This window comes from Schistocerca americana, chromosome 6 (assembly GCF_021461395.2).
Source record: "Schistocerca americana isolate TAMUIC-IGC-003095 chromosome 6, iqSchAmer2.1, whole genome shotgun sequence".
Lineage (NCBI taxonomy): Eukaryota > Metazoa > Arthropoda > Insecta > Orthoptera > Acrididae > Schistocerca > Schistocerca americana.
The window spans coordinates 349421381-349493469 of NC_060124.1; the positions used below are offsets into that span (position 1 = coordinate 349421381).

The 72089-nt window shown below is 40.7% G+C and overlaps 1 protein-coding gene across 1 annotated transcript; it reads right to left on the reverse strand.

The window, feature by feature from the left end:
* Positions 1–5156: 5156 nt before the first annotated feature.
* Positions 5157–39350, reverse strand: LOC124620143 (coiled-coil domain-containing protein 103-like). The gene is made up of 4 exons (XM_047146813.1): positions 39179–39350; positions 26047–26206; positions 25664–25902; positions 5157–5310 (listed from the first exon to the last, which is right to left on the reverse strand). Exons 1-4 carry the CDS (start codon positions 39325–39327, stop codon positions 5157–5159), a joined length of 702 nt encoding a protein of 233 aa, XP_047002769.1. The 5' UTR covers positions 39328–39350.
* Between the last annotated feature and the right edge of the window lie 32739 nt (positions 39351–72089).

Here is a 72089-nt window from a genome sequence, read left to right on the forward strand (position 1 = left end):
AGGTATGACCCAGAAAAAAAAGAAAGTTGTCACAATGGAAGCATCCCAAGTCTCCAAGGCTGAAGAAAGTCGGCAGGTGCGAAGCAAAATCAAGATGATGCTGACTGTCTTCTTTGATGTACGTGGAATTGTGCATCATGAATACACACCAGAAGGACAAACAGTGACAAAGGAGTGCTATTAAGATGTTCTCCAGTGACTCCGTGATGCAGTTCAGTGCAAAAGACCAGACAAAAAACTGGCAACTTCATCACGACAACGTCCCCGCTCATTCATCCCACTTGATCCAAAATTTCTTGGAGAAATGTGGAATTACAGCCATTCGCCAACCTCCCTACTCTCTAAACATGGCTCCTTGCGACTTCGGGTTGTTTCCAAAATTGAAGACGCCACTGAAGGATCCCGTTTTGAGAGTAGAGAAGAGATAATGCTGAACACAAGCACAAGGGGCCTCTTTTGAAGGGAATTAGGGTCCCAACCCTGTCAGGTATTCGAAATATTTTTTCTGGTCAAAGGTCGGGAACTTTTTAGACAGGCCTCATATTCTCAAATTTATGATCTTATCTTTTTTTCAACTGTATTTGAAAGGTTGTAAACTCCGACTGTATAATATGTCGTGCTAACACAATTAACCCCTGTAATCAAAAAACAAATTTCATAAAATTACTGGACTACAAAATGATAAATTTTTGTTTATGTGAATATTTATTGTTGTAATTGTTCTATTGTGCTGTTGAGTGAATTTCGTTTTCTGAAAATTACTTTTGACTTAATGTTCTATGTTTTGATCTTTGTATGACTACATCTTCACTGATATACTTTGGAACGATGTTGACTGGGTGCGAATTGGTTGTATGTTGTCTGGTAGGAAGGAAGGAAGGAAGGAGAGATGTAAAGTTTTTCTGAAGTTCGTACAAATGGAATGTATTTTGCTGAGTGAACATTGTAATTGATTGCAGCAAGACATCTAGGACAATCAAAAATGAAAATTACATACAAATCAGTTTGTCCTCTATGTTATTTCAAGAAACACATCAACCTATAGGGTTTCCAGATCTACAAGAGAATCTGGGTTCTAGACAGAAGAACTTCAAGCAATGGATTGAAGGAGACTTTAAAAAAAAAGATGAGTATGTTTTCTTTAAAACTACCACTAGACTCAGCCAAAATTTTTACTCCATGAACATTTATAGTTAACGGGCATCAAATTGTGCGTAACAAAGGAGGTCATTAAACTTTCCATAACTCTAATTTCCTTATGAATATCTTCACCCTGTAATTCCACAAAAGCTAATTTACATCATTGCCTTGCATAAAATTTTTGAAGACACATAGTGTTTCTAATATTTCTGACATAAAGGCCACTTAACAATAAAAGGTCAGAAAAATTGACTTTTTCTTCTAATAGGTGGTCTTGCCCATTTTGAACATACTACGTTTATTTATACGATTGTGGATAAGGTCATGGTGCAAAATAACAATCTGAGTTGAGAGAGAAAGATGTGTGGGTGGAGAATAGCCTACATAGCGATTTTGTGTAATAAGACTGCTATACTGGAGAGACTTGGAATAAAATTGTGATTATCTTCATAAATATTTATTTTTGGTGAAGTTTTTCGTTCCCAGTGCACAAAATATGTCAAGAGTTTGAAGTATTGCAAGTTATTACAGATAGATTGAGTTTGTTAAATTTAATTAAAACTTCCACCAAGGTGTGTGCCCACAGTGGGAATAAAGTGATTGTTGAGCAAGCTTGGGATATTTTCTAAAAATTTTGCATTCTCAAGTGATTTATTCAAAATACTGAACCACACCAATCAATTTGAGAGAAATAATAATCTCATGTCTCTGCTAATGTACTTCTCACTTTATAAGGCAGGACTGTGATTTCTAAAGTGCATATGCGACTTTAACTCGATATTTTCAAAATATACTGAAGAATAGTGAAACTAAATTCTGGGGCAATTCTTATTTGAAGTTTTCATCTTACTAACAGTATCTTGATCTACACTGATGACCTACATCATTATGACAACTGCCGACAGTGAGGTTGAATGCATCCTGGTGGTGTTGTGGGCATGTGACACAGTAAGGAGAAAATGTAAGCAGAAGAGAGACAAATGGGCAATTTATGACTGCAGTGGGTACAGCATGAGTTTTCACTGCTGATCAATAGAAATGTGTCACCTGTCAAATGAATGGCATTTCTTGTCTCACCAGGTTGATGATTGGGTCCTTACATGCCATCATCCAGATGAATGGCTGCATGAAACGTGCACCATGCCACAGGTGCAGGTCAATGAGGAAGGAATTACATTGTGGGGTACAGTGAGTTGGGTTTCCATGGGATCTGTGGTGGTAATCGAAGACATCATGACAGCAGTGAACTATGTGAACATTATTGTGGACCACCTGCATCACTTTACGTTTGAAGTCTCCCCCTAGGGTGATGACATCTTCCAGCAGGATAACTGTCCATGGTGCTAGAGTGGTTTGAGGAGCATTAAATGATCTGTATCCATTGGAACACATATCCGGCACCAGCTGCTTGTCCATAAACCACCGTCCCTTAATTTGTGGGAATTGGCCTGTGCATTGACATCTGGTGCCACATACTTCTGGAATCCTGTCAAGGACTCGTAGCATCCATGCCAAGCAGAATCTCTGTTGTACTTTGAAACGTGGGACAACACGCTATTAAACACATGGTCATAATGTTTTGGCTCATCAGTGTATACTCCTCAAGCCATTTTGCAGTATGCGGCAGAGGGTACTTTGTGTACCACTGTAACACACCCCCCCCCCCCCCCCTGCAATCCCCCTAGCCTCTGTCTGGACTTGAATCACTGTTGTTTTATCTTCCTGGTCTTTCCACAAGATACATGCAGGAGGAAGCAACATATTTGTTGACTTTTCTACGAATGTACATTCTCGGAACTTTAACAGAATGTAAAGTTGAATAAATATTTAATCTTGACCATATTTGTTAGTGCATATGGTCACAGTTAGAAACAAATGAAATATCAGATACTGTTAGGGAGCTCATACCATCTAGGAAAGAGAACACATATTGCTATAAGTCAAACATTCCTTAATACATTGGTCCTTGAAAACCATCATGTATCAGAATCGAATAACAAAGCTGTATTAATCACCCATTCTTCCACCATGATGTGTTGTGGTGCAGTGATTAAAACACTGGACATGCTTTTGGGAGGAGCACAGCTCAAATCAGGTTAAGGTTTTCTGTAGAATCTCTAAATCTCTCAAAGATGATGTTGGAGATGAAAAGGACATTTTAAGCCTGTTCTCTGTCTCTAATGATCACATTCTAAATATTATGGTAAAACCTATCTTCCTTCCTTTCTGTCCCTAATCTTTGTTCCTCTGATGAAAAAACAGAAGCAAGTTTTTCATTTACTCTAGATATTCAATGCAAGAATTTCGCCCAACAGCAATTTGTGCCACAGGAGTAAAATTTTATTTTTAAGGAGGTGGAAGGAAACAAATATTGCCCAGTATTTCCTGCATCTTAAAAGTAAGCAGAAATCTTGCTTGTGTTATGTGGATATTCATATGGAAGCAGACAGATGTGATTCCAGAAGAATTCATGTTCAATTACTTGTCATCAGTGGGAGGTTATCCTTTTCTTCCTTTTATGTACCAAGTTCTCTTTGAGTCAGTAAAGTTTTGTGCATCTGGTATTGAAGTAGCATATCAGAATTGTTCTGATTCAGTGTCAAATGACCACACACAGTGATCCATAAAGACTTATATCCTGATGTGCATCTTATGTCAAGAGTAGTAATATTGTTATGAATAACCATGATGTGATTTGCAAATACAGAAATGAGTTTTTAAAATGTTGCCAGGACTTAATTTACCAGCTGACCATGTTTCATTAAGATATTATCATCTATTTTCACACACACACACACACACATGAAGCCCTACAATATCAATATTACCATCATTAGACACACACTATGCCAGAAAGGAACTTTCCACAAGAGAATTAAGCTGTTTAGTAAATTACTTGTACATATTAAGAGCACTGACTGATGTCAGTTAGGGCATATTCTATTAAAGACTATATGAATTATATATTATAGCTTATACACAGTCCAGTTCCATTAATCTGACCATTGCCTATTTTTTATGTCGATGTACAATAATCACTAACAGATGGCAGTACTAGCAGTGGAGGGTACATAAAGTGTGTCAGTGGGACGCAGAAAACAGTGCAGTTCTTGTTTTAAGCAGAAGCATAGTGATTTTTCTAATGTCCAAAAAGGCATATCACTGGTTTTTCAACCAAGGGTGGAAGGCATAATGGATCAACACAAGTACACCTCTATCCTTGGGGACCGTGTCCATCCATACATGCAACCTGTTTTTGCCTCAACCTGATGTCATTTGCCAGCTAGGCAATACACAAGTCACACAATTCACGGTGTACATGCGTGGTTTGAAGAGCATCAGGATGACTTTACTGTAGTCCCCTGGCCACCTTACTCCCTGAACTTAAACCCAGTCCAAAATTATGGTACACCTCAGCTGGGCTGTTCGGACCATGGATCCTCTATTGAGAAATCTAGCACATCTGGCCACAATACCAGAGTCAGCATGGTTTTGTATACTACTGATAGCTTTCAGAACATTGTTTACACTCTTCCTGCATATCCACACTACAAAAATGGGTTATTCAGGCTTGTGACAGGTGGTCACATTAATGTGACTGGACTGTGTAGATATTCTTGTTTATTAAGAGGTAAACAATCTTAAAGTTATATTGTAATCAAGTTTCAGTCAAAATTGTACATCACTGAAAACTTTTTTAATATTTAAAATGAATTATTCTTTCATTGCAGTGTACTACTTCCAAGGACTTTAAAACACAGATGTATACTGTTGAGTATGTAAATGTATTTTTACTTAGTGTACTGTATTCTCTAATAGCACATTGTAATTTGTTCTGCTGATGTAATCAAGTAGATGAAATAAACAAATAAAATAAAAATGTATACTACAGCAAAGTATTAATTTAGTACTTGTGCTCCAATAAAATTTATTTTCAGTGTTTCCACTGTTTAGTTAGCAAAGGACACAAATCTCTTACTAGTACAAAAGCAGTATAACACTAATATTCTTGTGAGCTATACACCTTCCATAACATAAAGTTTTCTTAAATCTTCAAGTGTTTGCATATTAATTCCAAGATGTGAAGCTGATTCGGATAACAGTTTGTGGAACAGTGCCTCACATGACTTTTGTTGCTCATCACTCAGGAACTGAACGGCCAATCTGAAACTGAGGTATTTTCTTTTGAATAAAGCACCTGTACTTCTCTGAATGTGTTGAAACTAGGAAAAAAAAAAAAACAATAATTATACTAAAAGAACTCAAGCTTACAGAGCAATTCTCGGAAAAAAATCTTTATTATATGAGAAGAATTCTCCCAATGAAATTTGCTGATTTGGAGGACAATTGAAAGTAGAATCTGTGAGGATGCAAGATTTTCTGGATATTTTGTAGCCAAAGTTTGGAAATATATAATTTTGTTGAGTGGAAGTGAAATCTCATACTAGTTTTGAATATAAATGAACACTCGTTCAGAATGTAAAGTTTTAATTTGTATGTAAGAAGATTTAGTAGGGGACAAGTTCTGTTTTGTATATTTTATTATTTGAATGAGGTATTCTGCCGGGGCTATGTGCCATTACAAGAGGGTTAGAGACATATTTGGAGTCTTGATGGGTAAAGTAGTAAAAGATGGAATGAGTCTTCTGCGACAGCCAAGCTGTCAAAGAATACCAGTGACCAGAAGTTTATATGAATAATGTATATATGTATGTATTGGGGGAAAAAGAAATATAAGACTTGTTATTCGTTACACAGATGTTCTCCTTTAACAAGGTACTTATTGTCTAATATGTATTGTATTTAAAGGCACAATAAAAGCCTTAAAAGGTCAGAATTGCCAAGTCCTGGTTTTTAGTAAAAATTAAGCTATGCTACAGATAAGAGGAATATTTAACAAGTTGGGAGTTTGCAGACTGATCTGAGCCGAAGATCACAGTGAAGTAATGTAAAATATAAATGAACCCTCACAAATTCTTAAATTGGTAAAATATGAAACATTTGTTTTGGATCACAAATATGAAAGTATGTTGACATATATTCTACAAACTTATTTATTACACCTACACAATTCTTAATAAGCATGTAAAACTGAACATGTAGAATCTATGGAAATAAACATCTGATCTTAGAGTTCATGAGCTCTTTGTAGAACACAGTGAACAGTTGTATATACTAGTTTACTGTTATAGTCCATAACTTATTGTTAACACAAATTTCGAAATATGAAACATTTGGATTAAAACTGTGTGGGTTATAAACATGCAGTGGCAGAAACTGTATAAAAAACAGTATTAAGTGAGTAATCTAGGAATATACTACAGCCCACCACATAAAGGAAGTGATGAGAGGGAGACAGGCACGTTGAAGACTGATAGATATTATTTACCTATCAGATTTAGTCTTTCATCAGACATAGACAACACAAAATCGCATGCAAATTCACAACTCACACATACATGGCCACTTTCATCTCATGGCCAGGGAGATTATGGGAAAGAAGAGTACATTGCAGAGGAAGTTCTCACCTGAACAACACACAAAAGTTGATGTTGGTGGGAAGAATCCAGATGACACAGGCTGTGAAGCAGTTGTTGAAGTCAGGCAGATTGTATTGGGCAGCATGCTCAGCAACTGTGTGGTCCAACTGTCTCTTGGTCAAAGTTTGGCAGTGCCCATTCATGTAGACAGTCAGCTTGTTAGTTGCTGTACCCACACAGAATGCACACAGTAGTTGCAGCTAAATTGGTAGATCACATGACTGCTTTTACAGGTGGCCCAGCTTTACATGGGGTAGGAGATGCCTGTGGCAGGATTGGAATATGTGGTAGCAGGAGGATGGATGGGACAGGTCTTGCACATAGGTCTATATCAGACATACAAGCCACAGGACAAGGAGTTGGGAGCAGGGGTGGAATAGGAAGAGACACGGATATTCCATATGTTGGATGGATGGTGGAAAACTATTGTTGGAGGGGTGAGGACAGTGGTGAAGATATTTCTGGTTTCAAGGCATCACAAGAGGTAGTAAAAAATCTGGCAGAGAATGGGATTCAGCTGCTACTGTCCTGGGTAGTACTGAGTCATGAGAGGGGTTCTCCAAGGTGGGCAGAGAGTGGAGTTGTAGGGGATGGTAGGTGAGTAGGGAGACAAGGCATAAGAGAGCTGTTTTTGGACAAGGTCTGGAGGGTAATTTCGGTTAGTGAAGGGCTCAGTGAGACTCTTGGCATATTTGAAGAGGACTCCTCATCACTAAAGATGTGATTATCATGTGTGGCTAAGCTGTATGGAAGGACATCTTGGTGTGAAATGAGTGGCAGCTGTTAAGGTGGAGGTATTGTTGCTGGTTGATAGTTGTGATGTGGATGGAGTTACTATCGTAGCCATCTGTTAAGATGGAGGTCGACATTGACGAAGGTAGGTTGGAATGTGGAGCATCAGGTGAAGCAAATGGAGGAGAATGTGTTGAGGTTCTGTAGAAGGTGTTGAGGTTCTGTAGAAGTTGTTGATGTTTTGGAGGAATGTGGACAGCATATTCTCACACTCAGTCCAGATTATGAAGATGTCATCAATGAATCTGAACAAAGTGAAGAGTGAGTGAGTCTGACAGGTTAGGGAGAATTCCTCTATAAGGCCCATGAATAGGTCAACATAGGATGGTGCCATATGCATGTGCACTGCAGTATCATGGATGTGTTTGTAGGTGATGTCTTCAAAAGAAAGGTAATGGGTGAGGATGTAATTTGTTATGTGACCAGGAAAGAGGTTGTAAGTTTGGAGCCATTTGGGCTCTGAGATAGATAGTGGGTATTGGGGATGTTGGTATAGAGGGAGGTGGCATTGACAGTGAGGAGCAGGGCACCTGATTGTAAAGAAACAGGAACTGCGGGGGTCAGAAGAGAAAATAGTTGGTGTCTTGTATATAGGAGGGCAGGTTACAGGTAATAGGCCGAAGGTGTTGGTTCACAAGGGCAGAGATCTGTGGAGGCACAGTACCAACCCCAATGGAGCATCCTGGGTAATTGGGATTATGTACTTTAGAAAGCATGTAGAAGGTAAGAATGCGGGGATGAGGAGGGAGATTGACTTGGGTAAGGGGATGGGGGGAGGTTAAGGTATGGACCTATGGATTTGAGGAGTGACTGGAGATCCCACTGGATTCCTGGAATGGGTTCACTGTACCAGAGCTTTTTGGTGGATATATCCAAAAGCTGCTGGTAGTTCTCCATACACCAGAAATTGGCAAAAGTGAAATTATCTGACATTGCCAGAATAGGAGAAAGTGATTGTAAGCAGATAATCAATTGTAAAATTATAAAAACTTTAAGAACTTTCTATAAAACTTTTTAAAACTTTCAAAATTTTCCATATATTATCTCAATATTTTTGTGGTAACCAAGTAATATGCAAAATTGATCCAAGTTGCACAATTATGGCTTTATTCATGACTCTGGACTATATAGGAACTAGCCTCTCAGAACTCCACAAGATACAGCACATTGATGTGATCGATACAAACTAAAATGATGTAGAGGGAGACATCCAATGCTGCACAGCGCATGACCAGGAGATGGTGCGACAGAGAGTGCGTTGTACACACGCCTCCAACAAGTGCCCTCCAGTGACTGGCTTGTGCTGATACAGGTGGCAGCTGATTGAAACACATGCATTCGGCAACATCTCTCTTGGTGTACTCTCACTGACATGCACTAGTAGCAGAATACAACATACTTCTCCCTCATGCGAATTGGGCACCCAGGTGATGGTGGAGACATCGGCGGCCTGACAAGAGACACATCCATCAGATCCGGAGTGGCAGCAGCTGCTTCCAATGGAGGGAGCAGGACAATGTGCTGGGCAAGCACTGGAGCATGGGGCTGTAGTGCATGGGGATGCCAGCACGTCCAAGGGCGGTAGGAGTGCATGGCTCCCGACAACAGCACCAGAGAGGAGGGTCCCATCACTTGTCATCAGGAAGAACATCCCAGCATGGAGGAGACAGGACTGGACACACCAGCAAAGATGGCTGAGGGGCTGGTGGCAAGGGGGCCAGTAGAGGCGGCCTGACCAGAACAGCAGGCTGAAGCCAGAGATAGACTGGCATCCAGTGCCTGGAAGCTGGAACCCCAGGGCACTGCATGTGGAAGAGGCAGTCAATGGAACGGAGGTGTCCCCACAGTGGGCAATGACGGGCTCAATGCGGAGGGTCACTGGGCAGGCTGCAGTGACAGAAGCCACACCCTTGAACTGTCAGCTTCCAGTGGTGAGTAGGGGGGGGAGGGGGCAACTGATCAAAATGCTGTGCCACCAGCTTATAGGCCATAAGGTCATCACAAAGATGGCATCCCTGGTGGTGGACAACAGTAGCTGGTATCCACTGGGGAAGGTAACCAAGACCTAGTGGCCACACCGGCGATACCAGCATGAAGTGACTGGACGAACCCGAGCAAGGCAGGTGCAGCACAGGTACAGAAGGTGGAGGAACATGCACGGCTGCCAGCTGTAAAGTGACTCAGCGAGGCATGAAGTAATAGGTGCTCAGAAAATGGAGAAGGGCGTCATCTGGTGAAGATTCCACAACAAACTTTTTCATGTGGGACTTGAACTTATGTACCATTTGATTGAGGGTGGAATGGTGGAGCCATAATATGATGAATGCTGTGAAGGGAACAAAGCGACTGAAAGGTCAGAGAAATGAGCTGTGGCCCTTTATCAGAAAGTAAGGAACAAGGCAACCCCTCAATAGGAAAAATCATCAAAAGCATACAAACTGTGACCTCAGCCAATGCCAATGCACATCAGAGAATGTTAGGAACTGGGAAAATGCATCCACAACCAAGAGCCAATAGGAATTTAAGAAGGGACCTGTGAAGTCTACATGAAAGTATTCCCATGGCTGGGGATGAGTGGGCCAAGGAGACAGGGATGCCCTGGGAGCTGCCTGTTGTCGGCACATTGCTCACAAGCCACGGCAAAATGGACGATTTTGACATTTGCCATCAATGTCTGGCCAAAAAACATGTCTCCTAGCTAACACGAAACTAACAATGGCCCTGGTGGAGAAGGTGTAGAACCTCGTGCTGTTCTGCAGCAGGAATGGCTACTTTGGCAGAGAGGTATTCTGCGGATAACAGCAAAACACCATCAGAAACAGAGAGGCGACACTGTAAGGAAAAATAGTTGTGCAGGGAGTCAGAAGGCTGACCCAGCAGTTTATCTGGCCAACTCTGCTGAATAAGCCAAACCACCTGGCGGAGAACCAGGTTGGTCGCAATGGCAGCTGCTAGGCATGACATTGTAATTGGGAAACCTTAAACTGTGGCCTGCATTTCACTATCAAGATGGAAGCAATGCAATTCTTCATGATCAAAGTTCGGATCAGGAATCAGGACCTAGAGGGAAGTGGGACGAGATGTCCACAATGGTACATTTAGATGTAGGTTGAAAATGGATTTCATAATTGTAGCGAGACAAGAACAGTGCCCAGCATTCCTTGTCATGCAAGGAAATGTGAGGATGAAACAAGGAAACTAGTGGTTTATGATCAGTAATAAGGTGAAACTTGGAACCATACAAAAAAAAAAGACATGAAATTTCCAGAGAACACAGATGATGGCAAGAGCCTCTTTTTCTGCCTGAGAGTAACACTGCTGGGCAGGAGTGAGAGATTTAGAGGTGAAAACAACAGATTGTTCAGAGCTGTCAGCACATCGGTGCACTAGGACCATGCTGAGACCATACTGTGAGGCATCAGTCACTAAAACTGAGTGCTGGTCTGGAGCGAACGTAGTTAAACAAGGATCGGAGAGGAGTTTTAATGACAACATTTGAAACCAGGCCCACAATCCTGGCTCCAGCAAAAAGGTACATTCTTGTAACAAGGTATGCAACAGGTGAACTAATGTGACCAACCCCGTCACAAATTTATGGTAGTGGGCTAGCTTTCCTTGGAAGGCCTGAAGGTCCTTCATGGAGGAGGGGCGAGGCATGGAAGTAACAGCAGAGATGTGGTCTGGCAGAGGGCGAACCACATCCTGTGAGACCTCAAACCCCAAAAAACAATAGAAAGTTGAAAAACTGAGATTTTGTGAGGTTATGCCATAAGCCAACAGACTGTAAGACAGAAAACAAGGTGTGCAAATTTTTCAGGTGAACAACCGTGGAGGTGCCCATGACAACAATATCATCCAGATAATTAATGGAACCTGGGACAAGTATAGTCAACTGCTCTAAAAATCATTAGAAGATAGCAGGGGCACTAGTCACACCAAAAGAAAGGCACAAATATTGACAGAGACCAAAAGGAGTATTCAAAACTAGAACTCTCCGAGACACACAGGAACCATTAGATACACTTTAGACAAATAAATTTTAGAAAAGTACTGGCCACCTGATATTTTTGCCAACAATTCCTCCTGGCATGGGAAAGGATATATATCAACAATCGACTGTAGATTGACTACAGTACTGAAGTCGCCACAGAGGTGAATTTTCTCCGACGGCTTCCAAACTACAACCAGCAGAGACAACCATTCACTGGCTATGCAAGATGCCCCACCCCTAGAGATTGAAGTCTGTCAATTTCTGCTTCCACTTTCAGGATGACAGGAATAGAATGTGCACAATAAAAATGAGGCGGGGCCTTGGATTTCAAAGAAATATGAGCAGAAAAATTCGTAGCACACCTTAAACCTTCCAAAAACTCTTCACACAGTCTTTCAAATTGAAAAAAAACATTACCTGATTGGACACATGGAGAACTGTGTTGGTGTTGCAAAATCCAAATGCCTGAAATGTATCCATCCCAAACAAGTTCTCAACATCAGCATCAGCAACCACCAAAAATGTAATGGAAGAAACCACTGACTTGTAAGAGGCAGATGCCATAAATTGTACCAACAGCGCAATGTTCTGTTTGCTATAACTGACCAGCCTCCACACTAACATTGTCAATAGCGGCAAGCCTAAACTCACATAGGTTTGAGAATTCAATACCATCACTGCAGCATCTTTGTAGACCTGTAGCTGGAGCACTTGGCAGAAATACTTACCTCAATAAACAATATTGGATAACACAGTTTATGTCCATTTTGATATGCTGAGTAACCTTTGGCGAACAACAAATGGAGGTGATGTGGCCTTTCTTCTGGCAATCATTAAAAGTAGCCCAGCTCTTAAGGCATGCCGAATGTTCATGCTGGACAAAACACAAAGGGCAGGATGGCAAAAAGGGAACACTAACACTGTCGCTGTGGTGGTTGTGGGCTGCATGGGTCAGCATTTGTCAGGCCGGCGATGGGCCTGCATGTTTACCGCCACCACTGCTGCTTCCTTGAGCAAGCTGTTAATCATCCTGGTGGGCACATCTCGTGACACTACTGCCACATCACCCACACTTCAATTTGGTCACCTGCTGCCCGAGAAACTTCAAAAGAGCGTGCTACTTGCAAAACGCCTGCCAATAGGGGGTTTTCACAGAGTAAAGCCTCCAGGTGCTCTTCTTTGTCCAGAGCTAAACAGATAATTGCGCTGTGCACTGTAGAGTCTGCATAAGAGTCATCATGGGCATCAATAATGAATTGACACTTATGGCTAAGACCATGAAGTTCAGCTGCCCAGGTCCTGTACAACTGGTTTGGTTTCTTGTGGCATCTGCAGAATCCAACTCACACTGCATTTGTTTGCGATAGTAGATAGGCAATAAACTGCACATGTGATAAAAGTAAGAGCTGCTGGTTCTTGTAAAGAGGCAAGCTGACACAGTAATTGACGAACCTCAGGTGGAATCCATGAGAGGAAAAAGGCTTTCCACAAATTCCGGACTGTTGCACTGTGCTGTCTTGAGTTTTTTTTCGTAAACTTCCCAATTCTCGGCTGAATCCTCATACAGAGGAAAAGTGGGTGGCTGAACCAGTGGTATGGTGCCCTGTGTGTTAACGGAAGCTGACAAGTGGTCACAGCTGAAGAAAGCTGTTCAATTAGGGCCAGTAGCACAGCATCCATAATGAATAAACCTGACGAAACCGGACATAAAGATTGCACACACAGAAACCAAACTCATCATCAACTGAGTAGTAACCAAGTGATACTCAAAACCAATCCCAGTTGTACAAATATGGCTTTATTCATAACCTCTGAAATATAATGAAAATAGCCTCTCGGCACTCCACAAGACATAGCACATTGATGTGAGCAATACAAACTAGAATAACATACAGGGAGAGAGTCAGTGCTGCTCTGTGCATATATATATACATGAGTCACCGGTAGACGGCATGGCAGAGATCATGCATGTGCACATCTCCCACAGGCGGCCTCCAGCAGCCGACCCACGCTGATACAGTTGGCAGCCATTTCAAATACTCATATGCAGAGACACCACACTCATTGCACTAATAATAAATAACAGGATGCAGCACATTTAACATTAAAAATTTTCTGTGAAGTGATGGCTAGTTTTGGTAGCTCAACTACCACCTCCAGATCATGTGTAGTATTATAAATGCAGTCACAGTTCACAATATCAATGCATCATCCATAGCATTGTTATTTTAAATTTCCGGGTAAAATGTGGTATGCACAGCCACATTATCTATGACAGCAATTGAAGCAAAAAGCCTGTACAGCATACTACAAAATTTTTGTACATTGATGTATCCATGTAATTATTTTCATTATAGCCAGTAACTGCAAGCAGACTCATAGTTACAGCAATACTCATGTATAAACCCATTTGCATATATCTTTACTGTTTGGACAAGTTACCCAGTGTGACAATGTATATAAATTTCATGTTTTATTATTGACTTCAAATACAGCTTACATGGCAAATCTCTGACTGTAACAGAAAAATTACGTGGATACTTCAATGTATAAAATTTTTTTTGCAGTGCTATACAGGCTTTTTGTTTCAATTGCTGTCACAGATAATGTGGCTGAACATAGCACATTTTTCCTGGGGATTTAAAATAAGAATATTGTGGAAGAAGCAAAGGTCTTGTACAAGGCAAGCAAATGTGATTTGAAGATGATTGTTAAGCTAACAAAACTGGAAAAAAAAGGGTCAAATGTGGTTGAGGCATACAGAAAAATTTGAAAGTTTTAAGAAGTTATACAAAATGTTTTTAAAATACTTATAATTTTACATTCGAATGACAAAAGTCGAGGCAACACACTGCCCAAACATCACAATAAAAAACTATGAATTTTTATCATTGCTAAAATGCAACCAATAGCTGTGACACATAAATGGTTACACTTCTTTGTCATTTATTTACATAAAAGTTAAGTGTTGTCAAAATTGAAATGTAAGATCAAAGATCACAGAAAACAATTTTTCTACACATCACTGTGCAAATTGCAGAAAAATTCATGGGGCTCACGTTTGAGGAGCCCGGCTCTGGACCAACGGTTGCAACAAGTCCAGTGTAACCAAAGAATCAAGCGATTATTTTCTTGGGAGTGCTTAATGAACAAACCATTTTTGTTGTTTTCAGTTCATATTGGAACTGCCAGACAGTTGATTACTGCTTAGCTTCTGGTTGGTATGAAAATATTCCAAATTTAGTCTCCTGTTAAGAAGCTGTACACAGATTTTTCATCCCCTTGGCCACATTTTTTGAACATTTCATTACATCAGTTAACACAAGCCTCATTTTGAACTTAAATCAAATTTCATGGAATTAATTGGGGACAAATCTTTTTTACAGATAAATGTTCATTCACACTCCAATTTACTGCAGTCTTAAATACACCTAAGGATGCCTCTGTCTAACAGTAAGCCATATACCACTCCTCTTCAATAATGTTGTGCATAGTACAAATTTTGGTCAGCCTTCATGGAATTCATCACTGACAAAGAATGGCCATGATGAATTTCTGGAAACCAACTTTAAATAGTCTTTTCTGCAAGTGACTGATTGGGAAAAATTGAACAAAGTGCGCTGACCCACTGTTGCTGAATTAATGTATTATGGAAATCATAAAACACATCATAACAAAATTTTTGACATAAAATTTTAATTTTTTTACAATGGTTTTTCTTTAAACACTCACTAGAAACAAACTGTTTGGCCAATATTTTAGCTGCCAAATGCCATTAACGATAACTTTGTTCTTAAATATTATTGTGACAACAAATGGGGAATCAATCAGTTCCTGCAAAGCCAGGAATGCCTCTGGATATACTAGTTTTCTTTTAGTGTTTTGATTATTGGCTTGTGTTCAGAACTAAAAGTGAAAGAATAATTGATATTTCACAAAGAAAGCCAATAATGGCTGTAAATCTGATTATTCATAACTGTAAATGTGTCTGAACTAATGGTCTGTTTGTCAGCTCGTAGACCATAACGAAGTAACAATAGCAGGGTTGTGCTCTGGGTATCACAATGCAGTTAAAAAAGAAGAAGAAGAAGAAACACTGGAAGGGCAATGTGCACAGATGAGATACAATGGTGTTGAATACCATAACAAATAACTTTCATCACATAATTACTGTATTACTAATCACATCCTTACTGTCCACCCACACCCCAGCATACTGCCTTTCACAAGAAAAATTTGAGAAAATTGTGCCAGAAGAAAGCCTGCATGGCTAGGTTAACTTTAAGCTCGGTTGGTGATTCTTGTTATGTAAAGTAGGTTTTCCTGCAATGAGACCCAAGTGATACATTTTTTGTACAAATGACTAGGACAAGGTATAAGCACAGCTCCTTCAAACAACTGCCCATGTGTGACTAGCTTAAATGTCACATACTCATTGCCTGTCATATAGTATTTTTATCTGAAATGTTCGGCAACACTGAAAATGAATGCACGATGCATCATCTTGTGATCCAGCCCCAAATTTTAAGATTTGTACTGTTTCTGTATATTTAAATTATGAATTGTTGCCTTAGAGCATAAGATGCCAGTTCACCACTGTGAATTGCAGTAATACTTGAATTTTTTGGAACTGTGGGCATTTTAAGTTGTATAAGTTTCATTTTCACATAAAACTGGATGTTTCCTTTCCCTGGCCATAATGTGCAACACACCATGATCAGTAATACAAAATGAAAACTCTTCATCTTATTCAGCAATGTTTGACACAGTAGTCTTCACTGACTCTTGGAGTGATGTGATGTTAATACCTCTCCCAAAGCCAATGGAGGACCATATGTGTGTAAGTGGTTATCCTAGGGTTGTCCTCACTAACTGTACAGTTATGTCCTGGAACACTGCAGAAATATCACTCTTCATGTTATACAAATGTATAACATTTTTGTGCAAGTAACCTTCATGCAAATAAATGTAATAATAAATGTTACAAGCAGAATGTTAAAACTACTTTTTTGTCTAGGTTCTTGAATCCAAGTAGCTTCTTATTTACTTTTAGTATTAGTTCAGGAAATGTCATCTTATCATCAGTAATCTGACGTTGATGGAGATATCTGTAGGACAGGCTTTCCTATGCGGGCATCATCTAGTGCAAAACTTTTTTAAATTTGAGAATACCTACCACACAATCTGCAGGTATAATATTGTCAATAATGTCAATGTAGCTTTCAGTGACATCCCATTTTTCACAAACCTTCCAATAGCATAACTACTTCTTAAACCGAGTCTGAATAGACTTGTCAGATTGGTTTGAGCAAGAGAACGGCTTTCCTCACGATCACTCTAAGTATTGCCACATTTGCTGTTGCCATGTCCACAATGAGGAGTACAGATCAGGCTTTCTGATTTGTAGATTTTGTAATGTCTTGCTTCTCCTCCAACTAGAATAGCAACACAGAAGTCGTAGTTCACCACCAGCTGGCTGGAGAAGTGGTTGGTGAGTGCAATAACTTTCACTATAAAAAACTATATGTATCTATCTCTGTTGTTCAGTATGCATTTAGTTCCATGAAGAATAGTCATAAGCAACACTTTTATGAAGGTACATGACTCAGTGAGGGTTATGGGTGTTCTATTTGGCAAGTAGTTCTGTTGTTTACATCATGTGAGGAATCTCAAGCAAGTTCCCATGAGACACTTAATATTTTTAAGCACCACAGTGACAAATCTTGGAGAGCAGACACAGTAAACTACATTGAGCAGTCATGGAAGGATTATGGATGCCAAGTGTACAAATCAGTGAGAGTTTTACATCTGAAAATCACTGACAGTCTTCCGACTGGTTTCATGCAGCCCACCATGGATTCCTCTCCTGTGCTAACCTCTTCATCTTAGAGAAGCGCTTGCAACCTATATCCTTAATTATTTGTTGGATGCATTCCAGTCTCTGTCTTCCTCTACAGCTCCCTCTAAACCCATGGAAGTTACTCCATACTGTCTTAACAAATGTCCTACTATCCTCTCCCTTCTTCTTGTTAGGGTTTTGCATATATTCTTTTCCTTGTCAATACTCCAGAGAACCTCCTCATTCCTCATCTAATCAGCCCACATAATTTTCAACATTCTTCTGTAGCACCACATCTCAAATGCTTTGACTCTCTTCTTTGCCAGTTTTCTCACAGTCTTTGTTTCACTACCATACAATACTGTGCTCCAAACGTACATTCTCAGAACATTCTTCCTCAAAGTGATGTCTGTATTTGATACTGGCAGACTTGTCTTGGCCAGGAATGCCCTTTTTGCCAGTGCTAGTCTGCTTTTTATGTCCTCCTTGCTCTGTACGTCATGGGTTTTTTTGCTGACTAGGTAGCAGAATTCCTTAACTTCATCTACTTCGTGATCCCCAATCCTGATGTTAAGTTTCTCACTGTTCTCATTTCTGCTACTTCTCATTACTTTTGTCTTTCTTTGTTGTACTCTCAATCCATATTCTGTACTTGTTAGACTGTTCATTCCATTTGGCAGATCCTGTAATTCTTCTTCACTTTCACTGAGGATAGAAATGTCATCAGAGAATCTTATCATTGATATCCTTTCACCTTGAATTTTAATTCCACTCCTGAACCTTTCTTTTATTTCCACGATTGCTTCTTCGATGTACAGACTGAACAGTAGGTGCGAAAGACTACATCCCTGTCTTACACCCTTTTTAATCCGAGCACTTTGTTCTTGGTCGTCCACTCTTATATTGTCTCTTGTGCATATTGTATGTTACCCATCTCTCCCTATAGCTTACCGCTATTTTTCTCATAATTTCAAACATCTTGCACCTCATAATTTCAAACATCTTGCACCTCATAATTTCAAACATCTTGCACCATTTTACATTGTCGAATGCTTTTTCTAGTTCAAAAAATCTTATGGATGTGTCTTGATTTTTCTTTAATCATGCTTCAGTTATTGACCACAATGTCAGAATTGCCTCTCTGGTGCCTTTATCTTTCCTAAAGCCAAACTGATTGTCATGTAATAGATCCTCAATTTTCTTTGCCATTCTTCTGTATATTATTCTTGCCAGTAACTTGGATGCATGAGGTGTTAAGCTAATTGTGGAACAATTCTCACACTTGTCAGCTCTTGCAGTCTTCAGGATTGTGTGGATAATGTTTTTCGAAGTGTCAGATGGTGTAGCACTAGGCTCATACACTCTACAAACAAATGTGAATAGTCATTTTGTTGCTACTTACCCCAATGATTTTAGAAATTCTGATGGGATGTTATCTACCCCTTCTGCCTTATTCAGTCTTAAGTCTTACAAAGCTCTCTTCTGTACTGGCTCCGGTTTCTTCTTCTATCAATGTCATCAGACAAGTCTTCCCCTCATAGAGGCCCTCAGTGTACTCTTTCCACCTATCCACTCTCACCTCTGCATTTAACACTGGAAATCCCATTGCGCTCTTAATGTTACCACCCTTGCGTTTAATTTCACTTAAGATTGTTTTGACTTTTCTATATGCTGAGTCAATCCTTCTGACAATAATTTCCGTTTTGATTTCTTCAAATTTTTCATGCAGTTGTTTTGCCTTAGCTTCCCCGCACTTCCTACTTATTTCATTTGTAAGTGACATGTATTTCTGTATTCCTAAACTTTCCTGAATATTATTGTGTGCGTAACAACCAACCCTGTGGTCAGCCAATAACAATTAGATGGCAGTACCTCATGGTGTGACAGGCATACAAGTTTCCACCTAATTCAGATTCACTAGCATTCCATCTGACTGATCACACCAATGTGGACAGTGTTTTTTAAATTATGCATATGCTACAATGCAATTCAAGATTTGTACAAATCAAGATCTTGTGGAGGAGCAGCTAAAAATATATCTATACTCTGCAAATGACTGAATTACATGACAGAGGGTACTTCTTACTCTACCTATCATTACAGCTGCTTCATGTTCCATTCAGTTATGGAGCATGGGAAGAATGATTGCACAAATGCCACAGTGTGTAATTAGTCTAATCTTGTCTTCATGGTCTCTACAAAAGCAATACATAGGGAGTTGAAGTTATTCTGAGATCCTTCACTTAATGCTGGTTCTTGAAACTTTTGTTATAGGCTTTCACAAGATAGTTGGAACATATCTTAAAGAGTCTGCCAGCTCAAGGTTTACAGTGTCACCTCTGTTGAGGCGTTTTTCTTGTTGTGGGCTGATTTTAAGTGATCCAAATACACTCCTGGAAATTGAAATAAGAACACCGTGAATTCATTGTCCCAGGAAGGGGAAACTTTATTGTCACATTCCTGGGGTCAGATACATCACATGATCACACTGACAGAACCACAGGCACATAGACACAGGCAACAGAGCATGCACAATGTCGGCACTAGTACAGTGTATATCCACCTTTTGCAGCAATGCAGACTGCTATTCTTCCATGGAGACGATCGTAGAGATGCCGGATGTAGTCCTGTGGAACGTTTTGCCATGCCATTTCCACCTGGCGCCTCAGTTGGACCAGCGTTCGTGCTGGACGTGCAGACCGCGTGAGACGACGCTTCATCCAGTCCCAAACATGCTCAATGTAGGACAGATCCGGAGATCTTGCTGGCCAGGGTAGTTGACTTACACCTTCTAGAGCACGTTGGGTGGCACGGGATACATGCGGACGTGCATTGTCCTGTTGGAACAGCAAGTTCCCTTGCCGGTCTAGGAATGGTAGAACGATGGGTTCGATGACGGTTTGGATGTACCGTGCACTATTCAGTGTCCCCTCGACAATCACCAGTCGTGTACGGCCAGTGTAGGAGATCGCTCCCCACACCATGATGCCGGGTGTTGGCCATGTGTGCCTCGGTCGTATGCAGTCCTGATTGTGGCGCTCACCTGCACGGCGGCAAACACGCATACGACCATCATTGGCACCAAGGCAGAAGCGACTCTCATCGCTGAAGACGACACGTCTCCATTCGTCTCTCCATTCACGCCTGTCGCGACACCACAGGAGGCGGGCTGCACGATGTTGGGGCGTGAGCGGAAGACGGCCTAACGGTGTGCGGGACCGTAGCCCAGCTTCATGGAGACGGTTGCGAATGGCCCTCGCCGATACCCCAGGAGCAACAGTGTCCCTAATTTGCTGGGAAGTGGCGGTGCGGTCCCCTACGGCACTGCGTAGGATCCTACGGTCTTGGCGTGCATCCGTGCGTCGCTGCTGTCCGGTCCCAGGTCGACGGGCAAGTGCACCTTCCGCCGACCACTGGCGACAACATCGATGTACTGTGGAGACCTCACGCCCCACGTGTTGAGCAATTCGGCCGTACGTCCACCCGGCCTCCCGCATGCCCACTATATGCCCTCGCTCAAAGTCCGTCAACTGCACATACGGTTCACGTCCACGCTGTCGCGGCATGCTACCAGTGTTAAAGACTGCGATGGAGCTCCGTATGCCACGGCAAACTGGCTGACACTGACGGCGGCAGTGCACAAATGCTGCGCAGCTAGCGCCATTCGACGGCCAACACCGCGGTTCCTGGTGTGTCCGCTGTGCCGTGCGTGTGATCATTGCTTGTACAGCCCTCTCGCAGTGTCCGGAGCAAGTATGGTGGGTCTGACACACCGGTGTCAATGTGTTCTTTTTTCCATTTCCAGGAGTGTATTTGAGCCGTGTCATGGCTCAGCTCATTTGATTTACCCGCGAGATTATTTCACTTGTTTTTGCCGCAGTGATAGGGGGCGTGATTGCTGAGCACTGTTGTGCGTAGCAACAGGTTTTGGGAGCATGGCTCGGTTGGGATGTGGCGACAGGACGGAAGCAGTGGGGAGTCAACTGGTGCCTGCCGATTAAGGACTGCGATGAGTATGGCTGTTTGCGGGCATGTGGGGAGGATGAAATGCTCGCTTGCTTAGTGTGGTTCTCCAGGACCAGCTGTTGTTTGTTGGGCCTAGCACTCGAGTGTAACAGGAAACTGCATTGGTGTGGTTCTCGTCACCTGACTAAGGCCAAAATTTTCATTTACTTTTATTATATTTAATGATCATTAGCTTATTATGTGGTTGGTACTTGTAGTCAACATTTTGTTATTTGAAATACTTCAGAGAATATCATCATGGTGTCTACTGTGAATAATTCTTAATTTGTTTCGTGGTGTATGGCACGATATCCACTATCATTGATCATTTTATGAAAGTTCTGTCCAAATTATTATTACATGAGACTTTGTTAAAATTGGTGTGTTTAAATTGCAAATTTCTTAATTCCACTAATATTGCTTGGGATAAACCCTCTATTTCTTGATATTTCCATATCTGTGTATTAAGTTGTGTTTCTTCTCGAGACTGACTGAACTGATTTTGGAACACGTGGGGCGAGTATTTAAATGAAAATTTGCTAGATAACACAACCGTCATGAAATTGAGAACTTGACAGTGTTTACTCATGTCACTAGTCATTAATCGTATTTCTGTATTGTAGCTTACTTAACTGATATAAAATAATTTAGAAATTTTGTGTATTTGTCACGAAAGTCACATGAGGAAGTCACATGAGAGAAAAATAAGTGACATTTGTGTAGGGTTTACGTAAGCTTAAGTGAAATCAGGAGGTTTTTTTTAAATTAAAAAAAAAAAAAAAAAAAAAAAAAACCTGATTACAATTGCCACCTTTTTTTTTTACCTCCAATTTTGCAAGAGTGCAACAAATTCCCTACTGCCGGCAAAAAAAACTGATTACAATTGCCAATTTTTTTTTTTTTTTTTTTTTTTTTGCCGGCAGCAGGGAATTTATTGGATTTTTTAAAGGTTTGATTTACATGTAGTACAAATCACAAGTTCAATATTTTCTGGTGTAATTGTTGATATTTGTACATTTGCACTATTGTATGATATAATATACCCTTTACTAACAGTACCTTTATGTAATGTTTCAGAGTGGGGCTGCACGTGCTTCTAGAGAATGTTTTTTTAAAAAAATTTTATTGCTAAAATTTCCTTTTAAACTGTTAACTGTATTAGCTTGGATATGTAACCAATTATTGTTAAATAATAAATTTGTGTCAACAAGGCTTGGACCAAATAAATGTGCCTACACCTTCCCCATCCTGGCTCTATTACCGTCTGTACACCACAATATTGTGAAATGCCAAGTCTTTATTCATTCCCTGTAATAACAGTTACCTTCCTTTCCAAATTTCCCCATCACCATCTTATTCTCTCTTGATCTTGTGGTCCTGCTGTGTAGTGTCACATATTTGACCAGTGATTTCTTTTCCAATTGCAGAAGGATGAGGGTTATGAGAGAGCTTCTACATATAAATAACTCACTATAACAAAACATGGTTTCCATAATTTTTCTATATTCACATACATTCTCAACTCACAACTGAAAATTAACAAAGCTTTACAAACATGTTCAGTGCTTGACCAAAACCATTAGTTCATACTTAATTCAAGATAGCATGGCACAGAGTCTATATAACAACATTCATTCTTCTTTAGTGCTCAACCATTTGGAGTCCACTGCACCCGAAAAGGTACAGCTGCAAAGTGCAAGTGACCCCTCACTGGCGAATCCAAATTACACATTTGCTGTCGCTTACTGCACCAGCCCCCGTATTTCTCTCTCACATCTGCTCATAAATTGCAACAAACCCAGGTACAGTTGGTGTTCTTTATGCTATTACTAATTAAAGTCAAGGTTTTTACACACACTTCTTTCATTGGTCTAATAAACAAAACGTGCTTTATAGCAACACATACCATTACATCGTGATGCTCTCCTATGGGTCAAAGAAGCCTGTAACCATACACACTGGCCTACTTTGTATATATTCAATATCCCCTGACAGCTCTATTTGGTATGTGTATCTCCCACTTGAGCAGTATTTTAGGATAGGTAGCTGTTTTGTAAGCAATGACTAAGCATATTTAATCATTCCATTTTATGTTTCTACATGCTGTTCATAAAATGGAATGATTAAATATGCTTAGTCATTGCTTACAAAACAGCTACCTATCCTACCTACGTTCCTACATGGTATTTACTGCTGCACCGTTTTGTTAAAACCTTCAACAACAGCAGGCTAATGTTTATTTTTATCATGTATAACTACAAATATAAATCTGCTTGTTGGTTGGTTCCAGTTCTTCCTGTGACTTTTGAATGAGGCTTTTCATTCTCTGAAGATGCTACTAACACTTCCATTCGATTTCTCTTGTACAATTACCAATCTTTGTCTGAACTTTCACAAGAAATTTTTTTTCTAATAACCCTTCATCACTAGAATAATCAACCACTGTCTGGATTTTTCTCTTGTTATGTTGTTTACTACTACCTGGCACTGATTTAGAGGCATTTTGTGACATTTCAAGCAAATGTTACATTTATTATGGACTCCAGGCATTCTTACAAATCTTCGGTGCTATAATTTGCATATTGGCAAGGTCATATAACTTTCATTTACCCTTGCACCATACTATAACATCTCTTAGTAGAATTCATGGGCAAGATAATAGAGCCCCTAGAACTACCACTGAAATGCAACTCATATGGATGACCAGTGATTGATCCTGTACTTGCTATAGAGGAGACAGTATCTGCAGGACAGGATAGTACTCGAGATATCTTTGGTATATCTGTTACGTGTCTCTTGGCATCTCTCCTGATAAATCTATTTGCAGCAACTTTTACTCACATTAACAGTAGTCAGGTTGAGTAGCAGCTGCAATTGATCAGCAACCAACTCAAGCCATACCCGGGAATAGCATTCAGCTGGAGCAATGTTTTACAGAACAGTGACCAGATAACTTTAAATTAAGTTTGCTGATTTTCTTTTAATTTCCAGATCTGTTATGCAGCAAGGATAAGATATTTCTGTTAAGAACTGTAGCAATTAACAGCAAGTAGATATCTGTTAAAAAAATGGTGGTATGTAATTCACTGAAGCTACTTGGAACTTATTTTTTCAATTGTGTTTTTGTTGTTGTGATTTTTCAGTCCAAAAACTGGTTTGATGTAGCTCTCATACTAGTCTCTCCTGTGTAAGATTCTTTATCTCAAATTTTATTTGTCGATGTACCATATAACACTCCAACCAAAATTGTTTATAAAGAATCTGTGAAATAATGATAGTTACCTATTTTTGCAATGCTCTTCAAAAAACATGTATAGATGATGTTTAAGTAAAGAAGTCAGGTATTGTTCACTAATTTATAAATTCTTTGAGCAGACATGCTTTCTGTTCAATAAAATTTTGAAAATCAGCGTTCTGGTAAGTAAGTTAAATTCTTATATTTGAATGTAAATGGTAACACAAAAGAATGAAACTGTAGACTAGAGAGATCAAATGAAGTACAGCTGTTGGTTGAAATCAGGCCTCATATTGGACCAACAAGGAGAAAAATCTTGTGTGGCCAGTCTAATTTAGGTTTTTGTGTGCTCTATTGACAAATGCAGCTAAAATCCATGAAGATTCTTTTATCAAGCCTCTAGTTGTTTTTATCAAGTCAGTTAAGCCAAGTTAGTGTCCCTCAGTCTATGAGATCAGAAACCTGAAACAACATTTAATTAGCTTTTACTAAATGGGACACTTTGAGTCAATAGCTAAACAATGGGCTTATATTGCTATATATCTTTACACTGAAATTGCAGGACCATACACATTACTGAATGCAAACATCTTCCATGGCTGTGATTCTACCTATTGTTGACTAACTGAAAAGATAATGGAAATTAATGGGAAATTTTTGTATACTAAAGCAGTGTTTTCAAGCTCTTTATCAACAGCAGTGGCTTACCATCAGGTTCACTAATTTATAAATTCTTTGAACAGACATGCTTTCTGTTCAATAGCACTTTGCCAATCAGCATTCTGGTAAGTAAGTTAAATTCTTATATTTGAATGTAAATGGTAATACAACAGAATGAAACTATAGACTAGAGAGATCAAGTTTTTTGACTTGATGGATGTGCCTTGCATATTTCTCTTGGTGTAATCTTTGGTGCAAGAGACATTACCAAGCTGTCACCACTGACCAAATATATGGATGGATAATTATAATTTATGTAACAAGAACATGACACCATACTGTTTAGCTGATGCAAATATTTCAGCAGACTAACAACATATTGGGCATCTTCAATACAGACTAAATATGTTGATCAATGATCATAAGGTACGTAACAGAAAATGCAGAACATGACACCATACCGTTTAGCAGATGCAAATACTTTCAGCAGACTGACAACAAATGGGGCATCTTCAGTACTGTACTCTGAAAGGGCCATAATAATTTCTCCAAATTCAACAGCTGGCAGCTCTGACTGTAACACCTTGGCCAATGATAATGATCCTACTGTTTTAAGAAAGCTGAGGTGTTCTATCTTGGGAAGTCTTCTCCATTCCTGGCAAAACTGTGGAAGTGTTGTGGGAACGATTGTGCCAGATGACTGTGAGAAGAAAAGTAGAAGTAGATAAATATTTGTTCTTATTTATGAGTCAAGGTATTCAAATGGTACCCAAGCAATTGTTTAATTTTTATCTGCCTCGCACACTAGCATGAATAAATGTAGTGAGTATAGTACAATACATACTTTGCCCAATCTATACAGTTCATGCTGACAGTAATTTTCCTGGGAAATTTCCTTTTGTTTTGGAGCAACAGTATTCCAGACTCTTTTCCTAGCTTTGTCAGGATTGTATTGGACCTCACGCTTCTTCACAGGCTGCAGATGAGCTGCTTTTACCATGTCCCTGTATTCACAAATAAATAAAATACTGAAGCGAGAAAAGCTCATCATTTTCTGAAGCAAAGAAAGATGTTCAGAGGGAATGAAATTATTGTACAGAGATATAATATGGAAATAACCAACACCTAGGAACACATAGAAATTTATCTCAAAAAGAAAGATTTTGTAACAGCACAAGAGTGAGATACACTATTCCAATGCACATGGAAACATAAATTTAAACAAATAAACTAGCCTAATAGGTGGATGTAAAATAATTCTATTCACTCTTTTACCTTCATATTGGGTTGTTGCATAAGTTTGTAGCATTTTCACTGATATTCCGGTTGCTATGGGTTTATTTACCGATTGTCATTTTTTATTTTTAGTTCACCGCTGCTATTTGAGTTCACATTTTGTCATTCGGAGATAGTGAGTAGAGGTGTGGACACTAGAAAATGGTGTGCCAAGTGGAGAAATTGGAACATTTCTGACATATTCTTCTGTTCAACTTCAACAGAGTAGGGACAGCAGTAAAGGCAGCCAGAAACATTTGCGCCGTGTATTGGGATAATGCCACTGGACAGGCATGTTTTAAGGAGAATTATTTTGACATTAATGACTCTCACGTTCAGGAAGACCTTTGAGCTTTGATGAAGATCATTTAAATGCATTAATCCACATCATTGTACTCGTTAAGTGGCAAATGTAATGAACTGCATGCCATGAGGATGGTTCAAACATCGGGTGTATGGGGTACCGTATATGCTAAGCCAAAATCACAATAATCAGCAGGTGGCCATGTGTGCATCTCCACTTACTTATCAATTGGCACACAAACAACACTGACCATTCTTACCCTGTATCATTACTGGTGAAAAGAAGTGGTGTCTTGATGCTAAGACAAGAAAAAGAAAGGGATGGTTGAGCCCAAACAAAGCAGCAACTCCCCATACAAAGCCCTGTGCACATCCATGAAGATAATGTTTGTTATGCGTCCAGGGAAACAGTGATAATGGGTGTACTATGAACTGCTTCCCTGATATGTAACCATCAGTGCTGACATTTATTGTCAACAACTAAGATGTATTGTGGATGCAACCCAAGAACAATATCCAGGATGACTGTGTGAAGTGATGCTGCTCCATGATGACACCCACCCACTTTCTACTAGACTGACAAGAAACACTATAAGAAGTTGAGCTGGGAAGTCATTCTGCGTCCACTTTATTCAACAAATCTTGTGCCCTCAGATTTTCACATTTTCTGCTCTCTGTCAAACAACATTTGAGGAACTTCCTTTCTTGATGAAAATGTGTTCTGAACATGGCTCGATGAGTTCTTCGCCTCACAGCTATGTGATTTCTACAGGCACAGAATTAAGAAGGTACCCCAGTGTCGGCAGAATGTTGTAAATGGTGAAGGAGAATATGTTACTGATGACTTTTGTTATGTGTTGTGAGTATCTTTTGTGTTTACTGAACTACAAATACGCTACAAACTTATGCACCAAACCAATATATACATTATCCTTGTCGTAGACAAGATTTTGGTCTAAGATATGATTTGTAGTTATTTTGACAAAGCTCTTCATTTTAAAACAGCAAAAATGATGATAATGATATAAGTTTTATTCATTTCCACTACATCCTCTACATTTCACTATAAAAATAAATTTTAATTCATTTCACCAGACAAGTCTTTATGGCATTTACAAATTTGGCAAATGAAGTATTTCTGTAATATATACGTCTTTTTCTTTTTTCAGGTCTGATTGTTTCTGTTTATGTATAAAATTTGATGCTTGTACTACACAAAAGAAAGTCATGTCAGCTTCTTTAGCACCAGATCAAAGCAACAGGCTTTGGTAAACTGATTTTTCTGTTAATCACTCAGGCTGCCCCATCCTTTTCTCAGTATTTTTATCACTTGCGTGGTTTTATTTTATTTTTTTTTTTTTTTACATAGTTCTTTCTTGCAACATTGATCCTCACATTTCCTAAACAAAGAAAATCCTTGTTTTTGGAAAGTAGAACTCATCTGGATATCAACACACAACACTAAATGCAGTTCCCTCATATTACAGTAACAATATCATAAATGCCTGTCACACAGGTACAGTGCAATGAATGATGTGTTAAAGCTACATGAAAATGATGCTGGTCAGTGATTATCACTGTGACTATACAATACTGGAAAAAAGGCAGTTAATTTGGAAACTACTTATTGATTTGACAGTTTGTGGTGATACATAACACTCCAGAAGTGTGATGTATATTCCTAAGTCTTTTCACCAATTAATGATACTCACAACCCAAAGTTATTAATACAGTGAAAGGGGGAGGGGAGAGCAAAAAAAGTGTAGGGGGAGACGTTCATCTTCAGCAGGGTAAGGTGATCACTGTCAATTTGTGAGAGGAAATACCTGCTCGGACACAACAATTATTATTTTGTGGATTGCCATCCTGCCTGGAGATGTTCCAACTTTCAAGGACTGGTTATTGTAACAACAGGCACATGTTGTGAAAGATGGAAAATGAACTTTTGAAACATTACTATTCTCCTATATATTGAACCATCAATAGCCATGTCAAGATAGATACACTAGTTTAATCAGATCACCGAAATTAAGCACTGTTGGGGATGACCCAGTACTTGAATGGGTGATTGTAAACTGCTTGCTGTTGACAATTTTCCCTTTGCCCTTATGGCAGAGGGGACAGGAGAGGTTGTGGAGTAAAGTCCCTGATTACCAGTCTTTGTACCAATGTCCTGGATTCAGTTCAGGTTCTCTCCAGTGTCTCATGAAGTGAGAGCATGCGCAACTGATGATGGTGATCCATTTGTCGGATGGGAATGTTAAGCTCTGTGGCCTCCTTGGTGCACTTCAAAAGAAGTAAGCTGTGTGCCCACACCAGATTCTACCTTCTCCCTTCTCTCATAATTTGAACATGGACACAACACAACACTACACACATGCCATTACAGCCACCTACAGTTAACACATGCAACTCTCATCCTTTGTGACACAAAGGTGCCTGTGGGTGTGGAGGATGGGGGAAAAGCCTATGTACTTAGGCAGCTGAACCTGGCCTTCGGGGTCTTGTAGACATTCATGCTATAGAAACTTACTTTGTTTTTTATGTACTGAACCAAAAAAAAGGCTCATGTAATGTGGTTAATTTGCCTATTCATGAGGAGAGCACACAATTTGTTAACTAAACAGCAGTTTCACAAGTCATTCTTAGGAATATGGTGTAGCAGTTCTGGATTTTAAAAGAGTTGTAACAGAGCCAGAGAAAAAGTCAAAGAGAAGTCCAAGACAACAGTGACCACATGACAGTAGAGAAGACATTAAACATCGAAGACATAGTTGAAAGTTGCACGAGAAGAATTAAGACAGTTGTAAGTTGCAGTTATAATAGAGCTAGAGCAAAGGACTAGTTGTGACAGTCCTGTCAAATCAATGAAGAAATATCAGGTATGATGCAAATCACATGGCTTCAGTCTAGGCAAAAGGCCTTGGATGACTGCTCACGAGGCAGGAGCACGCACACATGGGTGTGACTGATGCATCACCCCTCACTTGAGGGCATGACAATCAGCATAGTCTGCATCTGAATGCCTCCTATAAGAGGCTACTTGTATTGTTAATAAGCAGCAGTGTCGAGTATGATCAAACCAATATCCATCTTATCCCAAGGATCTCCATTGCTTTCATTAAGTCATTTTAAGGATAATTACTTCCAAACGAGAGAGCCACAGAGTTAATATAGTTAAATCTGAAACAACTATGCTGTTGGCCATTAGAATTGCAAAATCTGGAAGGATAGCACATATTGAAATTTTACTTATTGTGGGTATACTCGATGCAAAATTTAGCGCATAAAATGGGCCCCTCTGGCAGCAACATGACTCTTAACAAAATCAGCTACTGAGTTTAACTAACAAATAGATACAGGTCTATCATTCCATGCTGCTTCAACTCTGTCACAGAGTACCTCAATTGTAGTGGATATCAGTCTCCCAGCAACCCATAACCAGATTTTTCTTCAGTAAGTGAGAAATCTGGAGAAAGTGCTGGCTGGGACAACAATCAGACATCTTTGTATAAAGGTAGATCAGGACAGTGCGGCCAACATATGATCCTGTGTTATCTTGTTGAAGGACAATGTCACAGAGACATTAATGATGGGTAGAGCCACCAGACATAACATGTCAGCAATGTAATGGTTGATGTCCAAATTACTGGCTATGAGAAACAGAGGTGATCGAATCAGGTGCTGGGCTTGGAAGCATATCTGGTTCCCTCAGAGCATCCACAAATCACTACATCCATTGTCTACTGAATGCAGAATCATGATTCATCGAAAAAGATGACAGGGTGCTACTCCTGTGCTCATTGTTGTCATTGCAGGCGCCACTGTCGACATGCCTCTCTGTGCTGCTTCATCAAGGGAAGACAGAACAATGGTCACCATGCTGACAGTTTGTAGTGCTCCAGACACTGTTGCACAGTCTGTGTGGATACTTGTATTACTGTGGACAAGCCCATTACCAGCTTCAAGGTAAGCAATGTGACTGTAAGAGCCTGAGTGGCTGTGCCAACAATATGTTTGCCCTCTCCATCACTAGTTGTGTGGACTCGTTGAGATCATGCATGGTGTTGAGTATGGCCTTTCTGAAGCCATTGATCCCACATTCGCATGACAATCTTGGGATCTTGACCAATGCAAGCAACAATATTGTGGAAAAAATAATTTGCAGTGTCAATAGGCCGTGATCCTGCTGCTATTGAATTCCAAAACGTGTTAGTAGCTGTTGCTCGTTCCTACACATGGAATAACACATATTTCACATAACTGAACAATATTTAAATGTAACTTCTGAATGAGAAATCCACTGTGTAATACTTCCTGTTATACAGAATGTAGACAGCATTATTCATACCTATTCTGTTGATCATTTGCATATCCACGCATCTACTGCACTTCATGTCAGAATGCATTTTTTGCATGGCACTTTAATGGTGTTGCAGATTTGATGACCAGCAGTATACTAACAAAGCAACACACAGCAAACTGAACAATTCCATGGATTAACAGAACTCTTGTTAGTATCTCTGATCAAAACACATGAAATCTTATTTAAAAAGTCATGGACTTATACATCTACATTCTATGAATCATCAGCAGTTCTGCAATGTGGCAAATAATGGTACCCCTTAGGGGAAAGGAAAATACCTGGGGAACTCATTCAGCATCTTGAACAACCTACTCTGGCATCCACTGATAGAACAGGGCGTAAACAATTGCAGATTGTGGCACAGGTTGGAATGGACAATGCCTGTCAACTGGGCTCTGAGGATATACTTGGATCATTCTAATGACTGGCAGAAAAGGTTAAGAATACCAGTCTTGCTCACATAGTTTCAAAGGTGCAAATATGTCCCCAGAACTGTTAATCATCCCCTAGTTCTGATGGATGGATGGATATGGTGTTATGGGCACTCAAGCTAGTTCTGAGTTGAGTGGAAGCCTTGAACCAGAGACAGTGAAGGTTCTGTGACAAGCTGGCTGCAACTTCCCAGACTTGTGCCACAGGGTTGAGAACTGTAGGGTCCTGTTAAATGGGTCAGGTGTGCACTACACATTGGAGACTGCTGCTGAAATAGCTGACTGTGTGTTCACTGCATACTGATAGTGATAGCTGTAAGAGCTCTAGATGTAAGATCCAAACAAATATCCCACACAGGAGCATGTCTTAAAATCCTTGTGGTCAACTGCTGAAGCATTTGCAACAAAGTCACAGAGTTCGAGTTACTCCTAAAATGCAGTGAAGCTTACATAATACTAGCTTCAAGAAGCTGGTTAAGACCCAAAATTGTCAGCAGTTATTTTTGGTGAAAATTTAAGTATATATTGAAAGGATAGACTACTGAGAAACAGATGTGATATATTTGTCATGTAAGACCAGAAACTCAAATCTAATGAGACAGAAATTGAGGCTGCATGTGAAATCTTTTGGGCAAGACTCAGTATCATTGAATCCTTCTATCGACCACAAGATTCACCTCCTAAGTGTAACTAAAAACTTTAGAGAAAACCTCAATTTGAATGTATATAAGTTGCCCAATTACAATTAATCAGGTCTTGTCCTCACTTGTCCTTGTGATCCTTGGGGGGAGTGATACAAAGGTGGTTGTAATATATTCCTCATTTAAAGTTGGCTGTTGAACTTTGTAAGTAGCCATAAGGGTACATCTATCTTCAAGTGTCTGCCATTTCAGTGTTTCTGCATCTCTGTGACACTCTCCCATGGCCCAAACAAAATTGTGACGACTTGTGCCACTCTTCTCTGTATGCATTCAGTATCCCCTCTTAGTTCTATTTGGTACGTGTCCCACACACTTCAGCAAATCTTATGGTGGGTCGAACGAGTGAGCTATCACCTTTGCAGTCAGATTGCATTTCTCTTGTATTCTACCAATGAACCAAAGTCTGCCACTCCCTCTACCTGAGCCTATCTGATCATTCCATTTCATATCCCTACAAACTATTACACCCAGGTATATCATTGATACTATGTATTTTTGGTTTGTGAAGTGCACAATTTTACATTTATGAACATCTAAAGCAAGTCACCAGTCTTTGCACTGCTTTGAAATCTTATCAAGACCCAACTGAATACTTGAGCTTTTTTAAGACAATAACTCATTATTAGCAGGTGCATCATCTGTAAAATGGGTGAGGTTGCTATTAATATTGTGTGGCCTTCGTCAATGACCCTCCATCCAAGATAACACACTGTGTCCTCTCTACCATGAAATCCTCAATCCAGCCATATACAGGGTGAGGCAGTGAAACGGCACGATTTTGTAAAACCACCAAAGATTTATTTACAAGTAAAATCATAATAGTTGAACATGGATCTCAAGTACAAAAGTGGAAATTAAAGATTTAACTTAAAAACAATCATTTTTTAAATATGGTGTCAGTGAGGTGTCGTCCTTGGTTTTGCACACATTGTCTAAGCCTGAGATGAAATTGTCCCATGACGTTTCGTAGCATCTGTACTGGAATGTTGTTAATTTCCTGTCGAATTCGCTCCTTCAGGTCTTCTTTTGTTCTTGGTGGATTTTCCTGGAAGACTTTGCACTTGAGGTAGCCCCAAAGAAAAAAGTCTGGTGCCGTCAGATCTGGTGAACGGGCAGGCCAGGGGAAATCGCCATTCCTGCTGATTAGACGTCGTGGAAATGCAAGTCTGAGCAATTCCATTGAGACATTAGCAGTATGGCTTGTTGCACCATCTTGCTGGAAGAGTGTTTCAGCATCTGGATCATGTCGATCAATTCCAGGCAGACCAAAAATGGTCAACATGTCAGCATAACGTCCAGAGTTTACCGTCACTGTGTTGCCATCTTCATCTTCAAAAAAGTAGGGCCCCACGATTCCACGAGATGACATTGCGCACCAGACTGTTACTTTTTCAGAATGGAGAGGTTTTTCATGAAGTTCGTGCGGGTTATCTGAGGACCAATATCTGAAGTTTTGCTTATTTACGTACCCACTAAGATGAAAGTGGGCTTCATCACTCATCCATAAGTTATGCACTCTTTCTTCATTTCGTTCAATAACGTTAAGCATTGACTGGCAAAAGCGTATACGGTTATTGTAGTCATTAGGTTTAAGGGCTTGCACTACCTGAATTTTGTATGGATGAAAGTGAAGGTCACTCTTCAAAATCCGTCTTACTGATCGATTGCTGAGACCAAGTTCTGCGCTGTGCCGTCTCGCGGATTTTCGCGGACTTCGTCCCAACGCTTCGGGCACACGATTAATGTTCTCGGGTGTCCGGATTGTTTTTGTGCTGCCGCCTCTTTTCTTTGTTGTGCTAGCAGTAGCTTCAAAGGTTTTAACCCAAAGGAGAATGGCTTTCCTTGATGGCACGGGAGCCCGTGGCGGCAGGTTGAATTCACGACGAAAGGCGCGTTGAGCACCAACCACACTATCCGCGTTTTTGTAATATGCCTTTACGGCATATGCACGTTGCGCACTCGACCAACGCTCCATGGCTACTGAAACTTCCACCACTCTAGATGCCCAAGGTCACTTTCCCCACTCTCGCAACCCCCCTCCGCGCCCGACAACCACTATCGAAATCGTGCCGTTTCACTGCCTCACCCTGTATTTTGCTTGATACCCTACATGATCGTACTTTTGATAATAAGCATAAGTTTGGTACCAAGTCAAATTCTTTTTTACATTATAGAACTAGAGAGTTGTTGTTTCAATATTTGGATGATCTTTTCAAAAGAGCCATCATTTTCTGTTTTCTCAGCAACATTTAGAAAGTGCTTATAAAAAATTTTTGCCACAATCTCTTGGCTTAACCTTCGATGTTCAGAAAAATGTCTTGGGTCCTACTGGAACAGTCTGCACCAATCTCACTCTTTATTACCTCGCATATTGTTTTGATTTTATTATTTTATTCATTAATTTTAAAGGTTAAATACAAGCTTTTAGACTTTTGAGTAAGTTCTTAGCATTTTAAAGTACATTTTATAGTGATTTTACATCTACATCTACACTCTGCAAACCACTGTGAAGTACATGGCAGAGGGTATGTCCCACTGTATCTTCCGATTCCATTCACATTTGGAGCACAGGAAGAATGATTGTTTAAATGCCTTTGTGCATGCAGTAATTAATCTAATCTTTTCTTCATGTTCCCTTTGTGACATTAATATTTGTAGAGTCATCATTTAAAGCCAGTTCTTTGTGAGTAGTCTTTCTCGGGATAGTTTTCGTCTGTCTTCAAGAGTCTGTCTGCCAGTTTGGTTTCTTCAGTGTCTCTGTGAGACTCTCCCTTGGGGAAAAGAAAGAAGGGGAAAAACTGTGCTGCCCTTCTCTGTATATGTTAAATATTCCATGTTTGTCCTATTTGGAACTAGACCCACACATTTGAGCAATATTCTTGAATGGGTAACATGAGTCGTTTGAAAGCAATCTCCTTTGTAGACTGATTGCCTTTCTCCACTATCCCACCAATAAATCGAAGTCTACCCCTTGCTTTACCCATGACTGAGCATTTGTTCATATTACAACAGCTATACCCATGTGTTTGTATGAGATGGACAATTGCCACTGTGACTCACTGATATTATAGTCATAGGATGCTTTTTTTTTTTTTTTAAAAAGTGCATAATTTTACATTTCGGAACATTTAAATCAAGTTGTTATTCTTTGCACCACTTTGAAATCTTATCAAGATCTTACAATATTTATAGAGTTTCTTTCAGATAGTATTTCATTACTTGTAACTGAGTCACCTGCAAAGAGTGTGGGGTTACTATTAACATTGACCACAAAGTCTTAACATACAACATGAACAGCAAGTGTCACAACACACTTTCCTGGGGCACACCAAAAGTTACTTCTACAACTGATAATGACTTTCCATCCCAGCATGCTGCAGCCTCCCAACCAAAAAATCCTCAGACCAGTCACAAATTTCACTTGATACCCCAGATGATCGTACTTTTGACAATAAGAGTAGATGTGGTACTGATTAAAATGCTTTTCAGAAATCAAGGAATACTGCATCTATCTGAGTGCCTTGATCCAAAGCCTTCAGTATGTCACTTGAGAAAAGTGTAAATCGGATTCCACATTATCAACATTTTCAGAATCCATGCTGGCTGTCATGGACGAGGTCATTCCGTTTGAGATACCTCTATGTTTGAGCTCAGAATATGTTCTAGGATTCTGCAACAAATCAATGTCAAGGATATTAGATGATAATTTTGTGGATCACTACTATTACTTTTCTTGAAGACAGCTGTGATGTTTTCTTTATTTCAACTACTGGTACAGTTTTTTGTTACGGGATCTGTGATAGATTATATTTAGAAGAAAGGTCAACTCTGCCACAAAATCAACATAGAATCTGATAGGGATTACATCAGGCCCTGGAGCTTTGTTCAATTTTAATGATTTCAGCTGTTTCTCAACACCATTGACGCTAAATGAAATTTTTACTCTGCAGCGGAATGTGCTCTGATATGAAACTTCCTGCCAGATTAAAACTGTGTGCCGGACTGAGACTCCAACTCGTGACATTGGCCTTTTGCGGGCAAGTGCTCTGCCATCTGAGCTCCCCAAGTACGACTCAAGATCCGTCCTGAAAGCTTCAATTCTATCAGTACCTTGTCTCCTACCTTCCAAACTTCATAGAAGCTCTCCTGCCAAACTTCTGTGAAGTTTGGAAAGTAGGAGACAAGGTATTGGTAGAATTGAAGCTGTGACGATGAGTCACGAGTCATGCTTGGGTAGCTCAGGTGGCAGAGTACTTGCCCGCGGAAGGCAAAGGTCCCGAGTTTGAGTCTTGGTGCGGCACACAGTCTTAATCCGCCAGGAAGTACCATTGACACTAACATTTATTTAACTCATATCAATTCCTCTATCGTTCATAAGAGCCTGGACACTAACTTTGGTGCTGTTAATAGCTCTACATATGACCAGAATTTTTTTCGGTTTTGTGAAAGATCATTTGATAACATTCTGCTACGGTAGTCATTGAATGCTTCATGCATTGCTTTCTTGGTATCCAAACACGTTTCATTCAGTGTCACTATCTGCAGCTCTATGTTTTGTTTTATACCTACCATGCAGTAGTCTTTTTCTTTCTTTTTTTAGAAGTTTCTTTACAGTGACAGTATACGATGGAGGATCCCTCCAATTATGAACTGTTCTACTGGGTACATACCTAATTAGTGCATGACCCTTTACACAGGGGCCATAGGTCCTCCACAGGTGCCTGCCCTGTGCTGAAAGTTTCATGTTCCTCTTTGAAATATGACACTACTGTCTTTTTATCTAGTTTGCTGTACAAATATATCTTCCTGCTTGTTTTACCTGTCCTTTGTACTTTGGTAATCGTTGTTCCACAGCTGTGTCATGGTCACTGATACCAGTTTTGATGTGGAAATCCTTAAAGAGGTCAGATCTATCTGTTGCCATTAGATCCCATATATTTCCACCATGAGTGGGTTTCCATACAATCTGTTCTAGGTAGTATTCAGAGAAGGCATTCAGTAATGTTTCACAAGATGCCCTTACATGCTCACCAAAAACCAAACTAATTTTTCCAATTGATTGTTAAATGGTTAAAGTCTCCAGCAATGATTACAATATGTTTTCTCTAGTTTTCAGTTACATTAGGAAATGAGTCTGTAGACAGAGTTGTCTGAATTTTTTGATGCAGTACACAGCTCTCACTTTCTTTTGCATAAAAAATTTATACCACTGGTGCTCTATGGATTGCTGGTGGATCCTTTACTGTGGGCCTTATATATCTACTTTGAGAAGATACTTGGAAATGCTGTTGCCACTTTGTTTCTGAACAAACTGTACTTGGAACTGGAAGTGTCTACATTACACACAAACCTGCAGTTTGTGTGTCGGAGACATGATTTAAAAGTCTGAATAGTTTCATCATTTACTCTTCCATCCACTGTCCAATGGGGGCCATTTTCAGAAATATTACACTTGTAACATCACTAGGAGATCTCTTAATTTGAACAGATAGACAAACCTGCAGTTTGTGTGTCGGAGACATGATTTAAAAGTCTGAATAGTTTCATCATTTACTGTTCCAGCCACTGTCCAATGGGGGCCACTTTCAGAAATATTACACTTGTAACATCACTAGGAGATCTCTTAATTTGAACAGATAGGATGTAAATGGATACAACATGCTACTGTAAACTAAAGGGGAAGTGATCAGATACAAAAACTGGTATTAAGTTCCAGGCCCTAAAAGTTAGCTGAATACTGTGTTGAACAACTCGCTGAATGGTGTGCTCCCATGGTGGATCTAGAAATACATTAATTAGTCCCCTGAGAGATCACAGCCTGTTACCAGTAAGCCTTCAAACTAAATTATAAATTAACTAAGGATAAGAAGAAGAAATTATTAATACCTCTTATCCCTTTACCACAGATCTAAACAGAGCAATGACAAGGAGCAAATTAAGGAAGGCCACATGCTTTGTCAATATCCTTATAGAACAAATTGAACATACTGGAACTAATACAAAATAACACCTACTAGAGCTCTTAAAATGTTGGCTAGTAACAGGAAAAGCTGTCTAATGATCATGGGAGCACCGGCCTTATTTCTCTCCTCTCCAACATTTAGGACAGTGACTGGCTGAAATGTAGAGAAATTCTTGAACTATTGGCTACATATTTCAGTAATAATGTTTGACAGAATGTCATTATCATATAGGCCAACTATTTAACTATATTAATTATGCTGCTTACAGTAAGAAACACTATCTCTGGCATTTTCGACGATGTTTTATTTTCTCTGTATATGAAGAGTTTTGACTTATGTTTTCTGTTTGGACTGTGCTGTGTTTGCACTTGTTGCAGCAGCATGCCTAATTCAACCTCTCTCTCTCACAGCAATAGTTTTTTGTGCTTTCATATATTTGAACTGCAGCGCAATATACTTAAGCTATCACATTTTTTAAGAACATTGACAGCCTTTAGTGATTCATTAACGTAAATGATTATAAAGTGAATGGAATGGAGTGTATTACTGTCGCAGAATCACAAGGTAACAGTGGCAGAACTTAATTTGGTCCTTTTTAATACCTGTATGATTCTTTGGCTAATTAAGCTCTTCGTTCAGTTCTTAGCGTCGAAGCATTTGCCTGATTATTTTGTAACAAAATATCTAAGCGTCACGATGTTGAACGACTAAAACCAATACAATGCGCTTCACAACTGGAATTTCATTTGAAAGGTTTTTCCGAGTAAACCGTGACTTCTGTGTGCGAAGCAGTAAAAGAGAAAGAGAAATAAATACCACTAGCAAGTTACGACAGTGAAGTGTCATTTCCCACGACATTGTAATACCATGAACAACGGTCATTATAAAAACCGCTGGAAAATTACCTAATAAAGCTATTACTTTGATCAACACCAACCTAAATTCATCGTATGTAGCCACTTTCTGATCAATAGCTCGGAACTTCGCATCATTTTCCCTCCAGTATCGGGCATCGTCGTCGATTTTTTTCTGTAACTCAGCTTCTAGTTCTTTGACATTAATTTCCTTCTTGCATATGTCGGCCATTAAACACAAAACTAGTATATAATTATCTGGTGAACGCAAGCTGCACGAGGTAGTTGTTTACTCAGTTCGTTTCCACGGTTACACGCATTTAAGGGTAGCGCATGAGAAACCCGTGCAATTACTGTCATGTACCGTGGATGGCCGTTGTAGAAATTTCTAATGCATATACAACTAAATAAACTCTTTTTCCTGATATATATATCTAATGTTAAAGTAAATAAACTGTTCTTATCATGCTTCAAAAGTGACCATGTGTTGCAGTAACATTTTGCAATGACAAATATTGCGTACAGTGTTCTTAATTTATTTGTATAGGCTGCATCATCCATTCAGACCTACGGACAAAAGTCACAATGGATACATTTGACGAAAGCGACGGACACTGTCTTTTTAATACCGAAAAATTTTCGTGAATTCGGTACTTTCGATTGGTAAGTCGAGTCCTTTCTTCCGCAAAATTGTCTTGAATTTGGTCTGGTGGTGAGCTGAGAGTGATGGGTCACTCCAGATCCAGTGTCACCAACTCAGTGATACTCAAAGTTCCCAACAGCCATTTAAAAATTCGCCGTTTTTGATCAAAATACCCTAAATTTAAAACATGTATTGTGAGAAATAAAATATAAAAAATACCCATCACATTGCGTGCATTACAATCGAGAACACTCTGCATGCTATAAGATACGGTTTTAGTTGGTGGTCACGCTATTTCATTAACACAATAATTATTAATGTTAATAATTATTGAACATTAGCAACAATAATTATTCGATGCAGGCCGCATTAAGAAAAGAATGGTATGCAAACTACCCTCTTGCAGATAGATCTGTACAGTGGCAATATTTCAAAATTCTAACATCTGTGAACGGGGAGCACTGCAGCGACGTTTAAAATAGATGAATACTGAATAAAGAATACAGCTTCTTGAATCTGTATAGCCTTCCCTCCTGTCAACAATATTCCTTAACAAAGAGTTTGCCAACTCGAACGATGGGATTTTAGTCATAGACGAGAGCATTGCCACAGCTAGAATTACACTTGCTTGTATTTTTCTTAATTCAGTTGTATATGTGCTTCTAAATCAATAAATTTTGCCCTGCAGCTCAGATATTGTCAAATCATCTATGTTATGGTCGCACATGACAGTCTCAGCGGCAGCAATATGTTTCTTATTTTTGTAATCAGCATCACTGAAATCCCACAAACACCTATGCAAAGCATAGATATCCAAAAAGCGAAAATCATTCTCCGTTCCCCACTTCATATTTCAGTTTGTCTGTACTCTAAAAACACACATAACCTCAAAACTGTTGCAACTAGTGTCGCCAAAAGTTGGAACACGCCGAAAGTGTTTAGTTTCACCAACTAGTTGCGTAAATGCGCTGCGCGCATGCGCAGTGGCCGCTAGCAGAATTGCCTGCGATCTAGTGTCGTCGTGTAAACTTAATGTGAGAATCGAGTTCAGAGTATTGATATTCATCCTATTACTAGTGTTGCGCCATATTATGAAACTGATATTCTGGCACTGACTAATGATGAATTCAATTACTTCGGGTTTAGTATAACCAAATATTTCAGTTAATTCAGTAATCGGTTCTTTAAGGGATTCGAGAACCTTATTCACAGAGTATACGTTAATTCTTTTTCAGATGAATGTTATTAGGAAGCGTATTTCTTAGTTCTTTAGTGAGTTTTATTGTGAACTCTATGCTCCGCCTACGTAGTAGATTTCCGGTTTCACGACTGACAAGAAGAGGACGCAGGACGCCTACTCGTCTGCGACGAATTCGTCCAAATTTATGGTACATGTAGGGCGTGGTGGGACAAGAAAGTGCCCCAAGTGGAAACTCATGATGGCCAAGCGTTTAGGAAATAAAAGGAATTTTGATACGGATCTATCACAATGTGCATCTTATCTATTGTCCCTCTGACAATGTATTTAGGAAGCGGTGTTTGGCATTTTTGTTACTGTTTTTGTGGAATTTAAAAAAAAAGCGGTAAGAGATCGGATTCGAATTGAAAGGGTCACAGGTTCAACTCCATCCGGAGGTAAATATTTTTGTGCTCCTTGGCAATGCGTACACTACTGACATCAGAATTAACCGCGACATCATATGGGTTATTTTATTAATTTATATAAGCGCAAAAGGTATGTGTATAGGATGAAATGCGGGACTGCAAATATTTAAAAAGGGATTGTAATTAACGTGTACATGGGAACCCCGTGTATGTAAATCGATGCTTCCATTTTTTTGCAATTTATCAGTTACATGTGCCAGGGTGATATTCATCAAAGAAACAGGGGAAGCAATAATCTTGACCGTATGTCGTGCACGTTATAAACGCCGCCTTTTTGCAGTGACGTGGTTTTTGTAATGTCCAGAAGCAAACCATGCGTAACGCAGCATGTCGCTGAATGCGTGCGAGGTTAGCTGGTGATGTACGAGGGCTGTTCAATAAAGAATAATCATAATTTTTTTTGACAACATACCTTACTCATCCTCATAATTTTGATGGTCCTTCTACTTTGTCTCCCATGAATGCGATGCACTGGTCTCAGCGTTTCTATCAGTCGTCAAATACATGCTGGAAACCATTTTTTGAGAGGCCCTTCAAAATCTCTTCCGCAGCCTTCACCACTGCTTCTGATGATTGATAATGCCTCCCTCGAAGGCGTTTATTCATGTTAGGGTGTAGGAAAAAAGTTACATGGAGCTAAATCCGGACTATAGCGTGGGTGAGGGATGCACTTCACGTTGATTTTTGCAAGATATTCAGCAACAACATTGGCAATATGCGGCCGCGCATTATCGTGGTGCAGCATCTAGCCTGCTTCAGGGAAATGTCGTCTTTTGCGCCTGATAGGGACTTACATTGTTTTCAGGACATCCCCGTAGTATTGTCCAGTTACGATGTGTGTGCAGGTACAACATGCTGATAAACCATTCCATGAATATCAAAGAATGAGATGACCATAATTTTCTCAGCAGAAGCAACCAATTTTGCTTTTTTGGGGGTTGGTGATGAAGGAATTTCCACATTGAACTTTGCTGTTTGCTCTCAGGGTCAAAATGATGTAGCCAAGTTTCATCGGCAGCGATTAAATTTGAAAGAAACTCCGGATCTTCCTCTAACATCAACTTTAACTGCATGCAGACCTGCACGCGAATGTTGTTTTGTTTGGGAATCAACAGTCTTGGAACCCATCCCGCACAAACACGTGTCGTGTGTAATTTTTCTGTGACCAGCGTGTGGGAGCCACACACTTAAATGTTCAGTATTTCAGAAAGTGATCTTAAAGTAATTCCTCGAACCTCTCTGACAATGACAGCAACAGTGTTGATGTTTTCTTCCGTAAGAGCAGTAACTGGAGCACCGGGTCCACCTTCCTTTGAAACTGATTGTCTCTCCTGTTTACACATTTTAAACCACCTTCGAGCTGTACTGTAGGGAAGAACAGACTCTCGATAGGCCTCCTGTAACATTTTATAGGCCTCAACTGAAGATTTGTTAAGACGAAAGCAGAATTTCAAAGCCGTATATTGTTCCTCGCATGTTACCTCCATTGCAGCGGTAGGCGATACTGAACACTTCTGACCTTGCCTTGCCTGCCTCTCACAGGCGGGAACCAAGAGTCCCAACAACGAAACTACTAAGGAGTGTTATTAAGCTAATAGAATATCATAATATTAATTTTCGCGCGAAAAATAATGACCATAAAAATTATAGTAATTCTTTTTGAACAGCCCTCGTATAATGGAATGTAGTTTGATGCAAGCTTCTCGGGAAGTCATTTCTTCTTCTTTCTCGATCAGGTAAGTGCATTTTGACCTTTTCTTATTAGGTTTTTTACCTGACGATAAAAATATACATCGCAAGGTTGCACTAATAGCATACATTTGGGGGGAATTAATCTGATACTGCGTGTTGATAATCCGTCTTCATCTTGGAACAGTTCGTCGTCTATTTGCCGAGGAGCACAAAAATACTTGCCACTGGGTGGAGTCGAATCCGCGACCCATTACGAATCTGTTCTCTTACCGCTGAGCCAAACACCACTTCCGAAACATATTGTCACAGGAATAATTGATAAGGTGCACATGGTGATAAGATCCGTATAAAAATTCCTTTTATTTCCTACACGCTTGGTCATCTGAAGTTCCCACTTGGAGCACTTACATGTCTCACCACACCCTACATGTACCATGAATTTGGACGAATTCGGCGAAGACGAATAGGCGTTCTCTCCTTGTGAGAATTTCTGAAACAGTTTTCTCAAATTCATGCTCCATATACGGTTTAGGATCTACATACGAAGCAATATCACTTGTCAGGATATCTACTTTCACTGTAGGCATTATAATTCTCCTACTCACTGATTGGATGAGATTTGTCAAATCCTGAAGTAACTTCGCATGGATAACGTTCTCGCTTTCAAAAGCTTTGGTTGTCTTTTGGACTTCCTGTACTATTGGCTTTAAATAACACAAATACAACTTATTCACAGGATCCCAATACTTGTACAGTATTTCTGCTCTGTGGCAGTTTTCTTTAGATCTGACAGTCTGAAAGTGAAGTTTCATTTCTTTCCATTGTGTGATAATATTCTTCTAACAACCAGCCCAGTAAAAAGCAATTGCGTCTTATACACAGCTGGAATTTTCAACGGTTCCTCCCCTTCAGTTAAAGTTTTATAAATGTTTCTGTACAATGCTTGGCGCCAACCAGCCAATTGTAGGTTTCTCGAACCGAAAAGTCGATATTTCTTGGCAATGTTTCTTCTGTTGCTTGCACATTTGGGCAAACATGTGAAATTATATAGCTTCCATGGTGGCACAGTAAGTTTCTCTAGGGAAATAAACCAACCAATTTATTACAGTGTGCCTGACAGTGGATGACTGAACTCCCGTCCCCAAATATTGATAATTGTGATGAAACTTTTGAATTGATTTCTAACTCTATGGCTCACTACACATTGTCGCAGTGCTATCCTAGCAAACATAAATCTTAAAGTTATCAAGAATTTGAGGGATTGCTAACTGCAGTGAATGATAAACACAACGCATCATAATGAGGTGTGGTAAGTTTAAATACTTAAATCTCGTTTCAGCTTCTCATATACATCATTTTTTATTCCTGTGTTCACGGAAGCATTGCCAACCCCAATCCCAATCATGTTTTCTGTGTTAGATTTAAGACACCCCAACAAAGCTTTTATTGAATTAACAATGGCTTCAGGTGTGCCAGACTAATTCCACCAAATACAGGAACGTGCACACTACCTTTGCATTGAGGCGCTGAAGTAGCGTATACAAACGCCGAAAAATTTTGTTATGGATATATCTGTTGAATCATCTAAAATTATGCTGAATCCATTTTCATCAATATCTTGACGCAACGTTTCCGAAAAGTGTGGAGCTAGCAAGTTTACGACAAACGTCTCTGCATTTAGTTCTGTGTAACTGGAATTCTCTCGCACATTTGCTGTTTGAAAATTATTTTTTACATAATTTTGACAAGTGACCACACGAAAGAAACGAACCCGTTTTCAGCAATGAACGTGCAGATTCCTGCTTCCGATAATTTATTTAATTTGTTTTAGTCTCACTTTTAAATGAAAGCTTCCGTGGTCGAGAACTTTCGAAAGGATCCGAAAATTTGCTGTGTTTTAACATGCTTTTTAACGTCTATTAATTTTACATTTTGCATAAATTTCACACATGCAGTAAATACAATAAGCTATTGTAGTGTCATTCCTTTAAATAGAGGACAGGACTCCTAAACCTGCCCGTAATGTTTTTCGCATTTAGAATTAGATCCCATCGTGAAAAAAACAGCGAAATTCACAGTTTTGCACACAGACACACATGGAATCAAACACTGAAGTGAACGTGACTCAACACTGCAAGCGAACTGTGTAGCAGTACACTACATTATGCGAGATTCGTTGTTGTAACTTGTTTTGTTCTTTAGATTATAACGAAGGAGTTCACAGCGCAAGCTGCTCTTGCTTCGTGAGTGGTGCAGTATAGGAAGCAATCATGTTCACTTGCTCAACAAAGCTCTTACTAATTATTATTGGTATGTAAGATGAGTGCTAGTGTCAGGCATACTCTGAAATGAGGCTTACTCACGCCTTATAATGGAAAACAAGTTCTTTCTGTCCTCTCACGCACTAAAGAACCTACAATCGCAAGAGAGGTATTTGGTATACATATTTTCTCCCATGCCTTCCTAGATTATTGCAAAAGTATTACAAAAGTACCGTATATAGAGTATAATTTGGGAATTACTGTAGTGAAGAGTTTTCAAATTTTCCATAAATTATCCAAGCGGACCCAAAAAAGTTGCCAGTCCCAAACAAGAGTTTTAGTCGCTGTTGTGCTTGTCAAATACCCCATATTTTTAGCACACTAGATTCGCATTCGGGACGACGACGGTTCAAATCCACGTCCGGCCATCTTGATTTAGGTTTTCCGTGATTTCCCTAAATCGCTTCAGGCAAATGCCGGGATGGTTCCTTTGAAGGGCACTGTCGGCTTCCTTCCCCATCCGTCCCTAATCCGATGGGACCGATGACTTCGCTGTTTCGTCCCCTCCCCCCAGATCAACTAACCAACCGTCTACATTTCTGAATAAACGATTGTTAATTTTTCTCATTTGCTACTCATACCACCCGGGGACCCCGAGAATCACCCTGAAGACAACGACTGCCACAATGACATAAAATGTCTGACAGATATAGTTCAAATAATCTACGGAACATGTAACTAACTATAGGGTCCTACGCCGCCACATGTTGCGCTGGAACATCCACTGCACTCATCTTCTGTGACTGTGAGACGTGATTTCACAACCGCCGCGCTGGCTATCAAGGCGGTCTAAGGCGCCTTGACACGGTTCGCGCGGCTCACCCCGTCGGAGGTTCGAGTCCTCCTTCGGGCATGGGTGCATGTGTGTGTGTTGTTCTTAGCGTAATTTAGTTTAAGTTAGATTAAGTGGTGTGTGAGCCTAGGGGCCGATGACCTCAGCAGTTTGGTCCCATAGCAACTTACCACCACCAGTCATTTCACAACCTTCTTCATCCTCGCTCCGTTTTTCTTCAAGGAGATGACACCTCACGGGCATGTTAGATTACAATGACATCTGTACGTATAATAACCTCTTTCTGCAACACACGATTCCAGCTTTACAAAAACGCAACTGAGTCCACAGCAAGATTTTCATCCTGCAAGATGGAATGACAGCACATGTCGTTTGCCACGTGACAGTTTTGCTTCGAGAAACCTTCGGTAATGACCACGTCATTGTAGGCAATTTCAAGATGTGTGGCCTTCCAGATTCCCCAGCCTGAATCCATGTGACTTCCAGCTGTCGCGATATCTGAAAGATCGTGTCTATCTGGGATATATATGGGTTCTTTCTCACATGAAGGATAGCATACAACAGCATATCGCTCCGATTACACCGGATAAGCTCGAGCAACTGTTGACCGTGCCGTGTTACGGAGCAGCATGTTGCTTAGTCGGGAGACCATGTTAAATGCGTGACTATATCCCAACTAAAGTGTGACATTCGTTTGTTATCGTGTGTTTGATAGTTCCGCCCTTTTTCCTGCACCCACACCGCATCCTGACTGCTTAAAAATGGTTCAAATGGCTCTGAGCACTATGGGACTTAACATCTGAGGTCATCAGTCCCCTAGAACTTAGAACTACTTAAACCTAACTAACCTAAGGACATCACACACATCCATGCCCGAGGCAGGATTCGAACCTGCGACAGTAACGGTCGCGCGGTTCCAGACTGTAGCGCCTAGAACCGCGGCCACAACGTTCGGCCCTGACTGTTTATAGCGCCATATTTTCACCTAGTTGCACAAAGTAGAACTATTATTCTTTCAATGTAGCCCGTGAGCGCACCGATGAATGAACACACCTACGATGTTTCAGCGTCCTGCGATGTATAAAGCTCGCGCTACAGCACTTGTTTAATTATAACCACTCGGTATTTCCGCAGGACATTCTATGGATTATTGTGCTACGAGACCCTTCTGGGATTCAGTTATTTAGGAATTGGTGGATACGCGTTTGACTGAAGATCTTATTAATCGTGATGGCAGCTTTCATCTGGATTAGGTGTGGGACCTGGTGATTTCTGTAATATCTACGGGACGGAAACATTTTACGACTAGTGGCATGTCCAGCGACAATAAAAAAAAAAATAAAAAATGGCATGTGACGAGGGCCTCCCGTCGGGTAGACCGCTCGCCTGGTGCAAGTCTGTCGATTTGACGCCACTTCGGCGACTTGCGCGTCGATGGGGATGAAATGATGATGGTTAGGACAACACAACACCCAGTCCCTGAGCGGAGAAAAGCTCCCACCCAATCGGGAATTGAACCCGGGCCCTTAGGATTGACAGTCCGTCGCGCTGACCACTCAGCTACCGGGGGCGGACTCCAGCGACAATTAATTGTATTAATTTGGCATTTGAATTTTAACTCCGCAAGCCCACATTCAGACAGAGAGCGCGCGTGTAGTATCACCATTAACGCAAGCGCCTGCGCCCCATAGTAGGAGCAATATTCGAAGAGAGCGCGAAACTCTACGGTCACTCATGTAGCGGCTGCCTTTGGGCATGCGTCCCCGCGCCACTTTTTTGTATAAAGTCAGTGTTATGAACTAGCACTCCCCAGCGCAAAACACTCATCCGAAATGTCGTGGCAAAAAGTCGACGTAGTCCTGCTGCAATTCCTAAACTTCGTGGAATTGCATCGTTAATACTTTTACATATATTAATTTAAGAGTTTCACAGCTAATTTTGGAGTATCGAAAATGGCAAGGAATTACAAGCTGTGTTGAACAAAGAATAATGATCAGAGGTTGCCTGAGTATTAGACCACGCCGATGGGCTTGTGAGTGACCGGCTGCAGATAAACATCCCAGCCAGGTGAAGGCAGCCATTCACAGGCTAATCGCAAGGTCCGTAGAAAAAAGATCTGACCATATCTTTTTGTCACCACTAAATCCGACACCTTACGCGGCTTCACTGCTAGGACCGCCAGATCGGAGGAAGTTCAGTAAGACAAAGAATTTCCGGTAAGAAGCGTAGTGGAACGCAAACGGAACCCAATGAAACAAACAGCATTCTCAGCACTTAAACATTCGCGTATGTGTAGTCGGCAGACCTGTGTTTACAACCGTGGTACTAAGTGCAATACTGATATTGGTGAGTTGAGTGCACACTCCGATTTTATATCATGTAAACTATGTAATTGACGAATAACCGTTCCAGCTGCTTAAAAGATTTTTACTTTAGTTCACATCCGGTTTCGGCTTTTATATTCAAGTCATTTTCTAGTGGAATCTGAAACCAAGGGCGCCGACTTATAAAAAATATTGGGGATGGGGGGCCATATTCAGGATCTTGCCCCGGGAAATTTTCTAAATTTTAGGTGAAAAATAGTGATTTTTAAAGTTTTTTAAGCATTTTAGAGTCATATGATCAACATTGGAACCCCGAAAACTGGACTCTCGATAACTCGACACTCCGGGAAACTCGACAAGCCTGACATATTTTTTTTCTTTGAAAAAAGAAACAAAACATAAACACGCACGGTACTTTCATATAAAGCTAATTTAATTTACAGTATTAATCATGCTTGTAGACTATTACAGAGCAGTGAATATATAGCTCTGAAAAGTCTGAAATAATCTTTAAATAAATCCTGAGCTATCATTAAAAGAATAAAACATTAAATAGTGCTGTCGCATAACAATAGCACTTTGATTAATAAGTGAAATAGCTAATTTAAGCTTACTTTGAATAAGGCTCTGGGTTCATTAAGTAAAAATAACATCTCAAAGTTAATGCTTTAATACAGTTAATAAAGTTAATTCAGTATGCCTAATACTTTCAGTCAAAAAGTATGTAAACAGCGAGTTTTAATTGGGTCTTACACCCTAAAAATATTTAAGTATTTGAAAATAACTAATACAGTACTATAGTAATATAGTACTAAACTGGTACTAATATTTCGAAACTGAAAATTTAACATTGTGTATGTATTTAATTCTCTATTTTATAAAGATTTTTAATATTTGCTCTAAATGCCATTGGTGCTAGAGTGTCTTTAGAAAGGTGCAAGTGTCGATCATCTGACAGGATTACTGAATATTAAGTCGTTGGTGACTGGTCGGATATCCAATTCATCCAAAACATCTCGGTGGGCACGAAGAACAGCCAAGTTGTTCTATCGCTTCTGTCTCATTGTTGATCGGAGATATGACTTCGGACGTCTAAGGGCGCTAAATGCCCGTTCTGCTGTTGCTGTCGTGATTCGAACTACATGGAGAAGCTTAATGCACTTCACTACTTCACATTTCTCCAACTGAAGGCTCTTGTGTAATGTACTTTCTTACATCACGCATGTTTTTTAAGACCAGTTGTTTTTTATTAGCGATATCGGCTAACGTATGCAAGTGTAAGCTCAGTCTCTCCGTGTCTAGGTCATTTTTGAAAAACTAAGTTGATTTTTCCAATTTTGTTTCACCTCTGTTTACTAAAAGCGAGCACTCTTGTTCGACCTGTGGAGTCCAGTTGAAGCAAACTGCTCAGTAATGCAAGACTGCACCGTTTCGCAAACTTCAATGTAAATGGCTTTGTAGTTTTCCTTTGGGGTTTTGAAAGTGTGCCGTGAGCCGGCTTCGTTGTTTTCATACTTCTTTGGTATACTTCGATTCCGAGGAGGCGAAGGATCATCAACTTGTGAAGGTTTTTCTTTTAAACACAGTTCCCAAAAGTGTTCAAATCTATCACGCCTTCCAAGCCCTCATATATGTTTTCCAGATCAGCAACATTTAGATGAGGGGTTGAATTTTTTCATTGACATCCTCTACTGGGTTCATTGCATGGCAATACAGGCGTAAAAAGAAATAATTCCTCAATTGTAACATTGACTCAAGGTAGCCAGCACATTTGTAATCTGCCTCTGTTTTGTCCTCTGCAGAAAATGTTTCAAAAAACTCTAGAAGTTCTTCAAAGTTTTTCAATATTCTCAAGATACTAGAAGCTCGCGTAGTCCATCGAGTCAGGCAAAGGGGTCGTAGACCAGCTTGGTCGTTGGAGCTCTCACAGTGTATGCTTCTGAAAAGTCCCATCCTTTTGTGTTTATTAAGTCGTTGGCTAAAGCCATAATATCCCTCACAGACGTAAGATGGCGGAGACTGTCTACAGCTGCCAAGTCTAAATTGTGAGCAGTGCAGTGCACATAACGTGCTTTTGGTTGTATATCCAAAAATAACTTTTTTTAGTCCTTTGAATTTACCTCTCATATTCGAGGGACGATCATAGCACTGTCCTCTTAAGTTATCCATTGACAAATCAAGACGAGCAAAAACACCTTTTAAAATATTAAACAGAGTTTGTGATTCAGTGCTGGGGGTCTCGTATAAGCCAATAAAGTCTTCGTTGATGATTAAGGAATCATCGACAGTGCGAATACAAAATGACACGTGTTTGTGAATCGAAGAATCACTTGTTTCGTATACCATAATAGAAAAATGTTCAGCCTTCTTGATTGAAGCCAAAATCTTTATCAACACAGAATTTCCTAGTAGATCAACTGATCTCGTTTTGAATATTGCGGGACATCCACTTATACCCCGAATACCCTAAACAATCTTTAAACTCAGGTATGTCATTCTTTTGGAGTTCCAAGAATTGAAAAAAAAAATTGAGTTTACATCTTCATGCCCTCTAATTGCTATTCCTTCTCGGCATAGAAATTGCACGGTACTAAAAATTGTCTCAAGAGCTAAACGCGCTTTCTTCATATCAATATCTAACTGTTCATTCAATTGCGAGGCTGCACTTCGGTTCGCGATAGAATTTAGTTTCAGAACGCCTTCTTTATGCGTAAACGTATTTTCATGAAGACAGAAATTTTCCAAAGCCTTTTTCCAGTTAGAAAATCCTACAGAAGTAAATGCATCTTCCTTTTTTGAAGATAACTGTAATAGATTTTTGGCATCTGCCTCTTTGCAGGTTTTGCAAAAAACTTTTTCGGTAGATGCTTCATATTCTAGCCATCTGTATTTGATCAACCAAGACTTCTGAAATGATCTTCCCTTACCAGATTGTCCAGGTTTCGGCTGTGAACGGTTCTCGCTTGAAGACGATGAAGTAATTGACATCAAAATAATTGTTGGAGGTTGACTTGCAATCATCAACTTCCAAGCGCACCTTTTTGGTACAAATTTATCCATTGCAAACTTAATTCACAATACACTAAGAGATTAAAGTAAAAAAATAAAATTTAGTCATATAAAATAGTCCACTAGACGCTAAAGTCGGAGCACTAAAGACGTCTGCAGCATGCACTGAACGAAACTATCCACACTGAATGACTGCGACAGTAGGGTGGGCTTTATACAGCCGCTACGTCGTAATGTCTCGAAGCGTCAAGGCGAAGCGAGGCAGAGGGTTTTAGGCGCTTCTGCTCCAGTCCTTTTGATGTCGTCGCAGCCGCAGCGCTGGCCCGCCGGCGCCAGACTTTTTACCCGAAGGTTCGCGCACCAGGACAAATTCTAAGTGTGCCCACAGCACCGTAACATTATTATGATTCACACCACTCGTTTTCAGTTAACCTACTTTCTACCATAATAATTATTTGTTTTAACTCATTACTGAATGTATTTTAAAAGCTAACTATCGTCAAACAAGGAAAATAAAAAATTCCAACATAATATTGTGATTTTACAAAGCATAATATAACTACTAATTTCCTTTAATTATTGGGGGGGGGGGCTCTGCCACTCCAAACGAATTTTTGAGGGGGCTCGGACCCGCTCGGGCCCCATGGGGTCGGCGCCTGTGTCTGAAACTGACATTGTAAATGCTACCAAAAGTTGTACGTAGTGACACAACGAATATTTAAATTATTTACTTGAGAGGAATGTAGGAGCTTCGTTGCGTACAATTTTTGGTTGCATTTACAACATGAGTTTCAGTTTCCACTAGAAAAATGCTTTAATATTAAAGTCTAAACCGGTCGTGGTGCTCTCAAAACAAAGTATGAAGTTCTCAAAATTGTTCGAGTTTGTTGTTATTTCAGCTTTTAAATCAGTTGCATGATACATGTACTTTTCAAATACAGGGTGTACATAAAGTCTGGGAATACTTTCAATTATTTATTGCACCATAATTAAACATTGTACAGATGTCATACATATTGCATTTTGAAGAGAAACTCTGACCCAGCAGACGTCAATACGGTAATCGAAATCTTGCCATAACCGTCCCAGCATGGCATCGTCGACTGTGGCGTCGCTTCCCGTATTCTCTCCCGGATCTCTGCTACATCACGTGGTAGAGGTTGTACATATACCAGATCTTCGATGTGTCCCCACAGAAATAGTCACACAGAGTGAAATCTGGTGATCAGGGAAACAGCTGTCTCCTTCTGTAGCATGCCCGATCCATCGATGCGGCAACTCCGTGTTCAGGTACCCACGAACTTCACGATGAAAGTGGGGTGGAGCCCCTATCCTGCTGAAAGATGAACGGGGAGTCCGATTGCATTTGAGGCATCAGCCATTGCTACAACATCTCCAAGTAGGAATATCCAGTGACAGTGCTCTCGGCGAAGAAGAATGGCACCTACAGTTTTCGACGTGACAAGACACAAAAAACATTTACCTTTGGAGAATCACGCTCAAATTCCACGCATTTGTGTGGATGCTTTGTACCCCAGATTCGACAATTATGTCTGTTCACTTTCCCATTAGTGTGAAAAGTGGCTTCGTCATTAAAAATTAAGCGATCAACAATGCCATCCCCATCCTCATTCAACTGTTGCAACTACGAACAAAACTCAAAACGCTTGTCTTTCTCATCGTCATTGAGCTTCTGCACTAGCTCCAGATTGAATGGTTTCATAGACAACTTCTGTCGTAGGACTTTCCACACAGTCACTGGAGCCATTTCGAGTTCACGGGATGCACGACGCACCGATTTCTTTGGACTACTTATAAATGTCTGTCGTACGCGCTCCACAGTCTCTTCACTCACACTCAGATTTCCGCTTCTCTTTACCGGGCACATGCACCCCGTCGTAACGAATTTGTTGTGCCAGTGGTAAATGGCCTACCTTATTGATGGCTTCTTACCATACTTGGTTCTACCAGGTGTACCGGTACGAAATGAACTTTTTTTGAGAAAATGAAACACTAATTTTGAATTGAAAAGTAGAAACGTTTTATTCAAAGTACTGACCATTGCTTTCTATACATTTTGACCACCTTTCTGGCAATTTGTGGACACCACGCCAATAGAAATGTTCGTCTTTTGAAGCAAACCAATCAGACACCCAATTTTCGGCTTCTTCGTAGGAATCGAAGTGTTCCTCAGCCAATGCGTGTCCCATTGATGAAAACAAATGGTAGTCGAAAAGGGCCAAGTCTGGTGAAAACGGCGGGTGGGATAGCAGCTCCCAGCCAAGTGTTTTGATTGTATCCTGAACAAATTTTGCTTTGTGTGCAGGTGCATTGTCGTATAAAAAATTACTTTGCCATTGCTTCTGGCCCATTCTGGTCTTTTTTCGATCAATGCATAGTTCAAATTGATCATTTGTTGCCGGCCGGAGTGGCCGAGCGGTTCTAGGCGCTACAGTCTGGAACCGCGCGACCACTACGGTCGCAGGTTCGAATCCTGCCTCGGGCATGGGTGTGTGTGATGTCCTTAGGTTAGTTAGGTTTAAGTAGTTCTAAGTTCTAGGGGACTGATGACCTCAGAAGTTAAGTCCCATAGTGTTCAGAGCCATTTGAACCATTGATCACTTGTTGTCTGTAGCGATTAGTATTCACAGTTTCACCGGGTTTTAGAAGCTCATGATACACCACACCTTTCTGATCCCACCAAACAAAGAGCATTGGCTTCTTGCCGAATCGATCTGGTTTTGCAGTCGATGTTGATGGCTGTCCCGGATTAAGCAATGATTTTTCCCGTTTAGGATTATTAAAATAAATCCATTTTTCATCGCCAGTAACAATTCGATGCAAAATTGATTTTCTTTCATGTCTTTGAAGCAAAATTTGACAAGTAGTTTTTCGGTTTTCCATCTGTCTTTCATTCAATTCATGTGGCACCCATTTTCCACACTTTAGGATCTTTCCCATAGCTTTCAAACTGTCAGAAATTGTTTGTTGTGCAACATTTAGCATTGCTGTCATTTGCTTCTGACTCAGAGTGTCATCTTCATCCAATATTGCTTGCAATTCGCCGTCTTTGAACTTTTTGCTGGTCTTCCACGTTCTTCATTTCTTACATCAAAATCATTATTTCTGAACCGTTGAAACCATCTTTTGCATGTTACTTCTGATAGAGCACGATCACCATATGCCTCGACAAGCATTCGATGCGACTCTGCAGCACTTTTTTTCAAAGGAAAACAAAAAATTAATGCTTTCCGAAAATCATCAGTTTCTGGTACAAAATTCGACATTGTTGACACGATGAAAACATATGATGTTGTTTGTTCCATGACTTGATGTAAACTAAATATCTTTGACAGATGTCATACCAACCAAATAAAAAAAAGTTAAGGCTCGTTCACAACAAATGTTTCGTATCGACACATTTGTATCTTAACGCTCATTTTATACCGGTACACCTGGTAAACATCCGTTAAACAGCTGTAGCACACTTGTTTTGTCGAAATCCAACACACTCGCCATGTTTGCGACTAGTGATGACTATTGGCAAGTTACCAAACTACGCTTTGGCTATATACATGAAAAAAACTTTCATTGTTTCTATTCAGAATGACATATTTATGATATCTGTACAATGTTTGGTTCTTGTGCAATAAATAATTTAAAATTTTCCCAGACTTTATGTTCATCCCGTATTTGGAAAAATGCTCTGTAATAATGTATTTAACTGAACTTCAATTTCTTGAAAAAGATATGCCTAAGCGACATAGTAAGTATTGATATAAACAACTTATTATTATTATTATTATTATTATTGTATTAAGATATTTTATAAATTTTATTGTTATTATTATTAAAATATGAGGCATTTGTTACACATGAAAAGTGAGGTGACTCCAAATTAGAGACAAGTATGCAAAACTTAAGGACGAAAGTAACGAGCATTAATGTGGCTCGATGAAACTTGCACCATCCATAGAAAGAACTGCTACAGTATAGCACAGAAGGTAACTGAAAGAAACACACAATGAGACAAACAGAAATTACGCTTTTATTCAAAGACGATAATTACACTGAAGGCGCCACGATTGATGGTTCCCTGGACGTTACAAAAGGCGGGACGTGATCCTTAGTAGGGTGTGTGGTCACCATGGACGGCAGTGTATGCTCTGCAACGTGCTCCCATGCTGGCCACGATGTCGGTAAGGAGTTCTTGTAGCAGCGCTTTCCACTCCTCCACCAGCGAGACTGCGCTAAATGTAGTTATGCTACTGTGATAGGTCTGCCCAACACATCTCACACGCTCGCGGCGGAATAGGCAGGCAGGCCCGTCCATTCGCCCAAATATTCTCTCGTTCAAAGAGCTCCTCAAGCTGCGCTGTTCGATGCGGTCGTGCATTGTCGTCTATAAAAATCAAGTCAGGCTCGAATGCACCTCTGAAAAGATACACAAGCGCAATGAGTACAATGTCACAACAACTTTTACCGATGAGTGTACTTGTTCAAAGATTTAGAGGGCAGGACGACCATCCAACATTATGCCTCCCCGCACCGTAACACCGGGACCACCAAACGATCATGTTAAACAATGCACCCAGGAACATACACTATGTGATCAAAAGTATCCGGACACCTGGCCGCGCCGCGCGGGATTAGCCGAGCGGTCTAGGGCGCTGCAGTCATGGACTGTGCGGCTGGTCCCGGCGGAGGTTCGAGTCCTCCCTCGGGCTTGGGTGTGTGTGTTTGTCCTTAGGATAATTTAAGTTAAGCAGTGTGTAAGGTTAGGGACTGATGACCTTCCCAGTTAAGTCCCATAAGATTTCACATACATCTGAACATTTTGAATACCTGACCGAAAAAGACTTACAAGTTCGTGGCATCCTCCATCGGTAATGCTGGAATTCAATATGGTGCTGGAACGTTTCTTGGGGAATGGCAGCCCATTCTTCACGGAGTGCTGCACTGAGGAGAAGTATCGATGTCGGACGTTGAGGCCTGGCACGAAGTCGGCGTTCCAAAACATCCCAAAGGTGTTCTATAGGATTCATGTCAGGATTCTGTGCAGGCCAGGCTATTGCAGGGATGTTATTGTCGTGTAACCACTCCGGCACAGGCCGTGCATAATGAACAGGTGCTCGATCGTGTTGAAATATGCAATCGCCATCCTCGAATTGCTCTTCAACAGTGGGGAGCAAGAAGGTGCATAAAACATCAATGTAGGCCTGTGATGTGATAGTGCCACGCAAAACAACAAGGGGTACAAGCCCCCTCTCTGAAAAACACGACCACACCACAACACCACTGCCTCCGAATTTTACTGTTGGCACTACACACGCTGGCAGATGACATTCACCGGGCATTCGCCGTACCCACACCTTGCTATCGGATCGCCACATGGTGTACCGTGATTCGTCACTCCACACAACATTTTTCCACTGTTCAGTCCAATGTTTAAGCTCCTTACACCAAGCGAGGCGTCGTTTGGCATTTACCGGCATGATGTGTGGCTTATGAGCAGCGGCTCGACCGTGAAATCCATCCTCCCGCCTAGCTGTCATAGTACTTGCAGTGGATCCTGATGCAGTTTGGAAATGCTGTCTGACGGTCTGGATAAATGTCTGCCTTTTCCAAATTACGACCCTTTTGAACTGTCGGCGGTCTCTGTCAATCAACAGACGATGTCGGCCTGCTTTGTGCTGTACGTGTCTCTTCTTGTTTCCACTTCACTATGACATCGGAAACAGTGGACCTAGTGATGTTTAAGAGTGTGGAAATCTCGCGTACAGGCGTATGACACCCAATCACCTGACCATGTTCGAAGTCTGTGAGTTCCGCGGAGCGCCCCGTTCTGCTCTCTCACGATGTCTAATATTACTGAGGTCGCTGATATGGAGTATCTGGCAGTAGGTGGCAGCACAATGCACCTAATATGAAAAACGTATGATTTTTTGGGGTGTCCGGATACTTTTGATCACATAATGTACATACTCCTGAAACCACCATACGGTGCATGGCGGATGATACCTTTTCTATATGCATCCATATGAGCCCTAATTTTTCTTATCTTGTCTTCACAGTTCTTACTTGCAATGCGCGTTGGCGCCAGTAGGGTCGTTCTGCAATCAACTGTAGCTGCCTCTTCTCTAAGTGTTCTCTATGTTTCGTGAAAAGAACGACGCCTTTTCTCCACAGATTCCCATTTGAGTTCTTGGAGCATTTCTGTAATATTGGTGTGTTGATGAAACCTATCGGTAACACATGTATCAGCACAATTCCGAATTGTTTAGATGTTTTTCTTGAAGCGACCTGTTGGCGATCTCAAACGCTGGAGCAGACTTAAGAATTTGTCGCACTAGTGTTCCATACGTGGTCTCTTTTATAGATGAGCTATAATTTTCTAGAATTATCCCAATAAACAGAAGTCTACCATTCCCTTTCCCTACTATCGACATTATTCAGATCGCTTTGCAGCGTTAGGCCTAGGTATTTATCGATGTGACTTGTGTCCAGTAGCGCACCTCTAGTACTGTATTCAAAAATTACACGCTTGTTTTCCCACTCATCTGCATTGGCTTCCAGTTTTCTACATGTACAGAAAACTGCCATCCGTCACACCAAAGAGAAATTCTAAGTCATCCCTTATGGTCCTACAGTCACTCAATGACGACACCTTTCCCTATACCACACAGTCAGCAAAAATATATATAAATCCTTACACTCTATGGCCACGGTGTAGCAACCGCGAAATATTTTCAATAGGAGAAATGGTCAAATTGTAATGACAGAGGAGCTTTATTGACGCGTTTCACCTTTTGAGGCATCTTCAGAATTTGTTTAGGAACTGCGGGTAAGCCGGCCAGAGTGGCCGAGCGGTTCTAGGCGCTACAGTTTGGAACTGCGCGACCGCTACGGTCGCAGGTTCGAATCCTGCCTCGGGCATGGATGTGTGTGATGTCCTTAGGTTAGTTAGGTTTAAGTAGTTCTAAGTTCTAGGGGACTGATGACCTCAGAAGTTAAGTCCCATAGTGTTCAGAGCCATTTGAACCATTTTGAACTGCGGGTAATGCATTAATCGGAAATAGGCAAAGTTTTGGTATGCGAAGGTGCATACAAAAATTTTGCCTTTTTATGACTAATGCATTACACGCAGTTCCTAAACAAATTCTGAGGATGTCTCAAAAAGGTGAAACCTGTCAATGAACCTTCTGCTGTAATTTCAACTCAGACTGTTCTTCCTACTGAAAATTATCAGAAAACAGCTGCAGGTTGGTGCTCTTCCTTATCTGTCAGAGCGTTTAAATACACTGGATGTTAAAAAAAGTATTCAACACTTTGTGAGATGGTAGCATGGACCGAAACAACAATGCATACCTTAAGAACTATGAACACTTGTTTATCTTAGTCACTCCGAATCATGACGCCTCTACTGCAAGCGCTTTGCTATTGCGATGATCTATGGAATGCAGGAAACAAATCCAAACACATTATTCTGAAACCGTGGAACAGTAGAGCGTCTAGTACCAAAGTGTATTAAATATGGCGCGAACGTAAACGTCAGCCTACGCCACAGATCAGCCAGTTACCACAACCTCTATTTCATAATTACATTCGTTGGCTTTGCCAATTCTCATTAACAGAGGATCGTGTCCTCATTTGTTTACTGCATTCTGTAAGTAGCCAGCTTGCAGTAGAAGAGATGCATTTCACAGTAGCGAATGTGAACAGGTGCACATGGCTCTTAAGGTATTCATTTAAGAGCCCATGTTAACTGGACATTTTTGTCTTGTTTTGGTCGATACTACCACCTCTCAAGGTGTGGGATATTTTTTTAACAGCCTACATAGAGAATAAGAGCGATTGTATTACACTTCACTGGGAGGCTCCTGACGATACTCTTGTCTCTCACGAACACTCACGGTCCAGGACAATGTACTTCATTCTATTACTTAAGAAGGTTTTGAGACACTAATATATATAGAAACTTATTCCATATACTTGGCCCTTCATTAACAGACTGCAGCGGGATACTTTGTCAAACGCTTTTGGAAAATCTAGGAATATGCAATCTGCCTGTTGTCTTTCACTAATCGTTCACAGGATACACACGAGAAAAGGGCAAGTTGAGTTTCGCATGAGCGGTACTTTGTAAACCTGTTCTGATTTATGAACAGTAGCTTTTCTATCTCAAGGAAATTAGTTATATTCGAACTTAGAAAACGCTCAAGAATTCTGTAACAATCGATGTTAAGAATCTTGGTCTGTAATTTTGTGGGTCCATGACTTTATAGCTCTTATAAGTAGGGGACAACCTTCGTTGTGGTGCAGTTGGTTAGTGCAGATTGCCTACATGAGGGGCAGGTATGCACTCAGGGGCAAACCTCCTGTGATCGACTGGTCATTAACCTACTGATCTCCTTTGATTGAAAGGTCCTTAACCTATTGTTCTGCTAAAAGGATCCTTACTTTTGATTTAAAGATACTTAACCTATTGTCCCCCCCCCCCTTCCACTCCCCTCCACCCTCAGGAAAACTCCAACCCACCCCCTCCCCCTCACTGCTACAAGTTCACTTTTAGGTCTCAGTTATTGGAATAGTCCCTCTCACTCGTATCAGTTTGATTAACTACTTAATTAAATTGATCAATTGATTAACCTAACCACCTCCCCCCACCAGACCTCCAGAAAATGGTGGGAAGTTCAAATTTTGGGCTACCTCCAATAACCTAAGAAAACGGCGGGAAAATAGGTTACTTGGGCTACCTCCACTAACCTAAGTTATCTGACAGCCACCTCTTCCTAGGAATTGGTGGAAAAAGGGCTCAGCCTGTCCTGGGCTGCTGGAGAGGATGGACGAAAGTCTTTATTTTGCATGCAGTGTATACGTAAACAATTTGAGGCAGTAGTTCCATTCAGTGTGTTCATCATGAGGGCTAGAGTCCAACTGACCTAGTGCACAGTACCGCCACCAGATGGCACTGTCGTCCCTTCCATGACATAATCAAAGATGGCGGTCCGGGGGGGGGGGGGGGAGATGATGGGAAAAGGACTCAGCCTGTGCTGGGCTGCTGGAGAGAGGAACGAGTGCACTTCATTTATTTTGGAACAATTTATTTAGGGATGGATTTAACATAGTTAATTTATTACACTGATCCAAAACACACGCCCTGACGTGCTTGGGATCATGTTACATAGCCTACAGACCTGCAAACTACTCGTAAATCACCGAAATAATGCAGTACACTGATGTGGAGACACAAAAACAACTCGAAAATTGTCAAAATAATGCATGTAAAACGCTCTGCAGACACTACTGGTAAACTGTCTAAATAATTCAGTACACAGCACACAGACCTGCAAAATATTCGTAAATTACTGAAATAATACATAGCACAGTCTACAGACCTGCTCGAAAATAATGAAACAGACACACAAACAACTCGTAAATTGTCAAAAAATAATACACGTAAAAGGCTCTGTAAACAGGCTCACAACGCTTAAACAGGCAAAAATAATGGAGTGCACAATCACTCAGTATACGTAAAAAACGCTTTTGAAATATTGTCAACCGCAACGTTTCAGAGGCTCCAACGCGCGCACATACTGACGCAAAGTAGAGAAGGGGCAATTTAGCTATGATATTGAAATAGGGAAACATGCTGTCGCATCATTGCTTGGTGTTGAAATTACCGTAAAATTGCTAAAATTGTTCATGTGGTAACAACGTTAGACACCACGCTAGAAGTTGCGATAATCGAAAACGGCCCAGCATTTGCAATCTCTTTGGTCTCGCTGGCGCTTGCAGCGCCTCCGTACGGCACGGACAGAGACTTGTAGATCGCACCGGACGAATCAGCTAAGAGTCGTGAGCAAAGTGAGATTAGAATAGCTTTCAGCTCGCTAAGTTGGCAGCCTCTAATTCGCGAATGTATAACATAGTTAATACCAGAATTGTGGTATCTTGCTTGTTGTATAATCCAGTTAATGATTGTTAATGAGTCATTTGTATTCAAGAAAGATAGTTGTTATTAGTTATGTTCCTGGAGTGCAGTAGCAAGACAAATTTAGGTAAAAGTTATTAACTGAAGTATTCCAGTACTGCTTATTACAGAATGTTCCAGATTCCTACAACCACCCTAGTCATGCTAGCCTCTGTCATCCCACTGTAAAACCCAGGGGTACCAATCGAAAAAGCATCCTGCATTTGTGTGTGGTCATGACATGCTGCCATCGACCTTCACGTCAGTTCACACTATAAACTGTGATGCTTATTATTGCAGTACATTGATGGTGTCTTTTCCATCCCATCGATCCACTGGCATGCTGGTGGTTACCACACAGTGATTGTCTGACAACCCTTGTTTGAGTTGGAGAAAGAGTTTTGGCAGAGGGGCAACACCTTATGGGAATGGCTGGCACCTAAACAGTGATCGCGTACATGACTGCAATATGAGGAATCAGTCGAAAAGGAACACAGAGCCATCAGTTATACCGTCACTGAGTTTAAATGTAGAGGTCATCAGTCACCTCCGGACAGCAGTTTGGAAACTCTCCACAACGCCGCTAAACTCTTCCAGTCTCCTTATGTTGTAACTATCTTTTATTTTGAATCATGCAGTGTGTGTCGTGTGTTATGATAGCAGCAGTAATGATATGACATATACCATGTGACGTCTAGTTTTCTGTGAGAAGTAATGGATCAGAACGTGTTAATGTCAGTTTAGAACCTGACACAGACCTTGCAGTCGTGGCAGAAAAAACAGAATGTATGGCAGTGTACAAAGCGTGTTACAGCAGAAAAAAAATGTTTCAGACAATGATACAGGGTCACAGGGAGAGCCTCTTAGACTTATGGTATAGTTTGTCGGATACGGTCATCCTCCTACAGTACTGGCGAAGCAACTTTTTACACTGCTCCGTGCAGTGGATCAATAGCTGTATATTTAATAGGATCATCACATTTGCTTGATGATGGCACTTGGACGGTATTTGTTTTCGACATAGGGGAGGAGAGAGATGCGATGAAAATCCTATTGAGTTCTCTATCGGATGAAGTTAGTGGAGCTTTTATAGTTCGTAATTTTTCTCTGTTGGATGCTACAAAATAACGAAGATAGCATGTTGGGGTGATAGACGTGAATGGGCCCTGAGGGACTTGGATCTGCTTCGGACAGCAGTACTTGTTTGTAGTTTGGTGTTGCACTACAATGCAGTAGGAAAAACCTCGTCCTCCCCCAAGTTCCCATACTGTCTTTTATACTGCCTCGTGTTGCAGCAGCAGGCTTCGTTTGGCACTGACCTTACACATTGTACACTGTTGGCGGAGCTACGACAACATGTTCCCTTTTCCACCAAATGGTCAAAACAGGGTCCTGTCACACTAACTCAGGTCACTCTGTTTCTACACGGGTTGCAGAAGGTGGCAGATACAGCTCTCTTAGACTTCTGCTCAGTTCCTACTTAAACTGGAACGATCACATGTGCAAAACTGCATAAATGGCAGCAGTTGCATCAGGCATAGGGACTATCTAAAATTTTACTGTAGCTGATAGGTTGGAAAATGTGACTCATTTGAGGATAGGAGAGTGACAGAAATATGATTCACTAGTGGCTGTAATCATGAAAGGACTTCTCCATACTATCCAACATTGGTATGTGGTTGAATGGAAAGAACTGATTCCAAATCCCAGATGGCATTTCTACTGGAAAGCGTAACACTAGAGATCTGAATAGCTAATGTACATTTCTTACAACCTCAATCAGCACACCATCTACCGTTTGTGATCCTTCTCAATCAGCCTTCGCGTATAGCCCAGTGGATATATTGCAGAACCGCTAACATGGCATCAAGACAGAATGTGTTACAAATACTGGAGAAATATCTAGTGGCAGCATGAGGGAGTTGCAGATACTGGTTTCATATCATGTTCCTTACTCGAATAACTTTCTAAATTCAGTCATTTTATCGCGAAGTTGCATTGTTGGCGACCTGTAACCACACTGTTGGCCTGTTAGTATACACCCCATAAATCATCGTCTGCTGGCCTTTGTGGCTGAGCGGTTCTAGGCACTTCCGTCTGGAAACGCGCGACCGCTACGGTCGCAGGTTCGAATCCTGCCTCGGACATGGCAGTGTGTGATGTACTTAGGTTAGTTAGGTTTAAGTAGTTCTAAGTTCTAGGGGACTTATGACCTCAGATGTTGAGTCCCATAGTGCTCAGAGCCATTTGAACCATTTGAATCATCGTCTATATTTAGTGTCACGATATTTGTCTGGGAAAGCCACTCCAATAGCATTTAACATGGATAGTTGTATGTACCTGTAGAACCAAGACCACTTGGGTAGTAATATGGTAGTTGCGATCGTGTTTTTTTAACATATGGTGGTTTGTAAGACGATCACACACCTCTTTCTAAGACACAGTGGTACCACTCGCAAGCAAAAGTTATGTAACATATCCACCCATCGCTGATTTTCAGTCAGTATTATTTCGTATTGCCAGCAATCAGTTATTGGCCAAATATTATACTTAGTAGTAGGGGATGCATTACAGGTTCTCCTTGGGGGCTTATAAAGTGTGTGTGTGTGTGTGTGTTTGTGTGTGTTCCGACATGTGCAAAAGGAAATGACTATGTCCAGTCGCAATGAAGGTATGGGTCTGACGTAGAATACTGTGACAGCAAAGGGAAGAGTATGTCAAGTCATAAGAATGATACAGATATTTCTATTTCCAGAGCCACAACCTACGGCAGGGTTTATTTCCGATACTTCGCTCATTGAATACTGTGACAGCAAAGGGAAGAGTATATCACGTCATAAAAATGGTGCAGATATTTCTATTTCCAGAGCCACAGCCTACGGCAGGGTTTATTTCCGATACTTCACTCATTGTCAAATGTCGTCCAATTGAAACCGCGATCGTAATATTTAATTTTAAGTACAGTGATAAAATATACAGGGTGGTTCATTGATAGTGAGCAGGCCAAATATCTCACGAAATAAGCATCAAACGAAAAAACTACAAAGAACAAAACTCGTCTAGCTTGAAGGGGGAAACCAGATGTGTACGTGGTATCACGTAACATTCCGCCAGTGCGGATGGTATTTGCTTCGTGATACATTACTCATGGTAAAACGACCGTTTACCAATTGCGGAAAAGGTCAATATGTTGATGTATGGCTATTGTACAGAAACCAGATGGCAGTTATAAGAGTCGAGGGACATGAAAGGGAAGCAGTGGTTGGGAAGGGACTAAGACAGGGTTGTAGCCTCTCCCCGATGCTGTTCAATCTGTATATTGAGCAAGCAGTAAAGGAAACAAAAGAAAAATTCGGAGTAGGTATTAAAATTCATGGAGAAGAAATAAAAACTTTGAGGTTCGCCGATGACATTGTAATTCTGTCAGAGACAGCAAAGGACTTGGAAGAGCAGTTGAATGGAATGGACAGTGTCTTGAAAGGAGGATATAAGATGAACATCAACAAAAGCAAAACAAGGATAATGGAATGTAGTCTAATTAAGTCGGGTGATGCTGAGGGAATTAGATTAGGAAATGAGGCACTTAAAGTAGTAAAGGAGTTTTGCTATTTGGGGAGCAAAATAACTGATGATGGTCGAAGTAGAGAGGATATAAAATGTAGGCTGGCAATGGCAAGGAAAGCGTTTCTGAAGAAGAGAAATTTGTTAACATCCAGTATAGATTTAAGTGTCAGGAAGTCATTTCTGAAAGTATTCGTATGGAGTGTAGCCATGTATGGAAGTGAAACATGGACGATAAATAGTTTGGACAAGAAGAGAATAGAAGCTTTCGAAATGTGGTGCTACAGAAGAATGCTGAAGATTAGATGGGTAGATCACGTAACTAATGAGGAAGTATTGAATAGGATTGGGGAGAAGAGAAGTTTGTGGCACAACTTGACCAGAAGAAGGGATCGGTTGGTAGGACATGTTCTGAGGCATCAAGGGATCACCAATTTAGTATTGGAGGGCAGCGTGGAGGGTAAAAATCGTAGAGGGAGACCAAGAGATGAATACACTAAGCAGATTCAGAAGGATGTAGGTTGCAGTAGGTACTGGGAGATGAAAAAACTTGCACAGGATAGAGTAGCATGGAGAGCTGCATCAAACCAGTCTCAGGACTGAAGACCACAACAACAACAACAACAACAACATGGCTATTGTGATCAAAATGCCCAACGGGCGTGTGCTATGTATGCTGCTCGGCATCCTGGACGACATCATCCAAGTGTCCGGACTGTTCGCCGGATAGTTACGTTATTTATGGAAACAGGAAGTGTTCAGCCAGAAGTGAAACGTCAACCATGACCTGCAACAAATGATGATGTCCAAGTAGGGGTTGCTGCTGTCGAGGCTAATCCGCACACCAGTAGCAGACAAAATGCTCGAGAATATACAATCTCAAAAACGTCAGTACTGAGAATGCTACATCAACATCGATTGCACCTTTACCATATTTCTATGCACCAGGAATTGCATGGCGACGACTTTGAACATCGTGTACAGTTCTGCCACTGGGCACAAGACAAATTATGGGACGATGGCAGATTTTTTGCATGCATTCTATTTAGCGACGAAGGATCATTCACCAACAGTGGTAACGTAGATCGGCATAATACGCACTATTGGGAAACGGAAAATTCATGATGGCTGCGACAATTGGAACATTAGCGACTTTGGCGGGTTAATGTATGGTGCGGCACTATGGGAGGAAGGATAATTGGCCCCCATTTTATCGATGGCAATCTAAATGGTGCAAAGTATGCTGATTTGGTACGTAATGTTCTACTGATGTTACTACAAGATGTTTCACTGCATGATGTCCAGCACATAGCTCACATGCGGTTGCAGCGGTATCGAATAGCATATTTCATGACAGGTGGATTGGTCATCGAAGCACCAAAAATCCGCATGGCCCGCACGTTCACCGGATCTGATGTCCCCGGATTTCTTTCTGTGGGGAAAGTTGAACGATATTTGCTATTGTGATCCACCAACAATGCCTGACAACATGCGTCAGCACATTGTCAATGCATGTGCGAACATTATGGAAGGTGAACTACTCACTGTTGAGAGGAATGTCATTACAAGTATTGCCAAATGCATTGAGGTTGACATACCTTTTGAGCATTTATTGCATTAATGTGGTATTTACAGGTAATCACACTGTAACAGTTCAGAGAGTGACTTCGGTCCGCTGAGAGTGCTGTGATCACGTGTCAGAAGTGGATGACTTGTGACCGTCGGCTGCGGGAAAATATCTAGTGCTGCAACGAGTATATATGGTGCTGTCTGTCTTTGCAGTATATGTACGAGTGTCTGGGGGTCGATAGCTATATACATGATGAAAAAGGGGCGATTTTGTATGGTGCAGGATACGAATTGTATGTTTACTACATCGAGATGGCACACGGTGATATATTGCCAGGTTGGAGATCAGTTTCACGCTCTAATATTCAAGCTTCCATCTCAGTGGCAGAGCAGTGTAATTGAGCAAGTGTCTTTCCTTATTTGACAATCTGTATGCCACTTTTGCAGGGTTTAACTGTCAGTGCAATATGACGATCTGTACAACATAGTTTTGCCACTGAAAGCCTCATCTGCAGAAAAAAGACGGGAACAGTACTCCTGCACTGGCAGCAGCAGCAGGTTGGTGGGTAAATTCAGTAAGAGCCAATCAGAATGCTCCATTCATTCACAAGACATTTTTTGTGCTGGGACATAGGAGCCTCCATATAGAGGTGAGAACGTTTGCCAATTTGGAGGTGTTTGTTGAAAGCAGGACTTAACGATTTCCAGGAAGGGTAACACGTGTCGGACGGGGTTCCACGTTAGCACCATAAGAAAGAATGCATTTGGTGTTATTCTGAGCTACTTTCCTAAACAGCTCCTGTCTGGGCAAGAATTTCCCTGCGGACAAGCTGAGACATCATGAAAGCTCCTACAAAAGCGACTGTTAACTATTTCTGGGTTACTTTATGATTTCCAAGAGACCAACTTGGCTCTTATTTTCATAACCATGTGAGAACCTTTTTAGATGCGCCTGCATGGGTGAGCCACTATGGAGACATCTCTCACTTGATGCTGGACTCACAGGTAGACGTTGGTCATAGTAAACATGTGCGCGGCCAGAGGCAACTCACCTGTCCCATTAGGATTGCTAGGAACAATGCATCCTGGCTATTCTGGGAAGCATTGGAACAGATTTCTATAGCACGACCTGTGACATCAGTATCCACAGGTAGAGAGGTATCACACCAGCAAAGGTAAACAAGCACACATAGCCCAGAGGGTGACTTGACTCTTATTCACATAGACATGTGACGTCAGTATAATAGTTGAAGAACTCTAACTGTATACCCGAAAATAGATGTGACTTTCACCTGCTGGCTGTAGGCAATAGCATCCTGAGAGCAATGGCTCCCCCCCCCCCCCCCCCCCCCCTTGCACTCTTCTGTCGAGTGGAGGCTCGTGTCAGTGCCAGCATGTGCATGCGTTGAAGTCTCTTATATGATGCGATTGACAATAATTCGAAAGCGTTTTCTATATGCACTGAGTTTGTGCACTGCATTATTTTTGGCTGTTTAAGGACTGTGAGCATGTTTGCAGACCCTTTTACATGCATTATTTTTTGACAATTTATGAGTTGTTTGCATGTCTGTTGCATTACTTTGGAAGCAGGTCTGTAGGCTGTGATATGCATTATTTCAGTAATTTACGAGTAGTTTGCAGGTCTGTATGCTGTGTACTGCATTATTTCGGTAATTTACGAATTGTTTGCGTTTCTGTACATCAGTGTAGTGCATTATTTCGGTGATTTACGACTAGTTTGCAGGTCTGTATGCTGTGCACTCCATTATTTCGGCAATTTACGAGTTGTATGCATGTCTGTACATCAGTGTACTGCATTATTTTGGTAGTTTGCATGTCTGTAGACTATGTAGCGTGACCCCAAGCACGTCAGGGCGAGTGTTTTGTATCAGTGCAATAAATGAACTGTGTGAAATCCATCCCTAAATAAATTGTTCCAAAATAAAGTACACTCGTCCTCTCTCCAGCAGCCCAGCACAGGTTGAGTCCTTTTACCCCCGCAGACTACCATCTTGGATTATGTCACAGAAGGGACGACAGCGCCCTCTGGCGGCAGTACTGTGCACTAGGTCACTTGGACTCCAGCCCTCATGGTGAACACACTGGATGGAACTACTGCCTCGAATTGTTTAAATAAACACTGCATGCAAAATAAAGACTTATGTCCATCCTATCCAGCAGCCCAAGACAGGCTGAGTCCTTTTCCTGCCAATTCCTAGGAAGAGGTGGCGGTCAGATGACTTAGGTTAGTGGAGGTAGACCAAGTGACCTATTTTCCCGCCATTTTATTAGTTTAGTGGAGGTAGCCCAAGTGCCCTTTTACCCTGCCAAAATTTGAACTTCCCACCATTTTCCAGGGGTGGGGAGGGAGTAGGGGAGAGGGGAGGGGGTTAGGTTAATTAATTGATCAATTTAAAAAAGTATTCAATCAAAATGATAAGAGTGAGAGGGACTATTCCAATAACTCAGACCTGGAAGTGTACTTGTAGCAATGAGGGGGAGGGGGTGGATTGGAGGTTTCCTGAGGGTGGAGGGGGTGGGGGGAACAATAGGTTAAGTACCTGTCAATCGAAAGGAAGGGTCCTTTTATCAGAACAATAGTTAAGACTGTGCAACGGTCAAACAATGGCATATGTCTGTACACCCATGTGACACTTTTTAAAAATGAGATTTAAAACTTTAGCTTTCCTTTTGCTGTGTTATTGGAACACCAGACTGATCGACGAGTAAATGAACAGAAGCCTTAGTGCTTAGCGCTTAGTGATTTTCTCGCATTGTCTGCAAGATCTTTCACTAACATATGACGATGGAAGTTCGCACTTCGATCTTTTTGTAGACACACGAATTTTGCTAATTTTTGTCTGAGGGAATTTCCGCCTTCTTTTTTGGACCACAAGTGCAAAATCGCCGTTTCCTCAGCATTCTTCGAATTTTGTCAAACCGCGGTGAGTCTTTTTCATCTTTAATTCACTTCCCTGGCACATACTTTTCCTGAGCGCGATTCACAGTAAGTTTAAAGTTTGCCCATAATTCCTCTTACGTCCATCTTATTGGAACTGAATGCTGTTCATTCATTGTCTAAGTAGGATATAATAACTGCTTATGTGCTCTTTCTGATATTAAATCTCTCTCAGCCTTCTTGATGGATTTATTTACTTGTTAAAGGTGGGGGGCACGAGGACAATGCACCAACTAAGAACAGACAGTACAAATCCCGGCTTGAGTGCAAGGCTAGAAAATCTACAGTTAGAGTGACTTAGAGCCTGCATGGATATTCGTTCCAGATGTATAGATGTGGAAGGATTCTATAGTGGTCCAAGACATTTGGTGATTAGAAGAAGTCATGTGTTCTCTTTTCTGTGGTATTATAAAGACGCATGGATCAGTATTAATTGTGTATTGCTTTTGTGAGTGCATGGACAAAATTTAATTTACGTGTATAGCAAGACAGTTAATGGCCTAAGTAATTTCATCTGTGACAGGATTCTGGTCCAATTCACAAAATTATCTTAGCGTCATAATTTTAATGAAAACTAATTTATTCCAACAAAGATTTGGAGAGATCAGTAAATACTTGAGGAATAATTTAGTGGTTGAATAAAGCTAAGCAAATTTCAAGTGAACTGGTGCGCAATACTGAAATAAAATTTCTATTTCATAAAAAGTTATTTGTTAGTTCACTATAACTTTATTCTGCCAGTACTATTCAGTAAACATATACGGAAATGTTTATAATTTGTTTATCATTTCGCTGTTTTGTGTTCGACGTCTATCCAACCATGTGTGTTTCCGCTAGTAGAATATCAATGTAAAGAAAAAGACCTGCAAGTTAACTTCCATTGTAACTTTAGATGTTACTTTCTTCAGAACTATTCCGACTATTTCACAATCGTCAGTGTGAGAGAGTGATTTTTTTGTTCATTAGTATTCCAAAGTAAAGTCCAAATTCAGTACTAAAATGCAAAGTTGATCCCATGAAATAAACTCTAAGAAAAAAAGACACACCAAGAAACAGTTATCGGAATGGGACAGAAATCGGCAGATGTGATGTATATGTACAGAAAAACGCATTATTACAATTTCAGAAAAAATGGATGATATCCAATAGAAAGAGCTTCAGAAATTGAGCAAGTCAGTAACACGTTGGACCACCTGTGACCCAGTTATTCGGTTTGGCATTTATTGATAAAGCTGTAGGATGTCCTCCTAAGAGAGATCGTGCCAAATTCTGTCCCACTGGCGCGTCAAAGTCCCGAGCTGGCTGCAGGATTCTTCCTATAATGTACCAACCGTTCTGAGTTGGGGAGAGATCCGGCGTTCTTGATGGCCAAGATACGGTTTGGAAAGCACGAAGACAAGCAGTAGAAACTCTCGCCGTGTGTGGGCGGGCATCATCTCACTGAAAAGTAAGCCCAAGATGAGTTGCCATGAAGGGCAACGAAACGGGGTTTAAGAATATCGTCGTCGTACCGCTGTGCTGTAAAGGTGGCACGGATGACAACCAAAGGGGTCCTGCTATGAAGTGGCGCCCCCGACCGTTAGTCCTGGCTGTCGGACAGTACGGTGTGTAACATTCAGGGTGGTATCCCGCCGCTGTCTTGGACGTCTCCAGACACATCTTCTTTGGTCATCGGAGCCCAATCCGAAGCACGAGCCATCGCTGAAGGCAATCCTATTCTAGGCTACATCTACATCTACATCTACATCCATACTCCGCAAGCCACTTGACGGTGTGTGGTGGAGGGTACCTTGAGTACCTCCATCGGTTCTCCCTTCTATTCCAGTCTCGTGTTGTTCGTGGAAAGAAAGATTGTCGGTATGCTTCTGTGTGGGCTCTAATTTCTCTGATTTTATCCTCATGGTCTCTTCGCGAGATATACGTAGTAGGGATTTGACTCCTCGGTGAAGGTATGTTCTCGAAACTTCAACAAAAGACCGTACCGAGCTACTGAGCGTCTCTCTTGCAGAATCTTCCACTGGAGTTTATCTATCATCTCCGTAACGCTTTCGCGATTATTAAATGATCGTGTAACGAAGCGCGCTGCTCTCCGTTGGATCTTCTCTATCTCTTCTGTCCAACCCTATCTGGTACGGATCCCACAACCTACTTCCTTTCTTTTCGGACTGCATTTCCTTAGGATTCTTCCAATGAATCTCAGTCTGGCATCTGCTTTACCGACGATTAATTTTATATGGCCATTCCATTTTAAATCGCTCCTAATGTCTACTCCCAGATAATTAATGGTATTACCTGCTTCCAGTTTTCTAACCTGCTATATTGTAGCTAAATGAATAAAGGATTCGCAGCACATTACACTTGTACATTGAGATTCAATTGCCATTCCCTGCACCATGCGTCAATTCGTTGCAGATCCTCCTGCATTTCAGAACAATTTTCCATTGTTACAACCTCTCGATATACTACAGCATCATCCGCAAAAAGC

Coding starts and splice junctions, on each gene's coding strand:
- LOC124620143 (XM_047146813.1), bottom strand. CDS start 39,327: ATGGCCGACATATGCAAGAAGGAAATTAATGTCAAAGAACTAGAAGCT. Junction 26,207..39,178: donor GCTACATACGATGAATTTAG/GTTGGTGTTGAT, acceptor TTGTGAATACAG/GGACATGGTAAAAGCAGCTC. Junction 5,311..25,663: donor GTATTTGCATCTGCTAAACG/GTATGGTGTCAT, acceptor AAAATACCTCAG/TTTCAGATTGGCCGTTCAGT.